The sequence below is a fragment of the Triticum urartu genome, chromosome 4A, assembly GCF_056163025.1.
Source record: "Triticum urartu cultivar PI428250 chromosome 4A, HENAU_Tu73, whole genome shotgun sequence".
Classification (NCBI taxonomy): Eukaryota; Viridiplantae; Streptophyta; class Magnoliopsida; order Poales; family Poaceae; genus Triticum; species Triticum urartu.
The window spans coordinates 102,957,639-103,029,727 of NC_141876.1; the positions used below are offsets into that span (position 1 = coordinate 102,957,639).

The 72,089-nt window shown below is 44.9% G+C and overlaps 2 protein-coding genes and 1 pseudogene across 2 annotated transcripts; 1 reads left to right on the top strand and 2 right to left on the bottom strand.

Annotated features, from left to right (window-relative positions):
* Positions 1 to 5,286: 5,286 nt before the first annotated feature.
* On the bottom strand, positions 5,287 to 10,273 carry LOC147974985 (uncharacterized; annotated as a pseudogene).
* A 14,546-nt stretch (positions 10,274 to 24,819) lies between these two features.
* LOC125550875 (putative pentatricopeptide repeat-containing protein At3g11460, mitochondrial) lies at positions 24,820 to 27,351 on the top strand. The gene is made up of 2 exons (XM_048713983.2): positions 24,820 to 26,891; positions 26,991 to 27,351. The coding sequence occupies exon 1, from the start codon at positions 24,916 to 24,918 to the stop codon at positions 26,371 to 26,373; it is 1,458 nt and encodes a 485-aa protein (XP_048569940.1). The 5' UTR covers positions 24,820 to 24,915; the 3' UTR covers positions 26,374 to 26,891; positions 26,991 to 27,351.
* An 887-nt stretch (positions 27,352 to 28,238) lies between these two features.
* Positions 28,239 to 31,860, bottom strand: LOC125550876 (serine carboxypeptidase-like 42). Its single transcript, XM_048713986.2, has 10 exons — positions 31,536 to 31,860; positions 30,455 to 30,562; positions 30,259 to 30,351; positions 30,081 to 30,173; positions 29,905 to 29,990; positions 29,534 to 29,812; positions 29,315 to 29,448; positions 29,075 to 29,167; positions 28,848 to 28,965; positions 28,239 to 28,751 (listed from the first exon to the last, which is right to left on the bottom strand). Exons 1-10 carry the CDS (start codon positions 31,780 to 31,782, stop codon positions 28,584 to 28,586), a joined length of 1,419 nt encoding a protein of 472 aa, XP_048569943.1. The 5' UTR covers positions 31,783 to 31,860; the 3' UTR covers positions 28,239 to 28,583.
* Between the last annotated feature and the right edge of the window lie 40,229 nt (positions 31,861 to 72,089).

The window sequence follows — 72,089 nt, forward strand, 5'->3', positions numbered from 1 at the left end:
TCGGCCTCGTTCTGCTCAGCAGCCACGTCAAGGAGTCGCTGGACGCGCTATGTCATCAAGCGACATTCTTCGCGCTCGAACTTGTCCAGCTCGTCCGCCGCCGCCTGGGCGGCTCGAATGTTCTCCGCAGGCGTGGCGTAAACGGGGCGATTCGCCCCGAACAGATCGGCGATAGCCGCGCCGCGCTGCTGGACCGTGCCAAGGCGGCTAGGCCCTGCCGCAGCCAGCGTGCCACCCACAGCGCGGTCCATCTCGTGCTGGTAGGCTTCTGACAGGCGTCTCATGCTGGCCAGCTTTTTGGCGCCTTCGACTAGCTGAAGGCGGCGTGCCTCCAGCGTCTCGGCATCGGCGTCTTCGGGAATGGGCGCCGCCAGGTCTTGTAGCGCCGCACTGAGCGGGTCGTAATCACCCCGGCCAGAGTGCTCGTCATGATCACTGACAAGCACTTCCGTGATGGTACTTCCGCCACTCTCCGCGCGAGGAAGCGGTTCGTCGTAGACCACCACGTTGGAGGGGAACGTGTCAAGTGACGCGGTGTCGGAGTCGACCAGCATCGGATCGGTGGAGCCTACGGACTCCAAGTCCCCAGCTAGCTCACTGGCGACGTGGAGTTGATCGAGGAGGCCCGCGAGGAGGCTCTTGGGGCCGCCTATGCCCGCGTCGGATGCAGGCTCGTCGGAGAGGCGGACCTCGCCTACAAGATCGGCGAGGCAACTGGCCGCGCAGGCGATTTCAGCGCCATGCAGTGCGTCGGTGCAGACTCCGTCTGGCGTGCCAGGCTGGCTGCGCTCGCCAGGGAGAAAAAGGGTTCCCGTCCAGAACAGGTCTCCGGACGATGGTGCACAAAGCCCCACGGTGGGCGCCAAATGTCGGGAGTTGGGTGCGACATATGCCAATGGATGTCTTATCATGGTGGGGGCGAGTAGAACGTCGCCGGTGCCTGGAAACGGGATGAGGCGTAGACACGAACGCCGGCGTACTTTACCCAGGTTCGGGGCTCTCCTAGGAGATAACAACCCTAATCCTGCTCTGCGGGGTCTCCGCATGATCACTAAGGCAAAGTGAGTACAAAGGTGCTCCTCGAGATGTATCTGTGGACATGAGAAGGCTAGGCTAGCTCTCTCCCTTCTCTAAGGTCTGGTCTAGTTCTCCTGAATCGGGACCCTCTGCATGGGTGCCCTGGGGGGTTTATATAAGCCTACCCCCCAAGGGTACAATGGTAAACTGCAGGGACGCAGGGCCCAACTGTCAGTCTATTCGCCTGCGGGCCCTCCTGCCGACTGCTGGGGCCCGCCGACTGGTCGGGTACGGAGCCGACAGGCCGCACCCGCCGCTGGCGGGTCCTGCCGGCCGCTGATTACTGTAGCCATGCCTCTAATGACGCAGGCTTGGTCATGGGGTCGTGGCTACAGTCCTGTTGCCTGGCAGACGATTACTGTAGCCACTCCCCGTCTCGTCTGGTTAATGGTGCGTGGGACCCATGGGAGGGGCAGGCCGACTTCCGCGGGCCAGCTCCCTACGGGTCCGACTGGTGGCGCCCTTGCCGTCTCCTGGACTCTCACTGACTGGTAGGGCCCGTCCTCCGTGGATCGTACCATCAGCCCGTCGTGGGTACAGGACTCCGCCCACTGTTGCTGGCGTCAGGGATGGCATGGCAACAGTGCTGTGCCAGACGGGGATCTCCGCTGGTACAGCACACTGTGCCCTGGCCATCCCCCGGAAAAGGGGAGAGAGTGGGCTTCACTATCGCCACTCCCTGTCCCATCCCCCTGATGAGGGCATGGGCTTTGCTGGTATCGGGGGCCGACTTCCCGTGGTCGGCAACTCCGGAAGCCGCCAGTCGGAGTCGGCCGGTCTCGATCTCGTCTGTAGGACTCGGACGCTTATGGGCAGCCGGCTGTTCCTTCAACCGGCCTCCTGAAGTCGGCTCTTCGTCCGTGTCTTGAGGGGCGCAGTCAGCCCCGATGTCTTGAAAGGTTATGGGCCTCGGGTTAGCCTACCCGTGGCCCATTACTCCGAGAACCGGGATGATGAAGATGGCCACCAAGAGGGATTGCCCCTCCGGCAGGGTGCCGGAACGGGTCTAGATTGGCTTTCGGTGGCTACGGAGGCTTCTGGCGGCAGAACTCCCGATCTATTATGCTCCTCGATGTTTTTAGGGTATATGGAGATATATAGGCGGAAGAAGTACATCAGGGGGGCCACGAGGGGCCCACGAGGGTGGAGGGCACGCCCAGGGGGTGGGCGCACCCCTCTGCCTCGTGGCTTCCTCGTAGATCCCCTGACGTGCACTCCAAGTCTTCTGGGCTTCTTCCGATCCAAAAATAAGTTCCGTGAAGTTTCAGGTCAATTGGACTCCGTTTGGTTTTCCTTTTCTGCGATATTCTAAAACAAGGTAAAAACAGAAACTCGCACTGGGCTCTGGGTTAATAGCTTAGTCCCAAAAATGATATAAAAGTGTATAATAAAGCCCATAAACATCCAAAACAGTAGATAATATAGCATGGAGCAATCAAAAATTATAGATACGTTGGAGATGTATCACAGTGGCAACGGAGAAGTAACTAAGCAAAGATCAATATGTGAAAGCTCGTAGGCAATGGATCAGTGATGGATAATTATGTCGGATGTGATTCCTCATGCAACAGTTATAACATAGGGTGACATAGAACTAGCTCTAGCTCATCAATGTAATGTAGGCATGTATTCCGAATATAGTCATACGTGCTTATGGAAAAGAACTTGCATGACATCTTTTTTCCTACCCTCCCGTGGCAGCGGGGCCCTATTGGAAACTAAGGGACATTAAGGCCTCCTTTTAATATAGTACCGGAACAAAACATTAGCACTTAGTGAATACATGAACTCCTCAAACTATAGTCATCACCGGTAATTGTCCTGATTATTGTCACTTCGAGGTTAACGGATCATAACACATAGTAGGTGACTATTTGCAAAATAGGATCAAGAACTCACATATATTCATGGAAACATAATAGGTTCAGATCTGAAATCATGGCACTCGAGCCCTAGTGACAAGCATTAAGCATAGCAAAGTCATAGCAACATCAATCTCAGAACATAATGGATACTAGGGATCAAACCCTAACAAAACTAACTCGATTACATGATAAATCTCATCCAACCCATCACCGTCCAACAAGCCTATGATGGAATTACTTATGCACAGCGGTGAGCATCATGAAATTGGTGATGGAGGAAGGTTGATGATGACGATGGCGACGGATTCCCCTCTCCGAAGCCCCGAACAGACTCCAGATCAATACTCCCGAGAGAGATTAGGGCTTGGCGACGGCTCCGTATCATAAAACACAATGAATCCTTCTCTCTGATTTTTTTCTCCCTGAACGTGAATATATAGAGTTGGAGTTGAGGTCGGTGGAGCCTCAGGGGGCCCACGAGACAGGGGGCGCGCCCTAGGGGGTGGGTGCGCCCCCCACCCTTGTGGACAGGGTGTGGGCCCCCTAACGTTGATTCTTTCACCAGTATTTTTATATATTCCAAAAATACTCTCCGTGAAGTTTCAGGTCATTCCAAGAACTTTTATTTCTGCACAAAAATAACATCATGGCAATTCTGTTGAAAACAACGTCAGTCCGGGTTAGTTCCATTCAAATCATGCAAGTTAGAGTCCAAAACAAGGTCAAAAGTGTTTGGAAAAGTAGATACGATGGAGACATATCAACTCCCCCAAGCTCAAACCTTTGCTTGTCCTCAAGCAATTCAGTTGACAAACTAAAAGTGATAACGAAAAACTTTTACAAACTCTGTATAATATTGTTGTTGTAAATATGTAAAGCCAGCATTCAAGTTTTCAGCAAAGATTATGAACTAACCATATTCACAATAACATTTCAATCTCATGTTTACTCATGTCAATGGCATAATCAACTAGCGAGCAATAATAGTAAATCTCAGATGACAACACTTTCTCAAAACAATCATAATATGATATAACAAGATGGTATCTCGCTAGCCCTTTCTGAGACCGCAAAACATAAATGCAAAGCACCTTTGAAGTTCAAGGACTGACTAAACATTGTAATTCATGGTAAAAGAGATCCAGTCACAGTCATACTCAATGTAAACTAATAGTAATGCATGCAAATGATAGCGGTGCTCTCCAACAGGTGCTTTTCAATAGAAGGATGGTGACTCAACATAAAGGTAAATAGATAGGCCCTTCTCAGAGGGAAGCAAGGATTTGTAGAGGTGCTAGAGCTCGATTTTCAAATAGAGATGAGTAATATTTTGAGTGGTATACTTTCATTGTCAACATAACAACCAAGAGATCTCGATATCTTCCATGCTACACACATTATAGGCGGTTCCCAAATAGAATGGTAAAGTTTATACTCCCCCACCACCAACAAACATCAATCCATGGCTTGTCCAAAACAACGGGTGCCTCCAACTAACAACAATCCTGGGGGAGTTTTGTTTGCAATTATTTTAATTTAAGCATGGGACTGGGCATCCCGGTTACCAGCCATTTTCTCGTGAATGAGGAGCGGAGTCCACTCCTCTTGAGAATAACCCACCTAGCATGGAATATATAGACAACCCTAGTTGATACATGAGCTATTCGAGCATACAGAGTAGAATTTCATTTGAAGGTTTAGAGTTTGGCACATACAAATTTACTTGGAACGGCAGGTAGATACCGCATATAGGAAGGTATGGTGGACTCATATGGAATAACTTTGGGGTTTATGGAAGTGGATGCACAAGCAGTATTCCCACTTAGTACAAGTGAAGGCTAGAAAGAGACTGGGAAGCGACCAGCTAGAGAGCGACAACGGTCATGAACATGCCTTCAAATTAATCAATGTTGAATGCAAGCATGAGTAGGATATAATTCACCATGAACATAAATATCGTGGAGGCTATGTTGATTTTGTTTCAACTACATGCGTGAACATGTGCCAAGTCAAGCCACTCGAATCGTTCAAAGGAGGATACCACCCTATCATACCACATCACAACCATTTTAATAGCATGTTGGCACGCAAGGTAAACCATTATAAACTCCTAGCAAATTAAGCATGGCATGAGCAACTATAATCTCTAATTGTCATTGCAAACATGTTTCATTCATAATAGGTTGAACCAGGAACAACGAACTAATCATATTTACAAAAACAAGATAGGTCAAGTTCATACCAGCTTTTCTCATCTCAATTAGTTCATCATATATCGTCATTATTGCCTTTCACTTGCATGACCGAACAGTGTGGATAATAATAATAGTGTGCGTGCATTGGACTAAGCTAGAATCTGCAGGAATTTAATACACAGGAGAAGACAAGGTAATATGGGATCTTGGTTAGATCAAAAATAATGCATATGAGAGCCACTCAACATTTTCATCATGCTCTTCTCCTCTCGACCCCCAAAGAAAAGAAAAGAAACAAAACTATTTACACGGGAAAGCTCCCAACAAGCAAAAGAAGAACAAGAAATCTTTTTGGGTTTTCTTTTTAATTACTATTACTGCAAGCATGGAAAATAAACTAGCTAAAAGCTACAACTAATTTTTTTGGTTTTTCTTAAGGTTTTTCAAACACACAAAAAGAATGCTGGAAAAGAAAATACACTAGCATGGATATTACAATGAAAAAGTATGAGCACCGACAACTGGCATGAGTGTGTGAACATGAATGTAATGTCGGTGAGAAATACGTACTCCCCAAAGCTTAGGCTTTTGGCCTAAGTTGGTCTATGCCCATGGCTGGCCTGGTGGATATCTGAAGTTGTAGCTGGGGTCGTACTGGGATGCAGCAGCTAATGCCTGACAAGCTGCAGCTTGGAGGCGAGCTGCCTCCGTCCTCCTCTCGTACTCGTTCGCCTCCTCCCTGGTTATAACATATCTCCTTTTTGCCTGAAAGTCAAAGAAAGTAGGAGCAGTGAGAGCAACATGGACGGTACATCGTCTGTCAAAGATTAGTCGGTACTGGAGGAAGTGATCATTCCTCTCAAAAAACTGATGGCGAACCATGGCATTATAATCTAGGTAAGCAGGAGGCAACTCAATATCATTTCCACATATGGGTATATCAAGATAATTAGCTACACGAGTTGCATAAATTCCACCAAACAAATCTCCACTTATACTGTTGTGATGCAACCTACGTGCAACAATAACCCCCAAGTTATATTATTTATCACCTAATACCGCACTCTTGAGGACACTAAGATCTGGAACACACATGTGACAAGCCTCATCTTTACTGTTAATGCATCTACCAATGAAGAGAGCAAAATAATGTATGGAAGGGAAATGAATGCTCCCTATGGTAGCTTGTGTGATTTCCCTAGATTCCCCCATAGTAATACTAGCAAGAAAGTCTTTATATTCAGATTTACGAGGTTCACTAACATTGCCCCAGTGCGGGAGTTTACAAGCAGTATTAAAATCTTCCAGGTCCATGGTATATGATTTATCATAAAGATCAAATAAAACAGTGTGAGAATTGCGCGAGGATGTATATTTAAACCTTCTCACAAATGAATCAGTTAGATAGAGGTATTGCCGGCACTTATCTGACATGAAGCTCTCAAGATCAGTGTTACGTACATATGCGCCAAATTCATCCTTGATGCCTGCCTGGACCATGAACTCCTCTGACGACCATTCACAAGGCCACACTTGAGCTTCCCTTGGTAGTTCATTGTCCGGCTCACGTATCGCGAGCCTTGGGCCTTGCTTCCTTGAGGAACCACCTTGGTACATTTTCCTAATCATTTTTCTTCCTCTGAAAAATTTCTGAAATTTTTAGTGACTCAAAATAGAAGTGAATCAAACTCAACGAGATTGATAGCAACTACTCCTACAAATGCCTAGAGGCCATATCATGCATTAAAACTACTTTTCACCACATAAATTTGACATGCAAGCTCAAGAACAGGGTCACCTAAGCAGCAAAAATTTGCAATAAATAAAGCACTAGAACAAAAACTAATTGGACCATTGGAGGAGTCACATACTGAAGAACAATCCCCCAAAGCAGTTTTGTGAATGGAGCTTTGAGCTAGGAGATCGAAAATGGCAGCAAGATGAGCTAGAACTCGGGTTTGAGTTGGTGGAGGATTTTTTTCTGGAGGAAGACGAAGTGTGTGGGTGCAAGAATAAGTGGAAGGGGGGCACGTGGGGTCCACGAGGCAGGGGGCGCGCCCTGGACCCTCGTGGCCAGGTGGTGGGTCCCCCTGGTGTGTTCTCAGTGCCAATAATTCTTAAATATTCGACAAAAAATCATCTAAAATTTTCAGGAGATTTGGATAACTTTTATTTTGGGGGTATTTTTATTGCAAGGATAATTCAGAAAATAGAAATAAAATACTATTTTTGCTTTATTTAATCTAAATAACAGAAAGTAAAAATAGGGTACAGAGAGTTGTGCTTTGTAACTTCATCCATCTCATGCTCATCAAAAGGAATCCACTAACAAGGTTGATCAAGTCTTGTAAACAAACTCTTTTCGAATAACATGAAACCGGAGAATTTTTGAATAATACTAGGTTACCTAAACGGGGATATGCACGTCCCCAACAATAAGAATATCATATTTCTTCTTGACAGTAGGAAGAGGAAATTCAAAACCTCCAATAGTAATTATTGAAGTTTTTCCAATAAAATTAATACTGTGGACTTGAGGTTGTTTCCCCGGAAAGTGTATCGTATGCTCATTACCATTAACATGAAAAGTGATATTGTGTTTGTTGCAATCAATAACAGCCCCTGTAGTATTCAAAAAGGGTCTACCAAGAATAATAGACATACTATCGTCCTCGGGAATATCAAGAATAACAAAGTTCGTTAAAATAGTAACGTTTAAAACCACAACAGGCACATCCTCACAAATACCGACAGGTATAGCAGTTGATTTATCAGCCATTTGCAAAGATATTTCAGTAGGTGTCAACTTATTCAAATCTAGTCTACGATATAAAGAGAGAGGCATAACACTAACACCGGCTCCAAGATCACATAAAGCAGTTTTAACATAGTTTCTTTTAATGGAGCATGGTATAGTTGGTACTCCTGGATCTCCTAGTTTCTTAGGTATTCCACCTTTAAAAGTATAAGTAAAAAGCATGGTGGAAATTTTAGCTTTCTGTATCTTTCTTTTATTTGTAACAATATCTTTCATATACTTAGCATAAGGATTCATTTTAAGCATATCAGTCAAACGCATACGCAAAAAGATAGGTCTAATCATTTCATCAAAGCGCTCAAAATCCTCATCATACTTTTTCTTGGATGGTTTAGGAGGAAAAGGCATGGGTTTCTGAACCCATGGTTCTCTTTCTTTACCGTGCTTCCTAGCAATGAAGTCTCTCTTATCATAACGTTGATTCTTTGATTGTGGGTTATCAAGATCAACAGCAGGTTCAATCTCTACATCATTGTTATTGCTAGGTTGAGCATCGACATGAACATCATCATTAACATTATCACTAGGTTCATGTTCATTACCAGATTGTGTTTCAGCATCGAAAATAGAAATATCATTGGGATTCTCAGGTGTGTCAACAACAGATTCACTAGAAGCATGCAAAGTCCTATCATTTTTCTTTTTCTTCTTCTTAGAAGAACTAGGTGCATCAACATTAGTTCTCTGAGAATCTTGCTCAATTCTCTTAGGGTTGCCCTCAGGATACAAAGGTTCCTGAGTTATTTTTACCCCCTCTAGTCACAACTCTAACAGCATTATCATTTTTCTTATTATTTAATTCATTGAGCAAATCATTCTGAGATTTAAGCACTTGTTCTACTTGAGTGGTAACCATAGAAGCATGTTTACTAATAAGTTTAAGTTCACCTTTAACTCTAGACATATAATCACTCAAGTGTTCAATCATATAAGCATTATGTTTCAATTGTCTACCAACATAAGCATTGAAGTCTTCTTGTTTAACAATAAAATTATCAAACTCATACAAACATTGCCTAGCAAACTTAGTACATGGGATTTCACCCTTATCAAATCTATAGAGAGAATTTACCTTTACTACATGTGTCGGGTTATCAAGACCATGTATTTCTTCAATAGGTGGTAAATTCTTAACATCTTCAACTTTAATACCCTTTTCTTTCATAGATTTCTTTGCCTCTTGCATATCTTCAGGACTGAGAAATAGAATACCCCTTTTCTTCGGAGTTGGATTAGGAGTTGGTTCATGAAGTGTCCAATCATTTTCATTACTCAACATATTATTCAATAGCGATTCAGCTTGATCAACAGTTTTTTCCCTGAAAACACAACCAGCACAACTATCCAGGTGGTCTCTGGAAGCATCACTTAGTCCATTATAAAAGATATCAAGTATTTCATTTTTCTTGAGAGGATGATCAGGCAAAACATTAAGTAATCGGAGAAGCCTCCCCCAAGCTTGTGGGAGACTCTCTTCTTCAATTTGCACAAAATTATATATTTCCCTTAAGGCAGCTTGTTTCTTATGAGCGGGGAAATATTTAGCAGAGAAGTAATAAATCATATCCTGGGGACTACGCACACAACCAGGATCAAGAGAATTAAATCATGTTTTAGCATCACCCTTTAATGAGAACGGAAATAACTTAAGGATATAGTAGTAACGAATTTTCTCCTCATTAGTGAATAGGGTGGCTATATCAGTCAATTTAGTAAGATGTGCCACAACAGTTTCAGATTCATAGCCATAAAAAGGATCAGATTCAACCAAAGTAATTAACTCAGGGTCGACAGAGAAATCATAATCCTTATCGGAAATACAGATGGGTGAAGTAGCAAAAGCAGGGTCATATTTCATTCTAGCATTCAAAGATTTTTCTTTCAGCTTAGCTAACAGTTTCTTAAGATCATATCTATCATTGCAAGCTAAAAAGTCTCTAGCAGTTTCTTCATCCATAACATAACCCTTAGGCACAACATGCAATTCATATCTAGGGGGAGAATCTTCATCATCACTTTCATCAATATTATCAGTTTCAATAATTTCATTCTCTCTAACCCTAGCAAGTTGTTCATCAAGAAATTCACCTAATGGCACAGTATTATCAAGCATAGAAGTAGTTTCATCATAAGCATCATGCAACGGAGAAGTGGCATCATCAATAACATGCGACATATCAGAATCAATAGCAGGAGTAGGTGTCGCAAATTTACTCATAACAGAAGGTGAATCAAGTGCAGAGCTAGATGGCAGTTCCTTACCTCCCCTTGTAGTTGAGGGAAAAAATCTTGGTTCTTTCATCTTTCAAGTTCCGCATAGTGATCAACAGATATAAATCCCAAGTGACTCAAAGAATAGAGCTATGCTCCCCGGCAACGGCACCAAAAAATAGTCTTGATAACCCACAAGTATAGGGGATCGCGACAGTTTTCGAGGGTAGAGTATTCAACCCAAATTTATTGGTTTGACACAAGGGGAGCCAAGGAATATTCTCAAGTATTAACAGTTGAGTTGTCAATTCAACCGCACCTGAAAGACTTAATATCTGCACCAAAGTATTTAGTAGCAAAGTAATATGGAAGTAACAGTAACGGTGGTAAAATTAACAATAGTAGTTTTTGTAGTGATTCTAACAGTGGCAACGGAAAAGTAACTAAGCAAAGATCAATATTTGAAAAGCTCGTAGGCAATGGATCAGTGATGGATAATTATGTCGGATGCGATTCCTCATGCAATAGTTATAACATAGGGTGACACAGAGCTTGCTCCAGTTCATCAACGTAATGTAGGCATGTATTCCGAATACAGTCATACGTGCTTATGGAAAAGAACTTGCATGCCATATTTTGTCGTACCCTCCCGTGGCAGCGGAGTCCTATTGGAAACTAAGGGATATTAAGGCCTCCTTTTAATAGAGTACCGGAACAAAGAATTAGCACTTAGTGAATACATGAACTCCTCAAACTATAGTCATCACCGGTAATTGTCCCGATTATTGCCACTTCGGGGTTAACGGATCATAACACATAGTAGGTGACTATTGACCTGCAAAATATGATCAAGAACTCACATATATTCAGGGAAACATAATAGGTTCAGATCTAAAATCATGGCACTCGGGCCCTAGTGACAAGCATTAAGCATAGCAAAGTCATAGCAACATCAATCTTAGAACATAATGGATACTAGGGATCACACCCTAACAAAACTAACTCAATTACATGATAAATCTCATCCAACCCATCACCGTCCAGCAAGCCTATGATGGAATTACTCACGCACGGCGGTGAGCATCATGAAATTGGTGATGGAGGAAGGTTGATGATGACGATGGCGACGGATTCCCCTCTCCGGAGCCCCGAACGGACTCCAGATCAGCCCTCCTAAGAGAGATTAGGGCTGGGCGGCATCTTCGTATCGTAAAACGTGATGAATCCTTCTCTCTGATTTTTTTTCTCCCCGAACGTGAATATATAGAGTTGGAATTGAGGTCGGTGGAGCCTTAGGGGGCCCATGAGACAGGGGGGCGCCCCCCACCCTCGTCGACAGGGTGTGGGCCCCCTGACATTGATTATTTCGCCAATATTTTTTATATATTCCAAAAATATTCTCCGTGAAGTTTCAGGTCATTCCGAGAACTTTTATTTCTGCACAAAAATAACACCATGGCAATTCTGCTGAAAACAGCGTCAGTCCGGGTTAGTTCCGTTCAAATCATGCAAGTTAGAGTCAAAAACAAGGTCAAAAGTGTTTGGAGAAGTAGATATGATGGAGACGTATCAACTTGTTGGATGATATTCATCATGAGACAGTTATAACCTAGGGCGATACGACACTAGCTCCACTTCATCGATATAATGTAGGCATGTATTCCGTAAATAGTCATACGTGCTTACGGAAAGAACTTGCATGACATCTTTTGTCCTACCCTCCCATGGCAGTGGGGTCCTATTGGAAACTAAGGGATATTAAGGCCTCCTTTTAATAGAGAACCGGGACAAAGCATTAGCACACGGTGAATACATGAACTCCTTAAACTATGGTCATCACCGGGAGCGAGCCCGGCAATTATCACTTTGGGGTTGTTGGATCATAACACGTAGTTGGTGACTATAACTTGGAAGATCGGATCTAGAATGTGGATATAATTGTGATAACATAAACGGTTCAGGTCTGAAATCATGGCACCCGGGCCCAAAGTGACAAGCATTAAGCATGGCAAAGTCATAGCAACATCAATCTAAGAACATAGTGGATACTGGAGATCAAGCCCTAACAAAACTCACTCCTGGTGGGGAGCATCATGGAATTGGCGATGGAGAAGGATTGGTTATGACAAAGAACGAAGATACCCCTCTCCGGAGCCCCAAACGGACTCCAGATCTGGACTCTCGACAAAGAACAGGAGGTGACGGCGACTTCATCTCGTGGATCGCGATAATTCTTTCCCCCTGATTTTTTTCTCGAAAAATAGGATTTTATAGCGTCGGTTTCAGGTTCTGGGGGGCAACTAGGTGGGGACAACCCACCTGGGCGCGCCTGGTGAGCGGGGTGCACCCTGGTGGGTTGTGCCCACCCAGTTGCCCCCCTTTGGTAGGTCTTGGCTCCAGAAATTCTTATATATTATAGAAAAATTCCTCGCAGAGTTTAATTCCATTCTGAGAACTTTTATTTCTGCACAAAAACAACACCATGGTAGTACTGCTGAAAACAGCGTCAGTCCGAGGTTAGTTTCATTCAAATCATGAAAATTAGAGTCCAAAACAAGAGGAAAAGCGTTAGGAAAAGTAGATACGTTGGAGACGTATCAACTCCCCCAAGCTTAAACCTTTGCTTGTCCTCAAGCAATTCAATTAATAAGCTGAAAGTGAAAAAGGAAAACTTTTATGAACTCTTTTGCTCTTGTCTGCATAAATAAACTTAAACAGCACCCAGGTTTTCAGACAACATTATAACTAACCATGCCGACAGTAACTCTTAAAGATTATATTAACTCATATCAATGACATAATCAGCTAGCGAGCAATAACAGGAATGTAGAGCACGTATGACAATAGTGGTATCTCGCTAGCCCTTTCTGAGACCACAAAACATAAATGTAGAGCACCTCCAAAGTCCAAGCAGCGACTAAACATTGTAATTCATGGTAGAAAAGATCCAGTAATGATGCACCCAACATTAGCTACACACAATGCATAAGTCATGACAGTTGTGCTCTCAGGTTCTAGCGCTTGTTTTAGAAGGTGATGACACAACGTATGATATTTTTAGATATGCACCCTTCTCATTTACTTCACGACCATTAGTTATCAATATCTCCCATGCTAAACAAGCTAGTGGCGGTTCCCAAGCGATAAAAATAAAGGTTTTGACTCCATTGGGAGTTTTTGTTTGATTATTCGAGTGATTAACTCTTTTTGTATTTTGCAGTTTGGGACTGGGCATCCCTATTACCGCCATTTTCTCGTGCGATGGCGGGTGAATAAACACTCGACCTGAAAATAACCCTCTTAGCATGGAAGATACCGACCACCTCCTGTTGTTCCATGAACGATCTAGGCACACAAAAAGGATATTTTTTAGAAGTTTTTAGAGGTGGCACATGCAAATTTACTTAGCATGACAGGGTAATACCGCATATAGGTAGATATGGTGGACTCATCTGGAATAACTTTGGGTTCAGGGTTTTTGATGTACAAGCAGAATCCCCACTTAGTACAGGCGAAGGCTAGCAATTAGATTGAGAAGCGGCTAGCTAGAGAGCAACAACGATCATGATCATGCATTATGCATAAGTAACATTGGACACTAGCATGAGTAGGATATGATCACCATGAACATAAATATCAGAGAGGCTATGTTGGTTTTGATTCAACTACATGCATGAACATGTGCCAAGTCAAGCCACTCGAACATTCAGAGGAGGATACCATATCATCATACTACATCACAATCATTTTAACGCAATGTTGATATCCAAGATAAATCATTATCCACTCCCAGCTACTTATGCATGGCATGAGAAACTATAATCTCTAATTGCCATTGCAAACATGTTTAATCATAATGGGCTGAATCATGGATACTAGGTTAAACATATTTACACAAACAAAATAAGTCGAGTTCATAACAGTTTCTCTCTGCCACGGCCAGTTCATTGAATATCGTCATTATTGCCTTTCACTTGCACGACCGAATGCTGTGAAAATAATAATAGTGCAAGAGTGCCATGGACTAAGCTGGAATCTGCAAACATTTTATTCAACAGGAGAAGACAAGGAAAAATGGGCTCTTTATTAGTTTAACAATTATTCATATGAGAGGCACTCAACATTTTCATCGTGGTCTTCTCCTTGGTACAACTCGAATAAAAAGGAAAGAAATTCAGAGAAACACACTAAAATATTTTTGGAGTTTTTGGTTTTCCTGAACAAGTAAATAAAAGGGAAAAGCAAAAACGAGAAAACTATTTACATGGGAAAACTCCCAACAAGAAAAAGAAGAACAAGGAAATGTTTTTGGGTTTTCTTTTTAATATTACAGCTAAGCATGCATAGAAAGTAAACTAACTACAACTAATTTTTTTTGTTTTTCTAAAGTTTTTCAAACACACAAGAAGAAAGCAAGAAAAAAAATTAAAGCATGGATGATACAATGAAAAAGTGTGAACACCGACAAGATGAATAAGTGGACATGAATGTAATGTTGGTGAGAAACACGTACTCCCCCAAGCTTAGGCTTTTGGCCTAACTTGGTGGTCAATCAGTAATCTAGATGGTAGTAGGGGTACTGAGGAGCAGGCATCCACTGATCCCACTGTGGAGGCTCCTCCTGTGTTGCCTCCGCAACAGCCTGAGCGTTCCGGTAGGCGATGATGTCTGCAGGCATGATCTTATATCCACCCCTGGCAACAGAATCAAACAAAGCAGGGGCAGGCAACGGAATAATATCACGAGTTTCAACGCTAAAGACCAAGTTATAAGGAATAGGAATGTCAGGATAATCTCGTGCAAGAAAATGATGATGCTCCATGGCTTCACCGTCTAGGTAAACCTTGGTTAAAGGGTAATCATGAGGGCGTATCCCAACATTAAAGTGGGCCGCCAAGCGAGTAGCATAAATCCCACCATGGATTTTACCCTGAGATTTATTAAGATGGAGGCAACGAGCCACAATAGCTCCCAAGCTATAAGTGTTGTCGCCCTCTAGTGCACGACGCAAAACAGCAAGGTCTGGTGAGCTGAGCGCTCCCATCTTCTCCCTAGCGAGCAAGCATTTTGCAATGAAAAGTGCAAAGTAATGAACAACAGGAAAATGCAAACCAACGGCAGTGGTAGCTGACACCCCGCTCTCATCTCCCACTTTCAAAGTGAGATAAAATGCCTCAAACCCAGCCGGCCTAGGCTCGGCCAAGCTCCCATCAGAGGGGATCATGCATATGTTACAAAATTCAGTAAGTGGTATCTGATGGTTTTCAGCATATAAATCAAAGCTAACTTCGGGAGGATTATTCCTAGGTAGGAAAGTAAAGCTCTGAACAAAAATGTTTGTGAGGATTTGGTGCTGTTCACACTCATCTGCGATGAAGTTGGTGAGGCCGTCATTCGCAGCATATTGCATGAACTCCTGAAGGATTCCATACTCTTCCAGGAACGGGGTGTGTGGCCATTCACACGGTCGTACCTCCGCCAACCTCTGAGGATGGAGATCACTATCAGATGACTCCCCAATAACACCCTTGGAGTTCTTCTTGGAGCCAAACTTCCTAAAGATATTCATGATTTTCCTATGAACAAAATTCTGAAATTTATTAGCCCACAAAATTTTCTCAACAAACTTCACAAAAATGATACCAACTACTCATAGGGATACATAGAGGCCATAGCAAGCATTCAAACTACTTAGAACACTAAGAATTCAACATGCAAGCACATCTACAGCAGCACCAAGAGTAGCTAATTATTCAAAATATAAACCACTAAAACAAAAACTAATTGGATAAACGGAGGAGTCACATACCAAGCAACAATCCCCCGAAACAGTTTTGGAAACGGAGCTTCGAGCAAAGAGATCGAAATCCGTGGGTTTGAGAGCAAGAATACGGGGGAGAGAGAGCAATGGAGATTTTTTCTGGAGGTAGGTGATGATGTGGTATGAAGAGATAAGTGATGGGGCCCACATGGGGACCACAACCCACCAAGGCACGCCTGGGGGTCCTGGCGCGCCCAGGTGGGTTGTGCCACCTGGTGCACCTCCCTCTGATGTTATTTGCACCAAAAATTATTAAATATTCAGAAAAAATCGTATTAAATTTTCAGGGCATTCTGAGAACTTTTATTTTTTGGGTCATTTTTTATTGCATGGAAAATTCAGAAAACGGACAAAACATGGCATTTTATTTTACTTAACTAATAAAAACAGAGAATAAAAAGTAGGGACAGAAAGTAGTGCTTACTAAATTTATCAACTTCATACCGTTCAAAAATGATCCATTAATAAGGTTGATCAAGTCTTATTAACAATCATTTGATTAGCATGAAACCGAAGAACTTTCGTAAATCACTAGGTTAGCTCAATGGGGATATGAATGTCCCCAACAATAAGCATTTCATACTTCTTTTTGACAGTAGGTAGAGGTATTTGAAAACTTCCAATAGTGACTCTCGGAGATTTTTCAATAACATTAATACTATTCACTTGGAATTGTTTCTTCGGAAAGTGCATTGTATGCTGATTACCATTGATATGAAAAGTGACCTTGCTTTTATTGCAATCAATAACAGCCCATGCAGTATTCAAGAAGGGTCTACCAAGGATAATCGGCATGTTGTCGTCCTCGGGTATCTCAAGTATAATAAAGTCAGTCAAAATAGTAACATAAGTAACAACAACGGGCACATCCTCACAGACACCGATAGGTATGGCAGTTGATTTATCATCCATTTGCAAAGATATTTCAGTAGGTGTGAGTTTATTCAAATCAAGCCTTTTATATAAAGAGAAAGGCATAACACTAACACCAACTCCTAAATCACACAAAGCAGTTTTCACATAATTCTTTTTGATAGAGCAAGGTATAGTTGGTATTCCCAGATCTCCAAGTTTTTTAGGTACTCCATCTTTAAAAGTATAATTAGCAAGCATAGTGGAGATTTCAGCTTTCGGTATTTTTCTCTTATTTGTGATGATGTCTTTCACATACTTTGCATAAGGACGCATTTTCAAGATATCAGTCAAGCAAGTACGCAAAAGACTAGCCTTAGCATTTCAGCAAAGCGTTCAAATTCTTCATCACCATTCTTTTTAGTTGACTTAGGTGGAAAAGTCATAGGTTTTTTAACCCACGGTTCTCTTTCTTTACCATGTTTTCTAGCAACAAAGTCTCTTTTGTCATACCTTTTATTCTTAGGTTGTGGGTTATCAAGATCAAAATGTGGTTCTATCTCAACATCATTGCCTGGTTCTTTATTATTTGGTTGAGAGTCTTCATGAACATTAGCATTATCTTTTTCATTATCACTAGGTGAGTGTTCATTACTAGACTGAGTTTCAGCATCAGAGATAGAAACTTTATTATCATTGTCAGGAGGTTTTTCTATTTCAGGTTCACTAGGAGCATGCAAAGTCCTATCATTTTTCTTTTCCTTTTCCTTTCTAGAAGGACTAGGTGCACTAGTCTTAGCTCTTTGTGAATCTTGTTCAATTCTTTTTGGGTGCCCCTCAGGATAAAGTGGTTCCTGAGTCATTTTACCTCCTCTAGTTGCAACTCTAACAGCAAAGTCATGCATATTATTATTCATTTCATCAAGCAATTCTCTTTGAGATTTAGCAACTTGTTCCAACTGAGTTTGAACCATAGAAGCATGATTTCCAACACCTCTAACATCATTTGATATTCTAAATAACAAGTCACTCAAGCGAGCAATCATATCAGAATTGTATTTCAATTGTTTCATTACATTTGCATTGAAGTGATCTTGTTTTCTAATGTAGTTTTCAAACTCATAAAGGCATTTACTAGGATGCATATTGTGAGGATTGTCGTTATCGCTGAACTTCATAAGAGAATTTACCTCTACCACCTTAGGCAGTGGTGGTGTATTAAGTCCATGTATTTCTTCAATAGGAGGTAAATTTTTAACATCCTCAGCTTTAATACCTTTTTCCTTCATAGATTTCTTTGCCTCTTGCATATCTTCAGGACTGAGATATAATATACCCCTCTTCTTCGGAGTGGGTTTAGGCGGTGGTTCAAGAAGAGTCCAATCATCATAATTTTTCAATATGTTATTCAATAATTATTCAGCATCATCGGAGAGGCACCAATGGAGGTGGTGAATCCCATCCGTGATGGTGTCTAGATTGGATCTGGTGGTTCTAGACTCTGCGGCTGCTGTAATTGATTTTCGTCGACTCCCCTAGGGTTTCTGGAATATTGAGGTAGTTATAGAGCAAAGAGGCAGTCGGGGGGCACCCGAGGTGGGCACAACCCACCAGGGCGCGCCTGGGCCTCCTGGCGCGCCCTGGTGGATTGTGCTCTCCTTGGAGCACCCCCAGGCACAGCCTTGGCCCATTAGGTGTCTTCTGGTCCATAAAAAATCTCTATAAAGTCTCGTGGCATTTGGACTCCGTTTGGTATTGATTTTCTGCGATGTAAAAAACATGCAAAAAACGGCAACTCGCACTTGGCACTATGTCAATAGGTTAGTACCAAAAAATAATATAAAATGACTATAAATGATTATAAAACATCCAAGATTGATAATATAATAGCATGGAACAATAAAAAATTATAGATACGTTGGAGACGTACCAATCTCTTAAGTGCTACTTTGAAACAAAAATCATCATATACTTGGCAAGGCATCATGGCTGGTGTGGACACTTTGAGATGTGGGTACATATGGAGAATTGGATATGGAGAAAAGGTGAATATATGGGAGGACTCGTGGATCCCTCGATCACCAACAAAAAAAGTCTTGACCATCCAAGGTAATAATTTAATATCCCAAGTCTATGATCTCACTGATCCGGTGACACGTGATTGGGACGCACAATTGGTGAACCAAAGGTTCTAGAATGTGAATGCTTAGAGGATACTTGCTATATCGCTACCTTTACATGAAATGTCAGATTTCATTGCTTGGGATCCCACCAAGAACGGGATTTAGCTTACCAAGTTGAATGGAATTTTTAGTTTGGTCATATGATTCATACCAATGCAGGATCTTCAGTACGGGATGAGAAGTGGAACTTGATTTGGAATCTAGAATGGCCAACCAAGGTTATAATTTTTATGGGAAAACTTTGTTTTTGCCACTCTAGTTTTTGCCAACTTTGCTTATGCCACTCTAGAATTTGACATTTCACCTTTTCCACTCTTAGCTTTTGACAATATATCACTTTTGCCATTCCGTGGCAAAAGCAAAATTTTCAGAGTGGCAATTGTGATACATATCAAAAAGCTAAGAGTGGCAAAAGTGAAATGAAAAATTATCGTTTTTGCCACGTAATGGCATTTGTGATGTATTGTCAAAAGCTAAGAGTGGCAAAAGTGAGATGTCAAATTCTAGAGTGGCATAAGCAAAGTGGGCAAAAACTAGAGTGGCAAAAACAAAGTTTTCCCAATTTTTATATGGCGGGTCCTCCATAGCGCTATCCCGTGCCGGGCGATCCTAACTTCAAAGCATATGAGGGTGAAGGTCCATTGTCCAGAATGTAAGGAAGGTCTGGATTGTATTTGACATTTCCTCTTTGAGTGTCGGAGATCAATAGAAGTCTGGAGACAATTGGGGATGTATGATATGGTAAAGAAGAGATGTACAACGTATAAAACTGGCGAGGAAGTAGTGCGGGGTCTGTTAAACTTGGAAGAAACATAAGTCCATATGTTGGGGTTTCCAAAATTGAGAGAAGTAGTAGCCACCACAGCGTGGATCTTTGGTTTGAACACCGAAAAATCTATCATGAAGAGGATATTCAGAACCCTATGCAAATTGCTCTAGCTATACGTGGACTTTCTACAAATTTTAGTATTGCCTGCTCATGAAAGGCTAAAGTTCCTATAGAAGCTTGGCAGAAGCCGCCGCCGGGATACATGAAATTAAACATAGACACTGGATTTGACCAAGATTTACTTGAAGGATTTGTGGGGGCAGTTATTCATGGTCACAACGAGAAATTGATAGTGGCAGCTAATGAAAGAATATACATATGCTATGATTCTTTCATAGCAGAAGCTTTGGCAGTTAGGTTTGGGCTAAATCTTGGCAGAACTGTGGGTTGTAGCAAGGTCATGATCAACTCGGACAGTCTGGAGATAATAGAAGCTCTGAGAGATGGCAATTCTTCTTCAGTGACAAGCGCAATTATTGATGATTGCTATTTCATGTCCTTGTATTTTAATCATGCATCTTATGATCATTGTAATAGAGAGTGTAATAAAGTAGCACATGAACTTTCTAGGCTGGTTAATTTTTCTCCTCCTTCTGTATGGATGGATTTTGCACCTGCGGAGGTGCTTCCATTACTTGTAAACGATGTCATGTTTTTGCTAGAGGAATAAAGGAGGAGAAGTTTGTAAAAAAACAGAAACATCTTAACCCGCTGGCGTGTTCGGGCTCCTTCCTACACCTCTGAATCACTTGACATCCACAACGTGGGTTAGTAGACCCAATCTATCATCTTCATGTTGATTCACATTTCTATCGAAATAACAAATTATGTACATTGTTTTATTTTTAGGGGAAAATTATGTACATTGTGAAAGTAGTTAAGACAAATGCATAGAACCACCGTAAATAGAGGTGTCATTAGCGAAAGCCATCGCTTTACAAACCATGGAAAAATCATCGTGGCCAAAAGTTGATAATGGAACAATGCTAAGTGATTTGATGACTTCATTAACTGATCCAACCCATCCATTGAGCTAAGTTGGCAAAAAAGTGCCACATGGGCATGTTGACTTCGTCCTCTTCCTCCTACTACTCCCCTCTCCCTCACTGCCTCACTCCCTCTCCCTCTCCCCCTCTCTCTCCCTGTCTCTCTCTTCGGAGCACATCGATGGAGACCGTATACTCTCGTAGGTGACAGGGAGCTCGATCATGCGAGTGGCGGAGCCCGCAAAGGAGGCAGGCAACACTCATTCGGGCGGCGGTGTCGGTTGGAGGGTCGCTGGAGGGCTGACCGAAGTGGCGGCTATTGTTGGGGAACGTAGTAATTTCAAAAAAATTCATACGCACACGCAAGATCATGGTGATGCATAGCAACGAGAGGGGAGAGTGTTGTCGACGTACCCTCGTAGACCGATAGCGGAAGCGTTATGACAACGCGGTTGGTGTAGTCGTATGTCTTCACGACCCGACTGATCAAGCACCGAAACTACGGCACCTCCGAGTTCTAGCACATGTTTAGCTCGATGACGATCCCCGGACTCCGATCCAGCAAAGTATCAGGGAAGAGTTCCGTCAGCACGATGGCATGGTGACGATCTTAATGTTCTACTATCGCAGGGCTTCGCCTAAGCACCGCTACAATATTATCGAGGATTATGGTTGAGGAGGGCAACACACACGGCTAAGAGAACGATCATGAAGATCAACTTGTGTGTCCATGGGGTGCCCCCCTGCCCCTGTATATAAAGGAGCAAGGGGGGAGGAGGCCGACCCTAGGACGGGCGCGCCAGTGGAGTAGGATTCCTACTCCTAGTTGGAGTAGGTTTCCTCCTTTCCTAGTCCAACTAGGAGAAGGGGGAAAGGGGGGAAGAGGGGAAGGAAGGGAGGGAGGGGCCGCACCCCAAACCCCTTGTCCAATTCAGACTGGGCTTGGGAGGGGCGCGCGCCACCTCCTGGTCCTTCCCACTAAGGCCCATTGCTTCTTCCTCGTATTCCCGTAACTCCCTGGTACCTCCGAAAATACCCGAATCACTCGGAACCTTTCCGATGTCCGAGTATAGTCGTCCAATATATCGATCTTTACGTCTCGACCATTTCGAGACTCCTCGTCATGTCCCAGATCTCATCCGGGACTTCGAACTCCTTCGGTACATCAAAACTTATAAACTCATAATATAACTATCATCGAAACCTTAAGCGTGCGGACCCTACGGGTTCGAGAACAATGTAGACATGACCGAGACATGTCTCCGGTCAATAACCAATAGCGGAACCTGGATGCTCATATTGGCTCCCACATATTCTACGAAGATCTTTATCGGTCAGACCGCATAACAACATACGGTGTTCCCTTTGTCATCGGTATGTTACTTGCCCGAGATTCGATCGTCGGTATCTTAATACCTAGTTCAATCTCGTTACCGGCAAGTCTCTTTACTCATTCCGTAATACATCATCTCACAACTAACCCATTAGTTGCAATGCTTGCAAGGCTTATGTGATGTGCATTACCGAGAGGGCCCAGAGATACCTCTCCGACAATCGGAGTGACAAATCCTAATCTCGAAATACGCCAACCCAACATGTACCTTTGGAGACACCTGTAGAGCTCCTTTATAATCGCCTAGTTACGTTGTGACGTTTGGTAGCACACAAGGTGTTCCTCTGGTAAACGGGAGTTGCATAATCTCATAGTCATAGGAACATGTATAAGTCATGAAGAAAGCAATAGCAACATACTAAACGATCAGGTGCTAAGCTAATGGAATGGGTCATGTCAATCACATCATTCTTCTAATGATGTGATCCCGTTAATCAAATAATAACTCTTTTGTTCATGGTTAGGAAACATAACCATCTTCGATTAACGAGCTAGTCAAGTAGAGGCATACTAGTGACACTCTGTTTGTCTATGTATTCACACATGTATTATGTTTCCGGATAATACAATTCTAGCATGAATAATAAACATTTATCATGATATAAGGAAATAAATAATAACTTTATTATTGCCTCTAGGGCATATTTCCTTCAGCTATGAACCCTAGCTCAAGCGGACGCATGAGCGCCGATAAGTAAGTGGAGGCGGACGCGATCGACGAATGACACCAGCGCCCCCATGGTTGGGCCCATCAGCACTGCCCCGCCCAGCACCTAGCATCCCTCATGTCACCCTGGCCCGGCACCCAGCAGTCGCGCCTCCAGCTCTAATAGTGAGTGCCCAATTTGGAAGATGAGGATCGATGATTTTCCTCCCCGACAAAACATCTCTCCAATGAAGTTCCTCGCAATGATTGTGGCCAAATCGCATGTCCCTCTCTTTTATCCTCACCTTTCTCCTCGTCCATGTTCCCGCATCCCGCTATCATGGTGGCGGCGAGCCGTTACTAGAGAGGTGATTTTTGTGGCGAACTTGGGGCTGTCGAATGTTGATGTCGATGGTGGACATCTCCATGGAGATGGACAACCTCATCTGAGCACTCTTAAGCCCTCTTCTCGCCAGCGTCCATGGCCAAATAGGAGTCGAAGGCCTCAACTTTGGACAGTGACGACTAGTTGGCCCAGACATCATGTCGGTATTGCGCGGCGATGTGACGCTGGCGCTGCCATTTGCAACCTGCAAGGCTGACATGGTGATCGCAACGGTGCTAGGCTTCGCCACAAGGGGCCCGCTGCCTTTTCATCTAGTGCCTTTTTGACTTGGCATGGAGCATTCATTTGTGCAACTATCAAAAAATGCATCGCGAGATGGTGATTGGAGCATCACTTCATGCTCGAGGTAAAAACTCTAGTCCCCACCTTTACTGGTCGGGTTTGGAAGTGACGAACTTGGGTTGTTATCTCGTTGAATACATTTTTCTCCTTGCTATTGTGTTGGACTCCATTGTTTGGTCTCGATAATCAAGATGAAAATCCTTATTCATGACATTCCGGTTGGACGTGGCAATCAACAAAACACCTAGTGATATACTCTTGCCATCCAAAGTCGCACACTGGAAACTTCTTGTCTTTGAATCCACAACTTTAGCTGACAAAAATCATCGAAGCCAACTCTTTTTTACCCTTAGGTGCACTAGATATATATATATATGAAGGAACCAAAGCCGAATCCACCCCTTCTCTCCTTCCACCTCCACAAGGACGGAAAGAGAAGGCCTCTATATCAAACCGTTCTAGCCCACCGTCGAGTTTATTGAAGGACCTCTTGCCAAATCACCTCCAGTAGTTGGCTTCCACCGATGAATACGACCGATAGAAGAGATGGAAGACTATTGGACGCAACCTGCATGCGCCCATGAGAAACTCCACAATGGCACTAAGGAAAACACTCATAAGGTAACTACTAGCATGAAGCTACTATGTATAGGGACGACTCAAGCTCCCCTCCCATTTTCATCCTGACCGACGGTGTTGTCTGAGGAGAAAAGGAGAGGAGCTGGGGAAAGAAATGAGAACCATGTCTGCTATTAGCTATTTGGTTATTTCAAGGCTTGTCTTTTTCTATATATTTTTAAACACTCGTATAAGTAAAAAAATTGCTTTCCTATAACTTTTTTTGTGAGAAAACTTCTGGTCTATTCATTAACTGTCAAGGTAGTATAAAAAAACACTAGAAGTAAAATTTACATCTAGGTCCGTAAATCACCTAACGACGACTACAAGCACTGAAGCGATTCGAAGGCGCGCCGCTGTCATCGGCCCTTCATCGTCGGAGCCGGACAAATATTGTTGTAATAGACAGTCGGGAAGTCGTCGTCCCATAACCAGCGCATCAGAACAGCAACCGCCGCCGATGAAAAGAAGTATCGAAAGGATGGGTGTACCCTGGAGGCATTATGTGTTGACGCAATCGGTAATGGCCAATTATGATAATATTTATTGGACTTTAGTTAGTAAAAACGCCTGAAAATTGCACATAAATCGGTGAAAACCGAAAAAAAAAAACGGAGCCGGACGCATAGAAGCCTTGCCCGACCACCTGCTCGTGAGTGAGGCGCTGGAGTTGCCCCACTCCCCCAAAAAAACCGAAGCAGCACTGTACACCTCAAAGCGGGCGGCCTTCAAGATGCCGCCGCCTAACGCCGGCCGTCTCTCCGACCTCGTTCGGCGCTGCGCCGCCGCTAAGGCTCTAACCGCCGGCGCGAAGCTCCACGCACAGGCTCTCGTTGGTGGCCACCTACCCCAGGCCACCCTCGAGACGGACCTGGTCCTGCTCTATTGTCGCTGCGCTGCGCTCCCTAGCGCCCGCAAGGTGTTCGACGCGATGCCTTCTCCGTCCATGCACGCGTACAACATCCTCCTTGCCGCCTCCCCACCCCTCTTAGCTCTCCAACTACTCTCTGGCCTCCTCGACGCCGGTTTCCGCCCTGACTGCTATGCTGTCCCAGCAGCGCTCCGGGCGTGCGCTGAGCTCCGGGAGCCGCTTCTTGGCGCTGCACTCCATGGATTTACCGTCCAATTAGGATTTCTCTCCAATCTTGTTGTTTCCAGCGCACTTCTTGACATGTACGCCAAGGCTGGTCTCCTGGTCAATGCAGTGAGGGTGTTCGACGAGATGCCAGAAAGAGACTCTGTTGTGTGGAATTGCATGGTAACTGCTTATGCAAGGGCCGGGATGACAGCTGAAACCCTTGAGCTCTTCAGAAGGGCTCAGGTGGAGGCGGTGAACATGGCGAGGGATCTGCGGGCTGTGCCGAGCGTGCTAAATGTCTGTGGAAAGGAAGGGGAGATGATGAAGGGGAGAGAAATACATGGTAGGATGGTGCGAAGCCTTGCATTTGATTTGGATGTCCCAATTGGGAACGCGTTGATCGACATGTATGCAAAGTGCGGGCACGTGGACGCGTCACAAGCAGTGTTTGCAGGCATGCAGGAGAGGAATGTGGTGAGCTGGTCGACACTGATATCTTGCTATGGTGTCCATGGAAAGGGAAAAGAGGCATTGCATGTGTACGAGGAGATGTTATCTCAGAGAGTGAAGCCGAACTGTATCACCTTCACATCTGTCCTTTCAAGTTGCAGCCACTCAGGGCTCGTGACTGACGGCCGGATGATCTTCGAGTCAATGAGGAAGGTTCATGGTGTAGAGCCCACTTCTGAGCACTATGCATGTATGGTGGACCTCTTGGGGCGTGCTGGAGCCATTGAAGAAGCTATCGGGCTTATAAAGAAGATGCCTATGGAACCTTGCGCTACTGCATGGGGAGCTCTACTCTCTGCTTGCGCCATGCATAATAATGTCGATGTTGGAGAGATTGCAGCATATAGGCTGTTTGAGTTAGAAAAAAGCAATGTCAGTAACTATATCACTCTCTGTGGAATTTATGGTGCAGTTGGTCAGTCTGATGGTGTTGCAGGATTAAGATTAAGGATGAGGGAACTTGGCATGGTGAAGACGCCTGGTTGCAGCTGGGTTGATGTGAAGGGAAGAGCTCATGCCTTTTACCAAGGGAGTATCCCGAGTTATTTGAGGAGAAAAATGTTTTGGATTTTAGATCGGTTACGTAAGGATATGGGCAATTGAGAATCTGAATATGAGCATGCTGACCAGTAGTACAAGCCGACTTAGCACTGAAGTTGGTATGGTTAAGTCATGTACTACGGCAGTCAGATATTGGTTTGAGGATAAAGCAGTAACCAGCCTTAATTGCTGTCATGAGTTCACATGAGCAATTCTTTTAATCAATGAAGGAGTTCTGGTAAATGTGGACGCTCGTGGCCTTGAATATTTTTGTGGCCAATATCTGAACCAAGATGCTGTGAGGATGAAGCGGTGATTGGGTGAGAATGATGCTGGTTCTTCAGTTTGAGGCTACGGCTGTCTGCTCTGAAGTGACTTCCACAGTTGTACTAGTGTACCACATATCTGATCTGATTGTATAACACATGAATCACATGTTCTGAAGTGCGGCAAAAGCAGTTGCATGCAAAATTTGTTAATGGCGGCAAGCTGGGATACAAGAAAAATTGCAACTGGAAAGAGTGAGCATTATGTTCTTCAGTCATCTGCTTTGAAGCTGACAAAGCACATCTAAACTGAAGGTAAAATTATGTTATATTTTTATTAAGTTTCAATTCTTGTTGGAATTCTATAGTCTGCACTGAATCTACTGCCACCAGTGATACAAAATTTCATGGCAGAATATGTGGACATCACAAAGAGAATCATTAGGCCCATAGACAGTAGCAAGAAAGAATTTGCTTGGGGGCAAAGCGATGAAGGCAGTGACCAACTGGCCATTTTAATCAAGCTGTAACATCCAGAAAGAGATTGGTACAGTCACCATGAGTTTTTGTGCCTGGGTGCATGATTATAATCAGATTTTGTAAACTAATCAGTGGTTCTTTTGCTTAGACCCTTTATCTGTAATTAAGTTCAGTCTTCTGGACAATTTCTTTTCCCTCTGATGATGGGCAAATAAATGAACTATCCACTTATTGCTTTGACCATGGTTGTAGTCACTATGTTGGCTGGCCAGATTTCAGTCAGTATGAGTATTGAGGTACTGCTGTATACTTTGTAAAGTTGTGTACCCTTTGGGGTGGCTTTCTTCTTAGTGTATTAACATAGGAATATATAGTATAACACTGGAATCTTATTGCTGGCAGGGTAGGGATTCATGGTTAATATTTTCAGTCAAGATCAGAGCATTAATAAAGACAAGAAAAATCCAGTTTGGCTACACACGGCTATGTATATTATAAATATTACTATATCTATGTTTATACTCTGTACAGCTTTCCAAAGGAAGATACAACTCTTATTGTTTCCATTCAAGTTAAACATTGTTCTTTAATGGTCATACTTTGTTACCCTACTATAGAGTTGTTAATGTAAATGGTGCCAAGATGATCACCTGTCACCTCGTTGATACCGTCCAGATTCACTTCATGACAGCAATTTGGGACTGCCCAAGAACAACAAACATAGTTTTTTTAATGTATAAGAAAAATATTGTTACTGTCGGCTTTTGGCCTTTGGGGAGCAAAGAGACACCCAGTCTCCAACTGGGGCAGCTTCTATGTGTTGTTTTCCAGGTCTTAAACTACCATTGCAATGTATTCTTTGTGTCCTTCGATGCAGATTAGCTTGAATATTTTACTCTTGATGCAGTTCTACTTTCTGGACCTTGTGTCCTTGCTCACTGGTCAAGCAGAATTTGTTCAAAAATAACCCTGATTAAGGCAAGGAACTGCCCTGCCGACTGGCACAGTCGGTAGGTGAGCCCACCACAGCATGGTAGCAGGTAACTTCAGTAGAAGTTTGTTACATTGTCTTGAGTAAAAAAAATAATCATGGATAAGGTGTTGAATAAGTTTGGGCTTTTTCAATAAGATCAGCAAACCATACCAGCATTCCGTTAGCAACAAGAAAGTAAATCATGTCACTTCACTGCCAACATTATCCTCTTAACGAACCTTTTTAACATTCATTTGGTGTGGACCGATGAGATGATTTAGGCAGAGTTACATTTGCAAGTGCGCACCAAATTAACTACATCGACATAATTGCTTGTACAAATTACTCTGGAATCTGCGTTCCAGGTTTTGAGGGATGCAATCTAATAATCCTGATAAAGATCATACTTGCCAGCATGCATTACTTTTCCATTCTTTCTAAAGAATCAAGAACTTATTGATCAACTTATACATCCTTGAGAACTGAACTCTTGTAGCAAGACTGAAAAATCCTAAGCTATTTTTTTCTATATCCAGCTGCTTTTATAGGTACACTTAGTCGCCAATGGGTGGATAGGTTGTGTTTGGGAGCCTCTGTCCAAGCACAAATGAGCGAAATAGGCCGAGAGCTCGGTCTGGCTGTGCAAATGGCACCATGTGAGATGCGCCCCGCACTGTTGCAAAGGTCAGAAGATTACCGTACTCTGTTGTCCAGCCTCCAACCTTGAAAACCAAAGAGCAACAGATGTTACATTCATGTTTTATATCATCAAATTTGGCATCTGTAATTCAACTTGTATTCATGGCATAGAAGTATACCTGGCCTTTGCGGAACCAAGTACTGTACGGAACTGTGACAGGCAACCCCATGTCATGAGCTAGCTCTCGCACAAGGGTTCGGGAGCCCAAGAGGGGCACCACAGAGTCTTGATCGCCGCTGTAATGTAATTCACAATGTCATAACAAATTCCACACGGAACGAAACAAATTATCTGAAAAAAAAACTCAGACTGGTATATGGGAGTATGAAAAGGTAAGTTATTTACCTGAATATCCAAACTGGTATGTTATGTTCCACTATTCTCTGAAGTAAAGGCAAGATGTTGATGTTACCATCCTTATCGGTGTAATTCAGCACACTGGGACATGATTTTAGATGATCCATGTGAGTTTGAGTTGCAAAGATGAGCAGTTCATTTACTCTGACACTCTCTTCTCTCTTTACATATTTATTACTGAAAGGACCAACATATGTATTTGGCAGAAGTAGCAATAGAAGCACTTACTCACTGCACATGCCCCAGCCATAAGGTAGATGTGTTCTATTAGCATGAAGAGCATGCTGCACTTCTGGAAGATTGAAGTAGAAGTACCTTTCATATGACATGCAAACATCCACTCCTAAACTGATCTTGGTCACCTAGGTTGCACAAAGAACTAGTCACAACAGCAATCAAAGGTTTTGATGTAAATATCATGTACCATCCATGAGGAAACAAGCATACATATTTGCGCAGTCGTAGCTCCTGCATCACAATCGATGGGTAACAGACGTCGAGAATGACATCATAGTTGTTGACATATTGTCCAACTACAGCATTTGCCTCCGCAATGGCATCATTGCATGACTTGCTCTCATTGTGGGGGCTACCGAATGTGTAATCCTCAAAATCACAACCCTTGTTTATGGCCAGAAATATCTCATCGGATATCATACCATGGGACCAGAAGTACTCATATGTCGCGGGGACATCCCTGTCAAGCTTGAGTAACGGATTCCCGATCTACTCAAGGTAATCTCAGAGTCAGCAAAACAGTAGTAGTAAGTAGAACATAGTTGATTCAAGACATGACCAGGCTATGCTTGACTACTTACAGCTACCCCCTTGATATTGAACTTAAAACCCTTAGATTTCTCATTGTGTGTGAGAAGGACGTCGGTGAGTTGCGGTATATAATGCCCTGCATTATCATTAGCGCAGAATCAGTCGCCATAGAAGGGAGGCAATCGAAACGCATATTCCTGAAGTAGAACTTGAAATGCTTTCTAACCTGCATAGCTCTCTCCCGAAAGAAGTAAGCTGCTTGATCTGTACTCCGGGAACTTCTTATACCATCCCAACAGAAATTTGTACATATCATTAGCTGCATAATTAAAGAAACATACGGTTAGATTGATGTGTTCAGGCTAACCGGTATCCTGCGATGTCACAAGATCGCATCGGTTTACCGGTCCGTGCATCTCCTGTATTGTAGTCTGACGAAGTGTTGGAGTAGGACCATCCAACTCCAGCGGGTGATTCAACAAATAGAAGATTGGACACTGCAAAATTAACAACAAAGGTAAAACAACTGAAGAGTTAGTAAGATGTACACTTTCTTTCACTGAAACATGTGATCAGAGAGATGGTTGCCAAAAGCTCAACCTTTATTCCACGACTTCTTGTTTAACCGAAGGCCTCTGCCATCTCCTCTGGGATAAAACGGGCCGAGCTCCGTAAACGCGCCGCCTCCAACCGAAGAACAGCCAGGACCTGAACGCCAGTGAAATTTTGCAGCAACATACAGTTAGCAATCACATTTCCATATGTGTAGTACATCGTAGTGTAGCAAGGTACTGTTACATCAAAGAAAGAAGCATCTTTTTTTTTCTTTTTTTTACCAAATGATGCCTCACTGCTTTTAAAAATCCTCAAGGACCACAACACACAAAGCCCAATGAGGCAAGGGTCCAAGGGAACATGGTGACCTCAAAGATACTCACAAAACTGATTAATTTTTTCCTTGGCAGGTGTGGAGCAGATGACGATTAGCGAATGGGAGCAAGTTGTTTGTGTTTCCAGTTGAGGAAACACTGCCTGTCATCATATGACCCCTGATGGGTGAACCAGCACTCAACGTGCAAGAAAGGTACAGTAGAGGAGGAAAAGGTACCAAGGTATTGACTAGTTTAGTATGCTCTACTCATCAGGCCACTAATGCAACAGTGCTATTATTAGCCATGAAAATTCCAACACCATAGTATTTTTTTTGAAAAAAACCCAACTAAATAGTTTATTTAAAACAGTTTTGGGAAACCAAAATGATTTCCAGAAACTCTCGAGATCCAGGCAGAAAAAACAAAGTCGCTGTGAAGGCTGAGTGTGTAAGATGAAATGCAGATCAGGTGGAAATTCCTGCGTCGTCCTAACTCCCAACCGCTAAAGCCGCGAGCTAATCAACCGTGCACATAGAAGTGTACTACTTTAAACACATTTTCTACCAAACTAAGGCAGTGCATGCCACTGTTGCCTCTCGAATCGAGCGAGAAAATTTAGATGCGAACATAATTCTGAAGCAAAACAAAACAAGGACCACGGCACAAAGGCCGACGCTGCTGGGCAAACTGGCCGAAGAAACTCCTACAGAACGCTCTGGAGATCAGAGAGTGACAGCCCAAGAGCAGAGCGGGCCGCGGAGAAGAGAAGGCATGGGAAGACGAGGAAGCAGTAGCGAGTAGGTACTGACCTCCGTTGAGCCAGAGCGTGAGCGGCCTGCCGGCGGCGTTGTCCTGCGCCTCCGCGAAGTAGTAGAAGAGGCTCCTCCCGGCCTTGACGTCGACGTCCACGTACCCGGCGAACTGCCTGAACCCCACGGCGGGCTGCCCGGGCAGCCGCCCCACCAAATCCTCCTCCGGGAACCCGAGCACGCAGCTGCTGGCGACGAAACAAACCATCGCCACCGCCAGCGCCGCGGCTCGCCAGGAGCCCGCCATTGCTGCGATGACCTCGAGAGTAACGGGAATTGGGAGGACGAGTGAGGTAGGAGGGGGAGGTGGGCTGGGTTCTTGGGTCGAGAGTTCTGGGGATATATACCGGGGGCACGCAGCTTTTCCGCCCCTGACGTGGAAACAGCGCGGATTTTTAGTTCGTAGGTTGTTGCGGGTTTAGGTCTGGATTCCATTGTTTCCTTTTGTTTAAGATTCTGAGTTAAGAGAAGATGATAAATTGGGCGGTGCTGGAAAAATGCTGTACTAATATTGTCTCTTGAATTGAACCCTTATTTGTGATTTTGGAGGATGTATGTATATGATACATGTTGTCACAAGGTGATGAATCTAGACTATCTTTTGAGTCGAAAAGTCCCATCGTAAACGTAGGGATGTGTCCAGTTTTTTACCGTCTGCGATGCCAATGCATAGGCGATTTCGTTATGGCATGGAGTGATGTTTTTGTCCATGCTACAATAATTTCGATTTTATGATAGTACGTCAACACTTCCCCGTTTTTCCCAAGGCCATCGAGATGATACTATTACAGCTTGCGGTCAAACATCCAGGGGGATATTCTTCTGGCACGTGAAAACAATAGTATCCTTGCAGCCAAGAATAGGAAGTAGGTGACTTGTTTTTTCCGCATGTCTGGCTACTGTTTTCCTAACCGGGTCGCCGGCCGCTATCTCTTTCGCCGTCGACGGAAATATAGAGGGACCGACGGGGGTCTTGTGGCCGACAACACCCAGCAATCCAGCATGAGAAACCACTTCCGGCCATGGGACCAGAAGCAGGCGAGGTTACTTAGAAGTTGATCTAGGCCTCGTCCTAGCTTAGTACTAGTAGTAGTATTACGGATGGCAAACACACGCGTCCTAGACGATCTTGTTCCTTTTCCTATGTCGACATGGAAGAGGGTCACCAGCGCAAGAAGAGCAGCATAGCGAATCACCTGGAATGAACAGTACAGTACTAGGTAGCCGTTGGGGGTGATAAGGAGCCATTTACTCCCATGCAGTTGGGTCGCTCGCCATTCAATCCCCCTGCGTCGGCAGGCTCCGCCCATGGCATTGGCATGGCACGGCGCCGCAGCCACGGCCGTACCCACAGCTCTGCTCATTCATGACGACGACAGATCGTCCTGGATCCAGTGAAACACATTCAGAAGATCCAGGAACGCATGGGTGCATACTTTGGCTCCGTTTGGTTTAGCTTTTATCGACGGATTCCGTTGTCGCGCGGCAGAATCTGAACCAAAGGGCAAACCTAGCAGAATCCGATTCCAAAAATCCGCTGCCAAAATTTGAACCAAAAGCGGAAGCAGCCCAGGACGTGCTTTCCAAAATCTGATTCCGTTGCGGGTCAAACTCTAAAAAAGCTGTATCAGCTGGTTTGCCAAATGACCTACATCTTTTTCACATCAGATTTTTCACAGCTGCTTTTTCACAACAGATTTTTCACAGCTACTTTTAGAAATCCACGGCCGAACCAAACAGGGCCTTTATTTGTGTTCGACGTAGTATTATGCACCTACGCTAGGCCAACTCCAACGCGGATCACCAGATTGCTCCATGGACTGAACGGTCCGAACACTTTTGACCATCCAACAACGGGTGCCGCTCTCGGAGGAGGGAGTGCAAATGTTTGAGGAGGAGCGTGCAAAGGAGGAGGACACCCTCATTGCCGAGGAGGATATGTGTGGGACATCCAGCACGCCTACGTGCAGAGCCCGTATGGGAACGAGGAGAGGCATCACGAACGTAGGTCATATTAGCGACCACGTGCTCTAGATCGGACGATGATGGCTCGAACGGCGACACGAGCAGCGTTGGAGGTGCCAGTGGCCTTGAGGCTACCCCTACAAGGTCAATGTATGTACCTTGCCTATTTTTAGTTACGATTAGTTTAAATTCAGGTTGAACTTGTTTAAATTTCATCGGTTTGATTTTAATATATCAAATTTTTGTTCAAATTTTATCGGTTTCACTTCAATTTTGTTTGTGTTTGTGCATAGTCCGTTTGGGCCATACATTTGGCGACTATGGTTGGATGACCGCTTGCTGTCGGCGGACAACCAAACATGTTTGTAAACTTTTGGTGTTGTTCATTTCAGCGTTGGAGTTGCCCTTAGCATTCAATGTGAAGGAACTGTAATGTGTTCGATCATCCACACGCACCTTTGTTCGCGTGCAAGACCAAATAAGGGCATCTTCAAGGCAAATATCAAATGAAGACCCCTAAACATGTTCACAAATAGTCACGCGGGTGCCGGCCCTCCGACGTTATGCCTCAAATATCTCCTACTATCTGTGTCTTTTTCTATCTATTTCATTTTTCTTTGAATATTGAAAATAATCATTGATAAGCATCATAATGCATCAATAATTTAAAGACAAATATTTCAGTGTAACAATAATTCAAATATAAATATTACAATTAAACAGTAAAAAATAAGTAAGGGGAACCAGTAGACCCAGCAATATGTCTGCTTGAACAACAATAATTCACCATGTGTATATCCAGCGATGGAGTGGATACGGGTCATTAGTGGCCACGCACTGCTGGCTACCACAAGGGCTGCTCACTGGTAGATCTGGCTATGGGAGTCACTGAATGAGGGGAACGTGTGGCTCGATGCAGTACTACTATCGATCAGGGAGGCTCATTCATTAATGGACATCATGCAGACCGACCAAGGATCCTGTGCGGCAACAGGCATTGCCCAGTTCCCCCCGTTGGTCAATGACATGTTTGTGGTCAACTTACCCGTCTGCATACTCCTGCGTCAAGTCATGGGCCAACGAACTTCTACGGCTCGTGCATGCTGTGCTAAACGGAGTATAAGCTTTTTTAGAGATTTCAATGTAAACTACTCCTTCCGTTCCGAATTACTTGTCTTAGATTTGTTTAGATACGGAGGTATCTAACACTAAAATGAGTCTAGATACATCCGTATCTAGACAAATCCAAGACAGGTAATTCGGAACGGAGGGAGTAGTACATATGGATGTATATAGACGCATTTTAAAGTGTAGATTCACTCTTTTTCTTCGTATATAGTTCATATTAAAATTTCTAAATGGTCTTATATTTAGAAATGAAGGGAGTATATCATAATGATCATAGTATAAGTTATATACTTATCACCTAGCAAAACTAGAATGAAAGTAAAAAAGTTAGCCTTTGCATAAAGAAACATTAGCCAAGAAGTAAAATTATAAACAAGACTGAAGAATCCTTTGAGTTTGACACTCACGTCCAGCACCTGCCTTTAGCACCACCACAACAACCATCAAAGGAAAAAAATGGATCACCTCCACACCCGAGCTCGACGCGGCTCCAACGCTGATATGCATCTTTGCGGACCTCCAAGGTGCCTCGCCAAAGACAAAAGCATTACCGTTGAACGAATCAGACTGGGGCAACACCCGACCACATATGCAAGTAGGCCAAAATTAATGCAGGTAACCAATCACACCTGTAATCACTATTATTCCCAGTTCTTTTCTGAGCCACCATGACGAAGGAGGGAGAGAAAGGGGAGGAAATGAATTAGGTCGCGGACAAACTTCTCCATTTCGTCCTTTGGGCTCACTCCCATCAGCTCTTTGTGATGGGCCCATGGTCGTATTGAAGGAAATATGCCCTAGAGGCAATAATAAAGTTGCTATTTATATTTCCTTATATCATGATAAATGTTTATTATTCATGTTAGAATTGTATTAACCGGAAACTTAGTACATGTGTGAATACATAGACAAAATGAGTGTTACTAGTATGCCTCTACTTGACTAGCTCGTTAATCAAAGATGGTTAAGTTTCCTAGCCATGGACAAGAGTTGTCATTTGATGAACGGGATCACATCATTAGAGAATGATGTGATTGACTTGATCCATCCGTTAGCTTAGCACTTTGATCGTTTAGTTTACTGCTATTGCTTTCTCCATAACTTATACATGTTCCTGCGACTATGAGATTATGCAACTCCCGAATACCGGAGGAACACTTAGTGTGCTATCAAACGTCACAACGTAACTGGGTGACTATAAAGATGCTCTATAGGTGTCTCCGATGGTGCTTGTTGAGTTGGCATAGATCGAGATTAGAATTTGTCACTCTTTGTACCGGAGAGGTATCTCTGGGCCCTCTTGGCAATGCACATCACTATAAGCCTTGCAAGCAATGTGACTAATGAGTTAGTTACGGGATGTTGCATTACGGAACGAGTAAAGTGACTTGCCGGTAACGAGATTGAACTAGGTATTGAGATACCGACGATCGAATCTCGGGCAAGTAACAAACCGATGACAAAGGGAACAACGTATGTTGTTATGCGGTTTGACTGATAAGATCTTCGTAGAATATGTAGGAACCAATATGAGCATCCATGTTCCGCTATTGGTTATTGACCGGAGATAAGTCTCGGTCATGTCTACATAGTTTTCGAACCCATAGGGTCCGCACGCTTAACGTTCGGTGACGATCGGTATTATGAGTTGATGTCTACTACACAACCTTCTTCTTGTAGACATTGTTGGGCCTCCAAGTGCAGAGGTTTGTAGGACAGTAGCAAATTTCCCTCAAGTGGATGACCTAAGGTTTATCAATCCGTAGGAGGCGTATGATGAAGATGGTCTCTCTCAAGCAACCCTGCAACCAAATAACAAAAAGTCTCTTGTGTCCCCAACACACCCAATACAATGGTAAATTGTATAGGTGCACTAGTTCGACGAAGAGATGGTGATACAAGTGGTATATGGATGGTAGATAAAGGTTTTTGTAATCTGAAAATATAAAAATAGCAAGGTGACTAATGATAAAAGTGAGCACAAACGGTATTGCAATGCTAGGAAACAAGGCCTAGGGTTCATACTTTCACTAGTGCAAGTCCTCTCAACAATAATAACATAATTGAATCACATAACTATCCCTCAACATGCAACAAAGAGTCACTTCAAAGTCACTAATAGCGGAGAACAAATGAAGAGATTATGGTAGGGTACCAAACCACCTCAAAGTTATTCTTTCCAATCAATCCGTTGGGCTATTCCTATAAGTGTCAACAGCCCTAGAGTTCGTACTAGAATAACACCTTAAGACACAAATCAACCAAAACCCTAATGCCACCTAGATACTCCAATGTCACCTCAAGTATCCGTGGGTATGATTATACGATATGCATCACACAATCTCAGATTCATCTATTCAACCAACACATAGAATCTCAAAGAGTGTCCCAAAGTTTCTACCGGAGAATCACGACGAAAACATGTGCCAACCCCTATGCATAGGTTCATGGGCGGAACCCGCAAGTTGGTCACCAAAACATACATTAAGTGAATCACGTGATATCCCATTGTCACCACAGATACGCACGGCAAGACATATATCAAGTGTTCTTAAATCTTTAAAGACTCAATCCAATAAGATAACTTCAAAGGGAAACTCAATCCATTACAAGAGAGTGGAGGGGGAAGAAAATATCATAAGATCCAACTATAATAGCAAAGCTCGCGATACATCAAGATCGTATCACCTCAAGAACACGAGAGAGAGAGAGATCAAACACATAGCTACTGGTACATACCCTCAGCCCTGAGGGAGAACTACTGTGACGCCCGGATAATCAAGCTACAGTAAACCTCTGTTAATGATGCCATGTCACCATGGTTACTGTTCCTAATCTCGCATTAGTTCAAAACCAATTCAAATTCAAATTCAAAATAAAAAAATATATAAAAGTTTTCAAATATTAAACCTAAAATGTTCAATAAATAGTACATAAATCAGAGGCTATGATAAAATTGTAAAAGACATTATTGAAATTTGATAAGTGACTTAAACAACCTCAAACAGTGGCTGAAAACGTTATTTAATAACCTTTTTTTAATACAAAATAAATATGAAATGATATTTACCCCAAACTAGTTTTTTGTGGTAGGATATATTGTTCTGTGATTTGTGGGCCATCTCTCATATTTTACAAAACTCATTTGATGCCCAAACAGTTAGCCAAAACAGAAAAGGAAAAACAAATGAAAAAGGTCTAAAGAACAACTGTGCACTTAAGCCTACTGCTACAGTCTCCGGCCCAGCCCACCACCACAATCTCTCCTTCAACCTTCTATAGCAGGAGGCAGGGGAGTGCGTGGAGGGCATCCATGGCGCCTTGGCACGTGCTGGCCATCCCACGGCTCCCCCGATGGTAAAACGGCATTGACCCCCTCCCAGAAATCCTAGCGCCATTCCCTCCTTCCCCACGCCGTCGCTTGCCTCCCCGCGCATGCCCGACCAACACCGCGCCGCGTCGGCGTCGGACGCGTGCTCCGGTACCTCCCCGTGCCACGGAAGGGAATCCAGTAATTCCGCAGCGCCTCTTCGTCGTCGTCCACACCTCCGGAGTGAGTCGCGGAGCCGTCCTCCGCCGGATCGCCTCGTCCCACATTGCCGGAATCCTCCATGGCCGCCGCCTCGTCTTGCTGCTCCGGCGCCTCCCTGACACCTCCCCGAGCTCGCCTTTGCACAACTACAGGGCCCGGTGAGGACCCCTCGTCAGATTCCCCTTCCCCCCTCTTTGCATCACTTCTTACCGCCCCGCGCTTCGTCGCTCGTCCCGCCCCTGCTTCCATGGTTGCGCACCGCCTGCGCCCTGCCTCGCCGTGGCTGCACCCCACGCTCACCGCCTGGTCGTCCCTCCCGCTGCTGCAGCCGCCTGTCGCGCCCCTGTTTTCCCCGCGCACCCGCGTCCGCAAGTCACCAATGTCGCCTGTGAACTGCTGCTGCTGCTCTAGCAACGCCGTCCCCGTGTTCGCTCCTCCCTCCGCGCTAGCTGCCGTCCGCGCCCGCGCTCCCACGCGCGTCCGGGGATGTGCCCCATTGCTGTTGCCGCCCCCCTGCGCCGGAGCCCCGCCTCTACCCTGGCCGCGCCCATCCCCGCGTGCCCCCATGCACTCTGCCCGCTCATCGTCCCAACCCCGCCCTTGGCCGCTGCCTGTGCCGCTCGCCGCCTGTGCCGCACGCCGCCCCCTGCACCTGCCTCTGCGCTCGCCCGCCTGCAGGCCAGGGCCTCACCCTCGCCGCCCCCGGCTGGCGCTGCTGCTTCGCTGCAGCGGCTGCCGGCGCCCCGCCGTGCTCGGCGGCCTCGCCCCGCGCCTGCACGGGCTTCGGCCCCGACGAGCGGCCGCCCGTTAACCGCCCCGCACCGCTGGCTTTGTGCCACTGCCAGCGGGGCCCCATGCCCCCCTTTTTTCTACAAAAAAGAAATTAAATAAAATAATAATAAAATAAAATAATAAATGTAAAAACAATTAATTAAATAGTTAATTAACTAAATTAACCTTGCTTAATTAACCTAACCACATAATTAGTCTTAACTAAACTGTTAGGTTAGCTGTGGTGTCAATGACAGATGGGCCCCACAGCCCTCTTGACCAGTCAATCCAGTCAAAGTTGACTGTTGACCCTGCTGACATCAACATGACGTCCTGCTGGCGCAATAAGTCCATTTTCGAATTAATATAATTTCAGAATATTATTAAAGCTTTAGAAAATCATAGAAAATTATCCGTAACACGGATGAAAAAGTTTTCTATATGAAAGTTGCTCAGAATTTCGAGACGAATCCGAATACGCAGTCCGTTCGTCCATCACACAAACCTAGCATAGCGAACACGCAACTTTACCCCTCCAATTCATCTGCCCGAAAACACGAAACACCGGGAATACTTTCCCGGATGTTTTCCCCCCTTCGCCGGTATCGCCTATCCCTACTTTAGGGCACCCCTAGCACCGCTACTTGTCATGTCATGCATCGCTATGCATATGTTTGTTTAATATTTATTGTTTCTCCCCCCTCTTCTCTCACTAGACACCGAGATCGACGCCGCCGCTACCCAGTACGACTACGGTGTTGATGACCCCTCTCTCTTGCCAGAGCAACCAGGCAAGCCCCCCCCCTTGATTACCAGATATCGCCTACTCTTCTCTATACTGCTTGCATTAGAGTAGTGTAGCATGTTACTGCTTTCCGTTAATCCTATTCTGATGCATAGCCTGCCCTTGCCACTACTGTTGTTACCTTTACCTGCAATCCTAATGCTTAGTATAGGATGCTAGTGTTCCATCAGTGGCCCTACACTCTTGTCCGTCTGCCATGCTATACTACTGGGCCGTGATCACTTCGGGAGGTTTTAACGGGCATATACTATATACTTTACGCTGTTACATTACCTGTGGTACTGTTCGGAGTTGGGGGCTGAAGGGGCAGGTGGCTCCATCCTGGTAGAGGTGGGCCTGGGTTCCCGATGGCCCCCGACTGTTACTTTGTGGCGGAGTGATAGGGCAGGTTGAGACCACATAGGAGAGAGGTGGGCCTGGCCCCGGTCGGCGTTCGCGGATACTTAACACGTTTAACGAGATCTTGGTATTTGATCCGAGTCTGGCCACTAGCCTATACGCACTAACCATCTACACGGGGACAGTTATGGGCACTCGACGTCATGGTATCAGTCGAAGCCTACGTGATGTCAGCGACTGAGCGGCGCGCGCCGGATTGGACTAGAACGCCTGCTAGGCTAGGTCTGCTTCCGGTCGCGTTCGCAACGTGCAGGTGTGCAAAGGGCGATGGGCCCAGACCCCTGCGCCATAGGATTTATACCGGCGTGCTAACCTCTCTGTTGTGCCTAGGTAGGGCTGCGACGTGTTGATCTTCCGAGGCCGGGCATGACCCAGAAAAGTGTGTCCGGCCAAATGGGATCGAGCGTGTTGGGTTATGTGGTGCACCCCTGCAGGGAAGTTAATCTATTCGAATAGCCGTGATCTTCGGTAACATGACGACTTGGAGTTGTACCTTGATGTAGGATCGAAAGTATGTCTAGAGGGGGGGGGGGTGATTAGACTACTTGACCAAATAAAAGCTTAACCTTTTCCCAATTTTAGTTCTTGGCAGATTTTAGCTATTTTAGGACAAGTCAAGCAATCATCACATAATTCAAGCAAGCATGCAAAGAGTATATTGGCAGCGAAAAGTAAAGCATACAACTTGCAAGAATGTAAAGGGAAGGGTTTGGAGAATTCAAACGCAATTGGAGACACGGATGTTTTTTTTCCCGTGGTTTCGATAGGTGGTGCTATCCTACATCCACGTTGATGGAGACTTCAACCCACAAAGGGTAATAGTTGCGAGAGTCCACACAGGGCTCCACCCACGAAGGGTAACGGTTGCGCGAGTCCACACAGGGCTCCACCCACGAAGGGTCCACGAAGAAGCAACCACCCACAAAGGGTCCACGAAGAAGCAACCTTGTCTATCCCACCATGGCCATCGCCCACATAGGACTTGCCTCACTAGCGGTAGATCTTCACGAAGTAGGCGATCTCCTTGCCCTTACAAACTCCTTGGTTCAACTCCACAATCTTGTCGGAGGCTCCCAAGTGACACCTAGCCAATCTAGGAGACACCACTCTCCAAGAAGTAACAAATGGTGTGTAGGTAATGAACTCCTTGCTCTTGTGCTTCAAATGATAGTATCCCCAACACTCAACTCTCTCTCATAGGATTTGGATTTGGTGGAAAGAAGATTTGAGTGGAAAGCAACTCGGGGAAGCTAGAGATCAAGATTCATATGGTAGGAATGGAATATCTTGGTCTCAACACATGAGTAGGTGGTTCTCTCTCAGAACATATGAGTTGGAATGGTGTGTGTGTTATGATTGCTCTCTCTTCGAATGAAGAGGAGGTGGAGGGGTATATATAGCCTCCACACAAAATCCAACCGTTACACACAGTTTTCCAATCTCGGTGGGACCGAATCAACAAACTCGGTCGGACCGAAAATGTAAACCTAGTGACCGTTAGAGATTTCGGTGGGACTGACATGCAACTCGGCAGGACCGATATGGTTAGGGTTTGGGCATAACGTAATCTCGGTGAGACCGATTACATAAACTCGGTGGGACCGAATTTGGTAATTAGCTAACCAGAGAGTTGGTCAGGCAAACTCGGTGGGACCGATTTGCTCTTTCGGTGAGACCGAGTGGAACTCGGTGAGACCGAAAAGTTACAAAGGGGAAACACTGAGTTTACATTGCAATCTCGGTGGGACCGATTCGCTCTTTCGGTGAGACCGAAAAGTTACGAAAGGGAAACAGAGAGTTTGCAACCCCATCTCGGTGAGACCGAGATCCCTATCGGTAGAACCGAATTGCTAGGGTTTGCCAGTGGCTAATGACAAGTGAAACTCGGTGGCGCCGGATAGGAAGATCGGTAGAACCGAGTTTGGCTTAGGGTTTAGGTCATATGTGGATATGGGAAAGTAGTTGAGGGTTTTTGGAGCATATCACTAAGCACATGAAGCAAGAGGCTCATTAAGCAACACCTCATCCCTCCTTGATAGTATTGGCTTTTCCTAAAGACTCAATGTGATCTTGGATCACTAAAATATAAAATGAAGAGTCTTGAGCTTTTGAGCTTGAGCCAATCCTTTGTCCTTAGCATTTTGAGGGTTCCACTTTCACATCCATGCCATGCCAATCATTGAGCTTTCCTGAAATAATCATCTTGGAATAGCATTAGCTCAATGAGCTATATGTTGTTATGAATTACCAAAACCACCTAGGGATAGTTGCACTTTCAATCTCCCCCTTTTTGGTAATTGATGACAACATATAGATCAAAGCTTCGACAAATGATAATAAGCATGAAATATATCGTCGCTTTGAGAAGTATGTGATAAGTAAGAGCTCCCCCTAAATTTGTGCATATTAAAAAATTTGCTTTGGACTGCAAATGCACAAGGAGTTAGAGTCATGGGTTACTCTTCCATGTCACATACATCTTGGTGGAGCGCTTAAAATGATAAGAATGAAATACATGCACTCATCACCAAGAATAGTGAAAGATCACATAAGATAGATAAGATAATAGCATTAAGCAAGCATTAAGTGTAGCTTATGATCAAACACATGATCATCAATGTCTCACAAATAATGACGTAGTATCTCAAGCACTCAAAAGCAAACAAGTTCGAAAAACCACCAAATAAAGCAAGAGAGAAAAGCAACACTCTCTCTCGAAGCCTATGATCTATACATCTTCTCCCCCTTTGGCAACAAGTTACCAAAAAGTTCCTAGAAAATGCATAGTACTAGATCGACGCTCAGGCTTGATCTTCTGGTGGTGGTGGAGTCCGGATCACTCCAAGGACGAAGGCTTCGGTAGATGCTGAAGTAGACGCTGGAGTTGGAGCTGAAGTAGATGCTGGAGCTGGTGGAACTGAGGCTGTGGCTGGTGCTGAGGTGGTGGCTCTTGTGTCAGCAACTGGCACGGCAGACGACCTCGGACCTCGTGGCACTCTGGCAAAGGCATGAGTGGTAGTCCTGCCTCTCCTCTCCTGCATATCATCTTGGAGCTGCTCCACTGCAGTCTGAATCTCCGTTACCTTGACATCCAAGTCATAGAATTTTTGTTCCATGATTCTCTCTAGGCTCGCCTGGTTTTGAGTTAGGGTGGCTAGTCCTTGCTCAATCCACAGGGTGGATGCAATGAGGTAACCAAGCTGCTCCTGTTTTGTCTTCAAGAAATACTCAGATGCCTCCTCTTGAGTTGGCATCTTGGCAGCTTTCTCCTTCCTTGCCTTCTCCTTCTTTGCGAATGCTTGGGCAGATGACGGTTCATTCTCAGTCATAACAACTTCATTGTCCTCAAAATCTGGACGGATGGGCAGGTGTTCCTTGTCCAATAAATATATGCCTGTGCCCATCTTGGAGTTAATGAGCTCCTGGATCTGAGGGGCATATCCGCAACTCCTCTTCTGATCTGTTGCAGTCCTTTTGATAGTTTCCACTATGAGGCTCATCACCTTGAACTTCTGAGGCACATCAAACACATGTAGCAAGTTGATAGCATGGCCTCTGATCATCTTGTGATCTCCTGACTTGGACAATAAGGTGTGCCTCAAGATCCAATTGATAGTTGGCAGTCCTGACAGAAGGTAATGTACTGAGCCAAACTTGAAAGTATCAAGTGCTTCATTTGGGATCTCCTTGTACATATTGGACATTGAGTTATGGTCCATCTTCTTCTTGGCATAGATATCCAAGTCATCATCTTGCTCCTCTGGGGCATTGATCAACTTTGCCCATTCCTCAACAGTGGATTGGTACCTCGTACCCTCAGACATCCATGTGATCCTCCCATCTGAATAAAAATGTGCTGTGCAGTAGAATTGCATAATGAGCTCCTCGTTCCACTTTGTGAGCTTCTGCCCAACAAAGTCAGCTACTCCACAAGCTATGAAGCTGTCTTGCACTCTAGGATAGTGCTCCTCATTGTCCTTGATGTACTGCCAGTCAACCCATCTCATATCACAGACTATTGGCTTCTTATCAAGCAGCACTATCTCATATAAATCTTGCTGCTCCTTGGTGTGAAATCTGTAGTCTACGGCAGTCCTTCTCCTTGAAGCATATGGGTCTGCTTCTCTCCACTTCCTCAGCCCTGAATCTCTCCTGAGCTTCATGTCCTCAGCCACAGGATGAGCATCGTTGTGGTCTGGGATCTTGGGCTTGAGCTTCCTCAGAACTTGCTCTTCATCCTCTTCTTCAGCAACAGTCTCAGGCACTGGGGCCTTGTTCTTCTCAGCTGCAGGAATGCTCCTTGTATTCCTCTTTGGTTTTGGCTTGGAGGCAGCTTTGGGCTTAGATGCTGTAGCCCCTGATTTGATAGCATCACCCATCAGCTTGGGTGCCTTGGGTGCTGGTGCAGCTACCTCTTCTTCCTCTTCCTCTTCCATGATGGAAGCCTTTTCCTAGCACTCTGGCCACGGTCTTCTTGACCCTTTCCTTTCTTTTCTTTCCCTCAGCAGCAACAGGCTCTTTGGGTGCAGGCTTTTCAGTTGAGGCTCTTGCCTTTGACATGGGCTGCCTGTCTGCTGGCCTTTTGATTTTCAGGCCTGGCTTAGTGTCTTGAGCTGGCTCGACTCTCTTTGAAGTGGCCTCTTCCTCTGCCACATAATCTTCATCTTCAGAGTCTGAAGTTCTCTTCTTCCTCTGTCTCGTGCCAGCTTTTGGCAAGTTGCTAGGGGTGCTCCTGCTGCCCTCATCTGAAGAGCTGGAGGGACTAGTGTCCTCACTCATGTGCACCTGCTGCTCTGACATGTTTTGGCTATCACTTTGATCAGACATGCTGCAAGCTTTGACTGCTGACCCTGTGAACAGATTATAGATGAGGTAGAAAAGATGAGCATCACAAAATGCAGAGATTTTTGCAAAAAGAATGATCCAAAAACTTAGTTTTAGTTTCCCACTGAAATCATCTCGGATCTACCGATTTTCAAACTCGGTGATACCGAAGCAGTTTTGGAACCTAAACTAGTGAACTCGGTAGGACCGAGTCATAGTTCGGTGGCACCGAGACTGCTAGGGTTTCACAGAGTTCCAAAATCGGTCACACCGATAAGTAATTCTCGGTCAGACCGAGTCTCACTTGAGCAATGGCATAAGCCAAATCGGTGGGACCGCGTTTTTCAACTCGGTGGGTCCGAGATGGTTTCGGCGGAAACCTAACCCTAAAATTTTCGAATCAAAGCTAATCTACAGGCGCATTGACTGGATAGGAGTGTTTCAATCGTGGCAAGAATCATGAAGAACACAATGTGCTAGGAATCAGACGGGGAATAGCACTATGATTGAGTCCATACCCTAGTTCGGCGGAGACTCGCTACGGCGGCAACGGCGGGGCAGACTTCCCGTTGACGGCGACGGAGACCAGCGACTGGAGGCGGCTGGCGGCGAGAAGACGATCCGGAGACCATGTTGGCAGAGCAGGCTATCGCGCGGGCGAAGGGGTTCGGAGAAATTTCCAAATTTTGCCCGTGACTATATATAGCCTGACCCTGTCGGTGTGACCGAGTGGAACAACTCGGTGGCACCGAGATTCATAACTGCAGGCAGTTACTGAAACTCGGTGTGACCGAAATGTTTAAATCGGTTGCACCGAGATCGAAAACCTAGATCAACTTAATGATCTCGGTAGGATCGAAAGTGGGGTATCGGTCAGACCGAGAATCATAAAGAGGTTTTGAAAGTTTAAGTCTATGACGAATCGGGGACTCCGAGCGCTCCTAACACAGAGTGGTTCGAATCTGACTTGATCAAATTTTGTGATGCAGCATGAATAGAGTTTGAGACGAGAAAAGCATAGATAGCTAGAGGAGGTACTTAGGCATTCTTGTCCATCCACTTGGCAAGAGGAAATAAAGCCAAACAATCAAAACAACAAGTGGATGTCCTCGAATGAGTAAAATATGCAACCAGCATGCTCACACAATAAGATGGCAAATGAAATATGTGGCAAGGCATGCACAACCAATTCTAGCATCTATCAAGCAATTTGCGATGACTAGGTCATCTATATATGAGTATATTGACTTAGGAGTCAAGTGAGAACACTTGATCATAGGTCATACTCATCGTTTAAGCTCAAGTGGGGTTACCGCTTTTACATAAAGCATTGTTGTGTTCACATCTTTAGAGTTGCTTTAGCTCAAGTCTTAGAGTAAAGCTCCCCCTAGATGTGATATCCCCCCTAAGAGGGATGAACTAACCTTGGGTTTTGTCGATGATGACTTCATGTAGATGTTGAAGATGTGGATGCTCAATGTTGATGTAGATCACTTGGAGCTATCCATTTGAGTGAATTGCACTTTCAATACCTACATGGGTTAGTCCCACAAGGAACAAACAAGGATATCCATAGACATAGAGTGATGCACACAAAAGATGATGTCCATGAAAACTTTTAGGTTACCTTGTCCCTTGTCTTACCAACAAGAGGGTTTGTGACTCCTTGAACTAGTGCAAGATGTGGAAGTTGATTGCACTTGTTCTTGCCAAAATAATAAGAGTGAAGTATGTTGGCGGAGTCACCCTCAAGAACTCTCTAGTTCTTCTTCTTTTGGATCCACATCATCTTGATGGGAATCCTTGGAGTTGTAGTCATACTTGATGAAGTGGAACTTGAAGTAGTCTTGGGAATCCACTTGACTAAGGTCTTAGGGGCTTCTTCAAATGCGTCAATTTCCTCTTGAAGCTTGTCCTTGCCTTTTTGCTTGTAGTCTTGTGGTGGAAGATCATCTTGAGCTTGTGTCCCCTTGAAAGAAGTATCATACTTCTCTTGTTGAGGAACAAACTTTGTCTTGGGGTATTGATCTTCTTCCCACTCAACTCCATTGGCATTGAACTTTCGTTCAAAACCAACACCTTGATTCTTCCGGTGCATTCCTTGCTTGCGCACAATTTCCTCGAATTGCTTACTCCCGGCAAGGCTTTTGTACACTCCTTTCTCTATAATTCCCTTCAATAAATTATTTTCTTGCTCAAGTGTAACTTGGCTAAGAGAATCATTAGTGGAATCAAGAGAACTACTAGAAGCAGCAATATTGGATTTAGCATGATCATTGTTACTGCTAGAGGAAGAATCTTTCTTGTTCTTGTTACTAGACTTGAATTGAGGCATGTAAGTGGATAAGAGTAAACGCTTGGCAATGTGAGAAGAACTTTTCTTGCGGAGATCATCATTGATTGCTTTTAAGAACTCATGCTCTTGCTCAAGATTGAGCTTTTCAAAGCGTAATTTCTCATGAGCTCTTAAAAGTTCTCGATGATCTTCGAAGATAGTTTCATGAGCTAACTTAAGAGTGTTTAGTTCTTTAGTTAGAGCCTCAATCTTCTCCTTATCATTGTCATTCGTTTTATCTTGATTAGCATGTTTAATTGACGTTTCATCATAGTATTCAGCACTAGAGTTGTCAACAAGCAAATCATCACCTAACAAGTCATCTTCATCACTATTGAAATCAACATACTCGGGGTGTGTTACCTTAGGACCTTTGGCCATGAAGCATCTTCCAATTCCTTCATTTGGTGAGTCAAATATGTCGTAGGAGTTGGTTGACACAAGTGCTAGACCGGCAACACCTTCATCTTGAGTATCTTCGGAGTCGGAGTGATAACTTCTCTCGGAGTGGCTGTCGGAGTCGGAGCCGGATACCCATTCACCAACATGAGCTTGATGTCTTCGTCTTGTGTAGCTCCTTGATGATTTTTCCTTCCTTTCCGAATCCTTGCTTCTCCGTGAGTATCTTCGTTCATAACGATCATCTCTACTCCTCCTCTCTCATGGTGGTGATTCTTTGCTTCTTCTTTTTGGAGAATCTTCTCTTCTCTTGTAGGGAGCCGTACACTCATTGGAATAGTGTCTGGGTCTTCCACAATTTTAGCAGTTTCGCTCTCGACTAGAAGATCTTTTGTCATTGTAGGACCTTGACTTGAAGCTTCTATCTTTGCTTCTACTCTTGTAGAACTTGTTGAAGTTCTTCACCATTAAGCTTAACTCTTCATTGAAGTCTTGTTTCTCACTTGATGATGTAGGGGCTTCACATGAGGCTTTATAGGCACCACTTGATTTGTTGTGAAGTTCCTCTTTATCCTTAAGTGACATCTCATGAGCAACAATTCTTCCAATCACCTCCGTTGGCTTGAGATCTTTGTAATTGGGCATCATTTGGATCAATGTGCACACGGTATCATATTTTCCATCCAAGGCTCTTAGAATCTTCTTGATGATGAATCTATCGGTCATCTATTCACTTCCTAAGCCGGCAATCTCATTTGTGATGAGAGCAAGCCTAGAGTACATTTCAGCGACACCTTCACCATCCTTCATCTTGAACTTGTCAAGTTGGCTTTGAAGCACATCCAACTTGGATTCCTTGACGGAGTCGGTACCTTCGTGCATATCAATCAAAGTGTCCCAAATTTCCTTCGCATTCTCAAGACGGCTGATTTTGTTGAATTCTTCGGGGCACAATCCGTTGAAGAGAATATCACAAGCTTGAGCATTGTATTGCAACATCTTCAACTCATCCACGGTAGCTTCACAGTTTGGTTCTCTCCCATCAAAGAAGTCACCTTGCAAACCAACACACACAATAGCCCAAACGGCGGGGTTATGTCCAAGAATATGCATTTTCATTTTATGCTTCCAACTAGCAAAATTAGTACCATCAAAGTAAGGACCTCTACGGTGATAATTTCCCTCGCTAGACGCCATACTCTCCTAGGTTGTGAAAGCAAGGCTATGACCACCAAAAGCTATGGAGATCAAAGCAAATGGAGACCAAAGCTCTGATACCACTTTTAGGATCGAAAGTATGTCTAGAGGGGGGGGGGGTGATTAGACTACTTGACCAAATAAAAGCTTAACCTTTTCCCAATTTTAGTTCTTGGCAGATTTTAGCTATTTTAGGACAAGTCAAGCAATCATCACATAATTCAAGCAAGCATCCAAAGAGTATATTGGCAGCGGAAAGTAAAGCATACAACTTGCAAGAATGTAAAGGGAAGGGTTTGGAGAATTCAAACGCAATTGGAGACACGGATGTTTTTCCCGTGGTTCGGATAGGTGGTGCTATCCTACATCCACGTTGATGGAGACTTCAACCCACAAAGGGTAACGGTTGCGAGAGTCCACAAAGGGCTCCACCCACGAAGGGTAATGGTTGCGCGAGTCCACACAGGGCTCCGCCCACGAAGGGTCCATGAAGAAGCAACCACCCACAAAGGGTCCACGAAGAAGCAACCTTGTCTATCCCACCATGGCCATCGCCCACATAGGACTTGCCTCACTAGCGGTAGATCTTCACGAAGTAGGCGATCTCCTTGCCCTTACAAACTCCTTGGTTCAACTCCACAATCTTGTCGGAGGCTCCCAAGTGACACCTAGCCAATCTAGGAGACACCACTCTCCAAGAAGTAACAAATGGTGTGTAGGTAATGAACTCCTTGCTCTTGTGCTTCAAATGATAGTCTCCCCAACACTCAACTCTCTCTCATAGGATTTGGATTTGGTGGAAAGAAGATTTGAGTGGAAAGCAACTCGGGGAAGCTAGAGATCAAGATTCATATGGTAGGAATGGAATATCTTGGTCTCAACACATGAGTAGGTGGTTCTCTCTCAGAACATATGAGTTGGAATGGTGTGTGTGTTCTGATTGCTCTCTCTTCGAATGAAGAGGAGGTGGAGGGGTATATATAGCCTCCACACAAAATCCAACCGTTACACACAGTTTTCCAATCTCGGTGGGACCGAATCAACAAACTCGGTCGGACCGAAAATGTAAACCTAGTGACCGTTAGAGATTTCGGTGGGACTGACATGCAACTCGGTAGGACCGATATGGTTAGGGTTTGGGCATAACGTAATCTCGATGAGACCGATTACACAAACTCGGTGGGACCGAATTTGGTAATTAGCTAACCAGAGAGTTGGTCAGGCAAACTCGGTGGGACCGATTTGCTCTTTCGGTGAGACCAAGTGGAACTCGGTGAGACCGAAAAGTTACAAAGGGGAAACATTGAGTTTACATTGCAATCTCGGTGGGACCGATTCGCTCTTTCGGTGAGACCGAAAAGTTATGAAAGGGAAACAGAGAGTTTGCAACCCCATCTCGGTGAGACCGAGATCCCTATCGGTAGAACCGAATTGCTAGGGTTTGGCAGTGGCTAATGACAAGTGAAACTCGGTGGCGCCGGATAGGAAGAATCGGTAGAACCGAGTTTGGCTTAGGGTTTAGGTCATATGTGGATATGGGAAAGTAGTTGAGGGTTTTTGGATCATATCACTAAGCACATGAAGCAAGAGGCTCATTAAGCAACACCTCATCCCTCCTTGATAGTATTGGCTTTTCCTAAATACTCAATGTGATCTTGGATCACTAAAATATAAAATGAAGAGTCTTGAGCTTTTGAGCTTGAGCCAATCCTTTGTCCTTAGCATTTTGAGGGTTCCACTTTCACATCCATGCCATGCCAATCATTGAGCTTTCCTGAAATAATCATCTTGGAATAGCATTAGCTCAATGAGCTATATGTTGTTATGAATTACCAAAACCACCTAGGGATAGTTGCACTTTCACTTGACCTTATGACAACTAGAACCGGATACTTAATAAAATACACCATTCCAAGTTCCAGATACAACCGGTGATCGCTCTCTCACAGGGCGACGAAGGGAGGATCATCGGTTAGGATTATGCTATGCGATGCTACTTGGTGAACTTACCATCTACTCTCTTCTCCTGCTGCAAGATGGAGGTTACTAGAGGCGTAGTCTTCGATAGGACTAGCTATCCCCCTCTTATTCCGGCATTTTGCAGTTCAGTCCACATATGATACCCTTATTCCATTTGATACAAATGCATACATATGTAGTGTAGCTCCTTGCTTGCGAGTACTTTGGATGAGTACTCACGGTTGCATTTCTCCCCCTTTCCCCCCTTCCTATACTCGATTTATGCGACCAGACGTTGGAGCCCAGGAGCCAGACGCCACCGTCGACGACAGCTACTACTACTACTTGGGAGGTGCCTACTACTATGTGCAGCACGCTGACGACGACCAGGAGTAGTTTAGGAGGATCCCAGGCAGGAGGCCTGTGCCTCTTTCGATCTGTATCCTAATTTGTGCTAGCCTTCTTAAGGCAAAATTGTTTAACTTATGCCTGTACTCAGATATTGTTGTTTCCGCTGACTCGTCTATGATCGAGCTCTTGTATTCGAGCCCTCGAGGCCCTGGCTTGTAATATGATGCTTGTATGACTTATTTTGTTTATAGAGTTGTGTTGTGATATCTTCCCGTGAGTCCCTGATCTTGATCGTACACGTTTGCGTGTATGATTAGTGTACGGTCAAATCGGGGGCGTCACAAGTTGGTATCAGAGCCGACTGCCTGTAGGAATCCCCCTTCCACACTCCTTGGCCGAAGTTCAGTCTAGACATTACAAAACTTTTTACTAACATGGCTGTGTGCCTTACGGGCTCACGTCGCCATCTGGGTGGTATTAGGATCTTTTACTCCTCGATCTTTACTCTTGGACTCTGTTCTCTCTTCTTTTCGGGTTAGATGAATTTTGCTACAACTAACATTAGGATCTCGTGATCACCTTCACCCGGAGAGCACCTTATTACCGATGATCGTCTGCTGCACCTGAAAATTTTGAAGATACTCTCCAATGTTTCTTCGAGACCCTTGTGCCCTTCGCCGTTGCAATTCCATACCACCGATAAATCCCTAGGGGAAGCTACATACACTTGCCGTCCATAACTTCATTTCCAACTTGGTCTTGTTATTACAAGATACCCTGAAATAGTTCGGATATTCCGAGAATCCTTTGTGTCTACTGCCTTGCAGTTCTTTGCCACCTGAATGCCCCTATGGATAGTTCCTCGCACTCACCGAGTATCCGCTCATCCCCAGTTGATTCATGTACTTCACAAAAGTCTTCGAAATACCATTCGATCTTCCGAAAATCCTTAGCTGCTTATTGCTCTTGAAATTCTTGCTTGCTTGCATTATGGTTAATCCCATAAGTACATTAATCTTATTGGCAGCCTTTGTCATTATCATTTTGAGTCTGTTGATTCAATATGTTGTGAATGCTCGCAATCCTCAATCATATCCTAGAAGTCATCCTTCTGGCTCAGACGTCGTTTTAAACATGAGCTGGATCTCGACCAATCAAGTTGCCATCGATTGTAACACTAAGGCTATTCCATTTATCCATCCCTAATCAGAGCATTGCTCCTGATCCCTTGTCTTGGAATTCATAACTCCTTTGCATTTGAGCTTTGAGTTACTCAGTTGTTTCTATAGTCTGATCTCCTTGCCTTCTTTCTTCCTCTGGTTGAGTATCGAGACTCACATTGGATCCCTTGTGGGCCACCCGATCCTTTGTTGGATTTTATCCGACAGCATCCTTCATATTCTATAAGCTTATGAGCCTTTCCTTGGATACATAATGCCTTTGGTAAATTGTATCCTCTGCTTTCTCCAGCATGCTCTACTATCGAGCTTGTGTTATTTATTCCTGAAATTGTGGTATATGCTCCTAAGATGCCTTGATGGGTTGAACCTATGCCTTCCATATTATGTGCGAACTCGAAAGTTTTCACGAGTCATACTCGTGTGGTATTTTGCCAGATAATTCAACACTACAACTTCTTCGAAAAAGAGAAGTGAATGAAAGGTTATACATTGGAAAAGTGGGAGTCGACCTTGAACCCTGTGTTCATGCCGATGGACACGATGTATACCTTATCATGGAAGCTTCTTTTAAAATAATTATTCCCTTGTTATAAGTTCATCTTGTATCTGTGGACGTGGTTCCGACCATGTTCTCCCTTAAATACCATTACTCGTGCAAGTTTAAGCATTTGTCTTCTGCAGAGCAATACCCCAGTCCAACCTCCACTTCGGTCTGTCGTCGAGTATTACCCCATGGTATGTCGAGATATCATGGGACATCATAACTTCTTATGGGTTCTTCATCAACTATTATTACTCACCGGATCCAATTGTTCCTAGGTTCTGGGTTGTTGTCAACTGAGAGCACCGAATAGTGAATCGAGTCCGCACTCCGATTCAATAACCCTAAATAATTTCTGTTGCTTACGAGTTTAAATAATCCTTCAAGACATTCCTAGCTTGATCGGCTATACCCTTATCGTGCTGCTCTTAATTGTGCTACCTGGTCCTTCTTCCCGGAGCACAATTTTCGATGATGAGCTAAGCTTACGTCGATTTTCCTCATCATATCATTTCTCCTTAAACCACAAGCTTGATTTCGAGTTTGTGCCATACCCATGGTTCAAATAACCTTTCGCTTCATCAATCTTTTGACTTGATGTCATCGCCGATGGATTACATCTTCTCGAAACCTCTCGACAAATGTGTCGTGATCATCATAAACATTCTGAGGTCTTCCAAGATATCTATCAAATTCTTGGTGAGAAATAGCATCCTTTGCCCTCAGTGATTTGGGTTATCATCGACAACATTATTGCATTCCCTCCAACACAAAACTTGTTCCTGTTTTGTGTTGTACCTTGAGTCCCTTGCTATCCAACTTATGTTATGTTCTACCGCGGAGTATTACCATCTTTGATGTCAAGAATGTTGTGAGGATTGCTCCACCTCTTAAGAACTCTTGCTATAATGATACTTCTCACCATCACCATTCCTTCTTGGTCCTCGTGTTGTTCCTAACCGGAATACTGACAAATGAACTATGATGTGTGAATTCAAAACTTCTCGCGACCCTATTGCTTTGAACCAATGTTTGCTCGTGGATGTTCTCCTCGAGCGTACAACATTATATCATTTGATTTGACAAATGTTATCTCCTTGTTCACATAAGTGTGGAAATCCAGCTTTTGGAAATCTTGAAGAATTGTCGCTGAGTTCATCGGCCACCCCCCTCATCATTCCCTTGGGTTAATGATGAACTCTTGTTTCGGAACTCACTCCAATAGTTCATTTCCTAAGAATTTTACAAGGTCATCTCGACAATTGTGTTGCACCTTTTCTTCTCAGCCATCCTGAGCCAGAGGTATCCTGACACCAATCAGATCTGAATCTCGGTCAGATATGATGGTTGGGACATATTTCCAAGAGTTATAACACTGGTCCTTATATATCGGTAAGGTGGTGTCATGCCCATCACACCTAGCCGGAGGACTTGTGGTTATAGTTTCCTGTTTAACAAGGTTAATCATTCTTCCATGAGGAAATTGTAACACTTATTCTATGGGTTGTTCCTGATGGATCCTTTGCGTATCCAAAGTCTGACCTTTGCTTAAAGACCATGTCAACGCTATCTCGAAGCATGTATGTGGTACTCCGATTTTCAGTACGAACATTTGAAGCACAATGCTAAAATTTCTTTATAAATTACCCCAAGCACCGTTGTATGAGTAATGCCATGAAATTTCTCTCCCCTTACCTAAAGGGTTTTCTAAATTATATCCTGTCATGGATATCATGCTCTGCTTGACCTTGGGTAGGTTATACCCATGAATTATGTGGTTAACCACATTTTTCCTTTCCATTGTTCTGTTTAATCTGATAATCACATTTTCCTTTCCATTGTTTGGTTTAACCTTTCTTGTGATCTATATGATCCAAGAAGAAATATTCTCCTGCTTATGTAAACACCTCAGTGTACAATTCTGTCAGCAAGACCCTGTTACTATTGTTGATGACATTTTGGTAGCCACCGATGGACGAGAACTTTGCCTATTGGTCCGCCTCGTTCAACGAGCAGGAAAATGGTTCTCTTCGTCCCTCGCCCTTGGTACCGACGTTGTTGCCGACATAATCGATAGGCTACCGTCTGACCTGCCTTGCTGTCATGACCATGCAAGATGTCACCACTCCTCCTACTTTTAAAACCACATGGTGGGCCCATAACCCACAGTTCCCAGGATCGAAACCTGACTCTCCTGTACACCCCCTATTTTCAAAGTTATTCCCCATGCTTGGCTTCATATGTAATTCACGAGCCACCATCCAAAGATCATCACTTCTGGTATGAAATACAATACTTATTCCCGTTGCTCTGAACCCCTTCCACACTCTGTTTCAGGCATCGAACGATTGCCTGCCCGCTTGAAACTTCTCATGACACCTCTTTATTTTGCCCTCGATATTTTCTTCAGTTTCAATTCGAGAGTTACTTTCTGCCACCTTCCCCGATGTCATCTACCACATAGTCAACCTTGCAGAGGTCCATTCTCCCAGAATACCCCCTTATTCTTTCGTAAGTACGATGGAGTTCCCGAACAAAGGATGCTGACTTCATCATGATGACTTGAAGCAGAGAAATGAAGACAACAAGGTAATGGATCGACCTCTTCGAGAAGAGCAACCAAGACCGAGAAGATTCGTTAGAATTCCGTAACCAGACATTTCCCCCTTACTCCCCTCTTAAATCTCAGGACGAGATTTCTTGTAGTGGAGGAGAATTGTGACGCCTGGATAATCAAGCTACAGTAAACCTCTGTTAATGATGCCACGTCACCATGGTTACTGTTCCTAATCTCGCATTAGTTCAAAACCAATTCAAATTCAAATTCAAAATAAAAAAATATAAAAGTTTTCAAATATTAAAACTAAAATGTTCAATAAATAGTACATAAATCAGAGGCTATGATAAAATTGTAAAAGACATTATTGAAATTTGATAAGTGACTTAAACAACCTCAAACAGTGGCTGAAAACGTTATTTAATAACCTTTTTTTAATACAAAATAAATATGAAATGATATTTACCCCAAACTAGTTTTTTGTGGTAGGATATATTGTTCTGTGATTTGTGGGCCATCTCTCATATTTTACAAAACTCATTTGATGCCCAAACAGTTAGCCAAAACAGAAAAGGAAAAACAAATGAAAAAGGCCTAAAGAACAACTGTGCACTTAAGCCTACTGCTACAGTCTCCGGCCCAGCCCACCACCGCAATCTCTCCTTCAACCTTCTGTAGCAGGAGGCAGGGGAGTGCGTGGAGGGCATCCATGGCGCCTTGGCACGTGCTGGCCATCCCACGGCTCCCCCGATGGTTAAAACGGCATTGACCCCCCTCCCAGAAACCCTAGCGCCATTCCCTCCTTCCCCGCGCCGTCGCTTGCCTCCCCACGCACGCCCGACCAACACCGCGCCGCGTCGGCGTCGGACGCGTGCTCCGGTACCTCCCCGTGCCACGGAAGGGAATCCAGTAATTCCGCAGCGCCTCTTCGTCGTCGTCCACACCTCCGGAGTGAGTCGTGGAGCCGTCCTCCGCCGGATCGCCTCGTCCCACATCACTGGAATCCTCCATGGCCGCCGCCTCGTCTTGATGCTTCGGCGCCTCCCTGACACCTCCCCGAGCTCGCCTTTGCACAACTACAGGGCCCGGTGAGGACCCCTCGTCCGATTCCCCTTCCCCCCTCTTTGCATCACTTCTGACCGCCCCGCGCTTCGTCGGTCGTCCCGCCCCTGCTCCCATGGCTGCGCGCTGCCTGCGCCCTGCCTCGCCGTGGCTGCACCCCGCGCTCATCGCTTGGTCGTCCCTCCCGCTGCTGCAGCCGCCTGTCGTGCCCCTATTTTCCCCACGCACCCGCGTCCGTAAGTCGCCACTGTCGCCTGTGAACTGCTGCTGCTGCTCTAGCAATGCTGTCCCCGCATTCACTCCTCCCTCCGCGCTAGCTGCCGTCCGCGCCCGCGCTCCCACGCGCGTCCAGGGATGTGCCCCGCTACTATTGCCGCCCCCTGCGCCGGAGCCCCGCCTCTGCCCTGGCCGCGCCCATCCCCGCGCGCGCCCACGCACTCTGCCCGCTCACCGTCCCAACCCCACCCTTGGCCGCTGCCTGCGCCGCTCGCCGCTTGTGCCGTGCGCCGCCCCCTGCACCTGCCTCTGCGCCCGCCCGCCTGCAGGCCAGGGCCTCGCCCTCGCCGCCCCCGGCTGGCGCTGCTGCTTCGCTGCAGCAGCTGCCGGCGCCCCGCCGCGCTCGGCGGCCTCGCCCCGCGCCTGACCGGGCTTCGGCCTCGACGGGTGGCCGCCCGTTAACCGCCCCGCACTGCTGGCTTTGTGCCACTGCCAGCGGGGCCCCATGCCCCCCTTTTTTTCTACAAAAAAGAAATTAAATAAAAAAATAAAATAAAATAATAAATGTAAAAACAATTAATTAAATAGTTAATTAACTAAATTAACCTTGCTTAATTAACCTAACCACATAATTAGTCTTAACTAAACTGTTAGGTTAGCTATGGTGTCAATGACAGATGGGCCCCACAACCCTCTTGACCAGTCAATCCAGTCAAAGTTGACTGTTGACCCTGCTGACATCAGCATGACGTCCTGCTGGCGCAATAAGTCCATTTTCGAATTAATATAATTTCAGAATATTATTAAAACTTTAGAAAATCATAGAAAATTATCCGTAACTCGGATGAAAAAGTTTTCTATATGAAAGTTGCTCAGAATTTCGAGACGAATCCGAATACGCAGTCCGTTCGTCTGTCACACAACCCTAGCATAGCGAACACGCAACTTTCCCCCTCCGATTCATCTGCCCAAAAACACGAAACACCGGTAATACTTTCCTGGATGTTTCCCCCCTTCGCCGGCATTGCCTATCCCTACTTTAGGGCACCCCTAGCACCGCTACTTGTCATGTCATGCATCGCTATGCATATGTTTGTTTAATATTTATTGTTTCTCCCCCCTCTTCTCTCACTAGACACCAAGATCGATGCCGCTGCTACCCAGTACGACTACGGTGTTGATGACCCCTCTCTCTTGCCAGAGCAACCAGGAAAGCCCCCCCTTGATCACCAAATATTGCCTACTCTTCTCTATACTGCTTGCATTAGAGTAGTGTAGCATGTTACTGCTTTCCGTTAATCCTATTCTGATGCATAGCCTGCCCTTGCCACTACTGTTGTTATCTTTACCTGCAATCCTAATGCTTAGTATAGGATGCTAGTGTTCCATCAGTGGCCCTACACTCTTGTCTGTCTGCCATGCTATACTACTGGGCCGTGATCACTTCGGGAGGTGATCACGGGCATATACTATATACTTTACACTATTACTTTACTTGTGGTACTGTTCGGAGTTGGGGGCTGAAGGGCCAGGTGGCTCCATCCCGGTAGAGGTGGGCCTAGGTTCCCGACGGCCCCCGACTGTTACTTTGTGGCGGAGCGACAGGGTAGGTTGAGACCACCTAGGAGAGAGGTGGGCCTGGCCCCGGTCGGCGTTCGCGGATACTTAACACGTTTAACGAGATCTTGGTATTTGATCTGAGTCTGGCCACTGGCCTATATGCACTAACCATCTACGTGGGGCAGTTATGGGCACTCGACGTCGTGGTATCAGCCGAAGCCTTCGTGACGTGAGCGACTGAGCGGCGCACGCCGGATTGGACTGGAACGCCTGCTAGGCTAGGTCTGCTTCCGGCCGCGTTCGCAACGTGCAGGTGTGCAAAGGGCGATGGTCCCAGACCCCTGTGCTATAGGATTTAGACCGGCGTGCTGACCTCTCTGTTGTGCCTAGGTAGGGCTACGACGTGTTGATCTTCCGAGGCCGGGCATGACCCAGAAAAGTGTGTCCGACCAAATGGGATCGAGCATGTTGGGTTATGTGGTGCACCCCTGCAGGGAAGTTAATCTATTCGAATAGCCGTGATCTTCAGTAACAGGACGACTTGGAGTTGTACCTTGACCTTATGACAACTAGAACCGGATACTTAATAAAACACACCCTTCCAAGTGCCAGATACAACCGGTGATCTCTCTCTCACAGGGCGACGAAGGGAGGATCATCAGTTAGGATTATGCTATGCAATGCTACTTGGTGAACTTACCATCTACTCTCTTCTCCTGCTACAAGGTGGAGGTTACCAGAAGCGTAGTCTTTGATAGGACTAGCTATCCCCCTCTTATTCCGGCATTCTGCAGTTCAGTCCACATATGATACCCTTATTCCATTTGATACCAATGCATACATATGTAGTGTAGCTCCTTGCTTGCGAGTACTTTGGATGAGTACTCACGGTTGCTTTTCTCCCCCTTTTCCCCCTTCCTATACTCGATTGCTACAACCAGACGTTGGAGCCCAGGAGCCAGACGCCACCGTCGACGACGACTACTACTACTCGGGAGGTGCCTACTACTACGTGCAGCCCGCTGACGACGACCTGGAGTAGTTTAGGAGGATCCCAGGCAGGAGGCCTGTGCCTCTTTCGATCTGTATCCCAGTTTGTTCTAGCCTTCTTAAGGCAAACTTGTTTAACTTATGTTTGTACTCAGATATTGTTGTTTCCGCTGACTCGTCTATGATCGAGCTCTTGTATTCGAGCCCTCGAGGCCCCTGGCTTGTAATATGATGCTTGTATGACTTATTTTGTTTGTAGAGTTGTGTTGTGATATCTTCCCGTGAGTCCCTGATCTTGATCGTACACGTTTGCATGTATGATTAGTGTACGGTCAAATCGGGGGCGTCACAACTACTCCCTCCTCGTCATGGAGAGCACCGGGATGATGAAGATGGCCACCAGAGAGGGATTGCCCCCTCCGGCAGGGTGCCGGAACAGGTCTAGATTGGTTTTCGGTGGCTACAGAGGCTTCTGGCGGCGGAGCTCCCTATCTATTGTGTTCCCCGAAGTTTTTAGGGTATATGGATATATATAGGAGGAAGAAGTACGTCGGGGGAGCCACGAGGGGACCACGAGGGTGGAGGGCGCGCCCCCTGCCTCGTGGCTTCCTCGTTGCTTCCCTTACGTGGACTCCAAGTCTCTCGGGTTGCTTTCCTTCCAAAAATAAGTTCCATGAAGTTTCAGGTCAATTGGACTCCGTTTGATTTTCCTTTTCTGCGATACTCTAAAACAAGGAAAAAACAGAAACTGGCACTGGGCTCTGGGTTAATAGGTTAGTCTCAAAAATAATATAAAAGTGGATAATAAAGCCCATAAACATCCAAAACAGAGGATAATATAGCATGGAGCAATCAAAAATTATAGATACGTTGGAGACATATCAGCATCCCCAAGCTTAATTCCTGCTCGTCCCCGAGTAGGTAAATGATAAAAACAGAATTTTTGATGCGGAGTGCTACCTAACATATTTATCTAAGTAATTCTTCTTTATTGTGGCAAGAATATTCAGATCCATAAGATTCAAGACAAAAGTTTAATATTGACATAGAAATAATAATACTTCAAGCATACTAACCAAGTAATCATGTCTTCTCAAAATAACATGGCCAAAGAAAGCTATCCCTACAAAATCATTTAGTCTGGCTATGCTCCATCTTTACCACACAACATATTTAAATCATGCACAACCCCGATGACAAGCCAAGCAATTGTTTCACACTTTTGATGTTCTCAAACTTTTTCAATCTTCACGCAATATATGAGCGTGAGCCATGGATATAGCACTATAGGTGGAATAGGATGGTGGTTGTGGAGAAGACAAAAAAAGGGAGAAGATAGTCTCACATCAACTAGGCTTATCAACGGGCTATGGAGATGCCCATCAATAGATATCAATGTGAGTGAGTAGGGATTACCATGCAACGGATGCACTAGAGCTATAAGTATATGAAAGCTCAACAAAAGAAACTAAGTGGGTGTGCATCCAACTTGCTTACTCACGAAGACCTAGGGCATTTTGAGGAATCCCATCATTGGAATATAGAAGCCAAGTTCTATAATGAAAGATTCCCACTAGTATATGAAAGTGACAACATAGGAGACTCTCTATCATGAAGATCATGGTGCTACTTTGAAGCACATGTGTGGTAAAAGGATAGTAGCATTGCCCCTTCTCTCTTTTTCTCTAATTTTTTTTATTTTTTTATTTGGGCCTTCTCCTTTTTATGGACTTTTTTTATTTGGGCTTCTTTGGCCTATTTTTTCGTCCAGAGTCTCATCCCGACTTGTGGGGGAATCATAGTCGCCATCATCCTTTCCTCACTGGGACAATGCTCTAATAATGATCATCACAATTTTATTTACTCACAACTCATGAATTATAACTCGATACTTAGAACAAGATATGACTCTATATGAATGCCTCCGGCGGTGTACCGGGATGTGCAATGACTCAAGAGTGACATGTATGGAAGAATTATGAATGGTGGCTTTGCCACAAATACAATGTCAACTACATGATCATGCAAAGCAATATGACAATGATGAATCGTGTCATAATAAACGGAACGATGGAAAGTTGCATGGCAATATATCTCGGAATGGCTATGGAAATGCCATAATAGGTAGGTATGGTGGCTGTTTTGAGGAAGGTAAATGGTGGGTTTATGGTACCAGCGAAAGTTGCGCGGTACTAGAGAGGCTAGCAATGGTGGAAGGGTGAGAGTGCGTATAATCCATGGACTCAACATTAGTCATAAAGAAATCACATACTTATTGCAAAAATCTATTAGTTATCAAACAAAGTACTATGAGCATGCTCCTAGGGGGATAGATTGGTAGGAAAAGACCATCGTTCGTCCCCGACCGCCACTCATAAGGAAGACAATCAATAAATAAATCATGCTTCGACTTCATCACATAACGGTTCACCATACGTGCATGCTACGGGAATCACCAACTTCAACACAAGTATTTCTCAAATTCACAACTACTCACTAGCATGACTCTAATATTACCATCTCCATATCTCAAAACAATCATCAAGTATCAAACTTCTCATAGTATTCAATGTACTTTATATGAAAGTTTTTATTATATCCCTCTTGGATGCCCATCATATTAGGACTAAATTCATAACCAAAGAAAATTACCATGCTACTTAGGACTCTCAAAATAATATAAGTGACGCATGAGAGTTCACCTATTTCTATAAAATAAAACCACCACCGTGCTCTAAAAAGATATAAGTGAAGCACTAGAGCAACAACAAACTATTCCGAAAGATATAAGTGAAGATCAATGAGTAGTCGAATAATTATGAAACTATATGAGGAATCTCTAATATTTAAGAATTTCAGATCTTGATACTTTATTCAAACAGCAAGAAAAACAAAAGAAAATAAAATTATGCTCCAAGCAAAACACATATCATGTGGTGAATAAAAATATAGCTCCAAGTGAAATTACCGATGAACGAAGATGAAAGAGGGGATGCCTTCCGGGGCATCCCCAAGCTTAGGCTCTTTGTTGTCCTTGAATATTTCCTTGGGGTGCCTTGGGCATCCCCAAGCTTAGGCTCTTGCCACTCTTTATTCCATAGTCCATCGAATCTTTACCCAAAACTTGAAAACTTCACAACACAAAACTTAATAGAAAACTCGTAAGCTCCGTTAGCGAAAGAAAACAAAAAACCACTTAAAGGTACTGTAATGAACTCATTATATATTTATATTGGTGTTAAACCTACTGTATTCCAACTTCTCTATGGATTATAAACTCTTTTACTAGCCATAGATTCATTAAAATAAGCAAACAACACACGAAAAACAGAATCTGTCAAAAACAGAACAGTATGTAGTAATCTATAACTAACGCAAACTTATGGAACCCCAAAAATTCTAAAATAAATTTCTGGACGTGAGGAATTTATCTATTAATCATCTGCAAAAATAATTAACTAAATAGAACTCTCCAATAAAAAATGGCAGCAATTCTCGTGAGCGCTAAAGTTTTTGTTTTTTACAGCATGATCATAAAGACTTCACCCAAGTCTTCCCAAAGGTTCTACTTGGCACAAACACTAATTAAAACATAAAACCACATCTAAACAGAGGCTAGATGAATTATTTATTACTAAACAGGAACAAAAATCAAGGAACAAAAATAAATTTGTGTTGCCTCCCAACAAACATTGTCGTTTAACGCCCCTAGCTAGGCATGATGATTTCAACGATGCTCACATAAAAGATAAGAATTTTAACATAAAGAGAGCATCATGAAGAATATGAGTAGCACATTTAATTCTAACCCACTTCCTATGCATAGGGATTTTGTGAGCAAACAACTTATGAGAACAAGAATCAACTTGCATAGGAAGGTAAAACAAGCATAACTTCATAACTTTAAGCACATAGAGAGGAAACTTGATATTATTGCAATTCCTACAAGCATATATTCCTACCTCATAATAATTTTCAGTAGCATCATGAATGAATTCAACAATATAAGCAGCACATAAAGCATTCTTTTCATGATCTACAAGCATAGAAAATTTACTACTCTCCACATAAGCAAAATTCTTCTCATTCGGAATAGTGGGAGTATCATAAGAGACTTGAATACTATAAATTGTTTCCACATTAAAAGAGTAATGTTCAGAAAATGGGTAATCATAATCATGACAAGTTTTATAAATATAATAACTACTTTTTATAGCATAAGTATCATCACAATAATCATCATAAGTAGGAGGCTATCATCATTATAAATTTGCATATCAAAACTTGGGAGACTAAAAATATCATCTTCATTAAGCGTAGCATCCCCAAGCTTGGGCCTTTTCATATCATAAGCATAATCACTCTCATCATTAATAGTATGGATAACACAAATAGTATAGCAATTATCATATTCTTCCAAGAAAGTGCCAAAAAGATTTTCAAGATCATAAGAAGTATCATTATCTTCCACAATTATATTTTCATGAGGCACAATAGTAATAGGAGCAGCATTATTTGGGGGAGATATCTTTTTACCTCTCTTCCTTTTTCTTTTCTTCTTCTTCACCACATCATGTGTGGGTTCAATCCTCTTTTTGGAGCTCCTTATTAATGAGATTGGTTGAATAGGAGGCTCTTCCTCGTTACCTGATTCATCATAAGAAATAATAGGAGGGTATTGGGAAGTCTCTTCCCTTTCATTAGTATTCTCTTCATCTTCTATTTATTTTCTTTTCTTTATGTAGTTGGCAATATAAGGATTTTCAATACAATTCACCGCACAATACATATAAATTTCCTCTAGATCAAAATGAAGAACTCTATCAAGGGCAAATTTTGGAATATCCTTAGTTATACGTTTCATTTCTTCGTAACCCAAGAGCAAACTAAGTTCATTATGATGTGCAAGGGAAATCAAATCATTACAATTTTTGGACAAGATACGATCATGAAGCAATTTGCATTGGGTACTAAAATGATCACGTTCATTGCAAAGTTCACAAGTATGGCTAAGAAAGTTTAAATTTTTAGCACAAGCATCTAGCCTTTCTTGCAACAATTTAGTTTCTAAGTACTTATGCTTCATGCAATATCTATCTTCCCTATTTGGTGTGTACTTACAAACCCAATGCACACCACAAAATTGACATGTTTATAGGAGACATTTTCATCATAACTAGGGCAATCATCATTAGTACTATGGATATTCAAGGAGTTCATACTAACAACATTACAATCATGCTCATCATTCAAAGATTTAGTGCCAAACATTTTAATGCATTCTTCTTCTAACACTTTGGCACAATTTTCATTTCCATCATACTCATGAAAGATATTAAAAATATGAAGCGTATGAGGCAAACTTAATTCTAGTTTTTATAGTTTTCTTTTATAGACTAAACTAGTGATAAAACAAGAAACAAAAAGATTCGATTGCAATACAGGCTCTTGTGTCCCCAACACACCCAATACAATGGTAAATTTTATAGGTGCACTAGTTCGGCGAAGAGATGGTGATACAAGTGGTATATGGATGGTAGATAAAGGTTTTTGTAATCTGAAAATATAAAAACAGCAAGGTAACTAATGATAAAAGTGAGCACAAACCATATTGCAATGCTAGGAAACAAGGCCTAGGGTTCATACTTTCACTAGTGCAAGTCCTCTCAACAATAATAACATAATTGGATCACATAACTATCCCTCAACATGCAACAAAGAGTCACTCCAAAGTCACTAATAGCGGAGAACAAACAAAGAGATTATGGTAGGGTACGAAACCACCTCAAAGTTATTCTTTCCAATCAATCCGTTGGGCTATTCCTATAAGTGTCACAAACAACCCTAGAGTTCGTACTAGAATAACACCTTAAGACACAAATCAACTAAAACCCTAATGTCACCTAGATACTCCAATGCCACCTCAAGTATCCATGGGTATGATTATACGATATGCATCACACAATCTCAGATTCATCTAATCAACCAACACATAGAACCTCAAAGAGTGCCCCAAAGTTTCTACCAGAGAATCACGACAAAAACATGTGCCAAACCCTATGCATAGGTTCATGGGCGGAACCCGCAAGTTGGTCACCAAAAAATACATCAAGTGAATCACGTGATATCCCATTGTCACCACAGATACGCACGACAAGACATACATCAAGTGTTCTCAAATCTTTAAAGACTCAATCCAATAAGATAACTTCAAAGGGGAAACTCAATCCATTACAAGAGAGTGGAGGGGGAATAAAACATCATAATATCCAACTATAATAGCAAAGCTCGCGGTACATCAAGATCGTATCACCTCAAGAACACGAGAGAGAGAGAGAGATCAAACACATAGCTACTAGTACATACCCTCAGCCCCGAGGGAGAACTACTCCCTCCTCGTCACAGAGAGCACCGGGATGATGAATATGGCCACCCGAGAGGGATTTCCCCCTCCGGCAGGGTGCCGGAACGGGTCTAGATTGGTTTTCGGTGGCTACGGAGGCTTCTGGCAGCGGAACTCCCGATCTATTGTGTTCCCCGAAGTTTTTAGGGTATATGGATATATATAGGAGGAAGAAGTACGTCGGGGGAGCCACGAGGGGCCCACGAGGGTGGAGGGCGTGCCCAGGGGGTGGGCGCACCCCCTTGCCTCGTGGCTTCCTCGTTGCTTCCCTTACGTGGACTCCAAGCCTCCCGGGTTGCTTTCCTTCCAAAAATAAGTTCCATGAAGTTTCAAGTCAATTGGACTCCGTTTGATTTTCCTTTTCTGGGATACTCTAAAACAAGGAAAAAACAGAAACAGAAACTGGCACTGGGCTCTGGGTTAATAGGTTAGTCCCAAAAATAATATAAAAGTGGATAATAAAGCCCATAAACATCCAAAACAGAGGATAATATAGCATGGAGCAATCAAAAATTATAGATACGTTGGAGACATATCATGAGTTTATGTGTTTTGTTGTACCGAATGCAGTTCGGAGTCACAAATATGATCACGGACATGACGAGGAGTCTCGAAATGGTCGAGACATAAAGATCGATATATTGGAAGGCTATGTTTGGACATCGGAATGGTTCCTGGTGAGTTCGGGCATTTACCGGAGTGCCGGGGGGTTACCGGAACGCCCCGGGGAGTGTATGGGCCTTATTGGGCCTTAGTGGGAGAGAGGAGGAGGCGGCCAAGGTGGAGGGCGTGCCCCCCCCAAGCCCAATCCGAATTGGGTGGGGGGCCAGGCCCCCCTTCCTTCCCTCTCTCTCCCCCTTCCTTTCTCTCCTACTCCAACAAGGGAAGGGGGAATCCTACTCCCACCGGGAGTACGACTCCCCCCTTGGGCGCGCCATGAGAGGGCCGGCCCTCCCCCTCCTCCACTCCTTTATATATGGGGGAGGGGGCACCCCATAGACACACAAGTTGATTGTTTAGCCGTGTGCGATGCCCCCTCCATAGATTTCCACCTCGGTCATATCATTGTAGTGCTTAGACAAAGCCATGCGTTGGTAACTTCATCATCACCGTCATCACGTCGTCGTGCTGACGAAACTCTCCCTCGATCTTAGCTGGATCTAGAGTTCGTGGAACGTCACCAAGCTGAACGTGTGTAGATCACAGAGGTGGCGTACCTTCGGTGTTAGGATCCGTCGGATCGTGAAGACGTATGGCTACATAAATCGCGTTGTCATAATGCTTCCGCTTATGGTCTACGAGGGTACGTGGACAACACTCCCCCCTCTCATTGCTATGCATCACCTAGATGGATCTTGCGTGTGCGTAGGATTTTTCTGAAATTACTGCGTTCCCCAACAGTGGCATCAGAGCCAGGTCTATGCGTAAATGTTATATGCACGAGTAGAACTCAAAGGAGTTGTGGGCGTGGGTATATACCTATTGCTTGCCGTCACTAGTTGATTCTTGATTCAACGGTATTGTTGGATGAAGCGGCTCAGACCGACATTATGCGTACGATTATGCGAGACTGGTTCTACCGACGTGCTTCGCACACAGGTGGCCAGTGGGTGTCTGTTTCTCCAACTTTAGTTGAATCGGATTCAATAAACAGGGTTCTTTCTGAAGATCAAAAAGCAATCACTATACCGCGTTGTGGTTTTTGATGCGTAGGTAAGAACGGTTCTTGCTCAGCCCGTAGCAGCCACGTAAAACTTGCAACAACAAAGTAGAGGACGTCTAACTTGTTTTTGCAGGGCATGTTGTGATGTGATATGGTCAATACATGATGCTAAATTTTATTGTATGAGATGATCATTGTCGGTGTCAAAACCGGCGGATCTCGGGTAGGGGTTCCCGAACTGTGCATCTAGGCCGGATGGTAACAGGAGGCAAGGGACACGAAGTTTTACCCAGGTCCGGGCCCTCTTGATGGAGGTAAAACCCTACGTCCTGCTTGATTAATATTGATGATATGGGTAGTACAAGAGTAGATCTACCACGAGATCGGAGAGGCTAAACCCTAGAAGCTAGCCTATGGTATGATTGTTGTTCTATATGTTGTCCTACGGACTAAAACCCTTCGGTTTATATAGACACCAGAGAGGGTTAGGGTTACACAAAGTCGGTTACAATGGTAGGAGATCTACATATCTGTATCGCCAAGCTTGCCTTCCACGCCAAGGAAAGTCCCTTCCGGACACGGGACAAAGTCTTCAATCTTGTATCTTCATAGTCCAGGAGTCCGGCTGAAGGTATAGTCCGGCCATCCGGACACCCCCTAATCCAGGACTCCCTCAGTAGCCCCTGAACCAGGCTTCAATGACGACGAGTCCAGCGCGCAGATTGTCTTCGGCATTGCAAGGCGGGTTCCTCCTCCAAGTACTTCATAGAAGATTTTGAACACAAAGATAGTGTCCGGCTCTGCAAAATAAGTTTCCACATATTGCCATAGAGAGAATAATATTTACACAAATCTAATCTGCTGACGTATTCCGTAGCGTGACATCGCACCACGGCCAAGCCTTTATTCAAATCGTTTTATTGTCCCACCTCAGCGTGTCATGCGAGGCGGTTTCCTTGGCACGTCTCGTCGAAGCAGAGATCGTGTCCCCTTATTCCGGGATTCTCATCAATACGGGCGTGGGTAACCCAACCGCGCCATTGATTACGGCGCTTGGAGATAAGCGAGTTTTACCAGGCTGGTGGGGACACGTAGTTGCGTCCACCCATATAAGGGGATAAGGATCCACCTTTTCACCTACGCCTGCTTCCTCCTTTGCCTATCCATTTTCGCGCACTCGAGCTCCAGCGCCCAAGTCCGCACTCCCCACCTCAACCTTCTCCAGCCATGTCCGGAGCGGGAGGCAAGTGGATGGTCTCCTCCATCACGGAGGGACACATCAAAAAACTGAGGAAGGCCGGATACTTGTCTAACGACATCGCGTACCGGCTTCCCGAAGAGGGGCAGCTCCTCCCCACCCCAAGGCCCCATGAGAGGGTAGTGTTCCTTCCCCACTTCCTCCGCGGACTGGGCTTTCCTATCCACCCATTCGTCCAGGGACTCATGTTCTACTACGACCTGGATTTCCATGATCTGGCCCCGAACTTCATCCTCAACATCTCGGCGTTTATCGTCGTGTGCGAGGCTTTCCTCTGCATCCGACCCCATTTCAGCCTATGGCTCAAGACTTTCAATGTCAAGCCGAAGGTGGTGCATGGCAACCAGGCGGAGTGCAGAGGCTCCATGGTGGGCAAGATGCCCAACGTCTTATGGCTCGAGGGCTCCTTTGTGGAGACCCTGAAGGGGTGGCAATCGGGGTGGTTTTACATCACCGAGCTGCGTGACCCTGAGTGGGTCGCAGCCCCCGAGTTCCGGTCCAGACCCCCAACGCGGCTCACGTCCTGGAAAGAGACGGGCCTGTCGTGGGGAAGCAAAGGAGAGGTGACTGGACTGCAAACATGCATCCAAACCCTTGTGGACAAGCAGCTTAAGCCTGTCAACATAGTCCAGGTTATGCTCATCCGCCGAATCCTCCCGTGTCAACAACAGGCCTTCAATCTGTGGGAGTTCAACCCGGCGCAGCACCGAACTCTGAGCAGGCTCTTCGACACGACGTAGGAAGATGCCTGGAAGGTGCTTTTCAAGGGCGCCGAGGCTCCCGCATCCGCTACTGAGGATCGCGGATTCAGCACGCAGCGTCGCGCTAGTGCGGTAAGTTGTTTGTGCCTTTTACAGGGTATTAGTTTTTCATAGTTTAACTTTATGCGGGATCTAAGCTCCCTTACCTTTGACAGGATTGGCAGGAGAAGTCTGGACAGATCGACTGTCCGGCTCCTTTGCCCGAAGACCCAGCCGATGCCCGCTTGGCGAAGCTGCTGGTTCTGGCACCCTATGTGGTGCCGGAGAAGAAGGCCACGAAGAAGGCCACGGGGACTCGAAAAAGTGCGTGGCGTCAGGAGGTGTCGGGTTCATCATCCGATGGCTCCAAGGAGCATTCCTCTCGTGAAGTCGAAGAGGAGGAAGAAGAGACCTCTCCCCCTCCAGCGGGGGGAGAGAAGAAAAGGAAGGCCGCCCTCTCTAGGGAGGCCGAAGGGTCCAAGAAGGGAAAAACCCTTCCTCCGGACTGCTCCACCGACGCCGACGACAGCGGAGAGGAGTGTCCGCTCAGGGCCAAGCCCCTGGCAAAATCGTAAGTATCCGGATACCAGAGTAATTCATAGTATTCCTTTATTGCACATCTTTCACTTATGTCGAATATGATTATGCATCCCACCCAAAGACCGGCTCGACGCGTCGTCGAGTGGTTCACTGGACTCGTCGGATGTGAATTCGCTTCCGACGGCTACCTCCCCCCGCCCTACGGACGACGCCGAAGTGTTGTCCCAACAGGTTCCAAGCCAGGAGGAGGTGGTCCTGGAGGCGCCGCCAGGCGACCTCCCGGACTCCAGGAGTAAAGGGGATAAAACCCCCCAGGGCTCCAAGTCTGGCTCTAGGCCGGACACCGCTCCGGAACCTTCAAAGGTTCCAGAGTCCGGCGGGCGACCTCCTTCCAAGAGGAGAAAGCCCACCGTGCCGGTGACCCCCGTCCAACCGGAGGCGCCGGACAATCTGTTGGAGGTGCTCAAAGGCGCCTCCATCGACGAGGAGCACCGCACCATTATGAGTGCGGTGGTCCAGAAGGTTCAGTCTGCCAAGAGTGGACTGACTGAAGCTTGTGCTAGCCTTTTAACAGGCTTTGAGGTAAGTAAAGAATGTGTAAATAATATCACCACATAGACAGTAGCCCCTGATGCTCTGTTTGGCGTTCTGGAAGAAAAGCCGAATAGAGGATCAAATGAAATTCGCAGGAGTCTAACAAAAAGGAGGCAATATGCGTATGCAGGCTTCTCTGCTGGCGTCCGCCGCACTAACTGCGGAAGTGGACACGCTAAAGCAAAACCTCGAGCAGTCCGAGCAAGAGCTCGGGCGTGCCAAGAAGCAGCTTGAGGACAAGGAAGGTAAGAAATACCTTGTTTAAATATAGATAAAAAAAGTGCAATTGCAAAAAATGACAGGATTATTGTGGCTATTGTAGGGGCCACGTCTGAGGTGGCCACCCTTAAGCAAGCGCTGGTTGAGGCCGAGAAGAGGGCGGCCACGGAGCGCACCGAGCGGGAGAAGTATGAGGCCCAGGTTGGCAAGGTGCGGCAAGAGCTCCAGGCTCTCATGAATAAAACATGAGATTTTGGAGCTTGACTCAAAGACGCGAGCATCCGAGCTTGCGATGGCTATTGAAAATGCCAAGTCTGCTAAGGCCGAATCCCAGAAGACCCTCCAGGAGTTGGATGCGGTGAAAAAGATAGCGGCGGGTAAGGCATTCTTTATGCAAAGCAAACACATAAACGTGAGTTACTTGTTACTTACCCGAATCCGGAGCTCTCCAGGAGCATTCGCAGATCTTCCCCGTAGCGTGTCCGATGCCGCCGCATTCTATCGAGCCGAGGAGGGCAGCTCGACAGAGAAGGTGTTCTGGTCTCAGTATGCTGAGGCCGGACACCCCGTGCCCCTGAGCGACCAGCTGAAGCAACTGGTCGAGCTCCACAAGGCGGCCGAACAGGCCATGAAGGGCCTCATAGTTCGGCTGTGGCCTGGAGAGGCTCTGCCTGGGAGCTATTTCGGGCTGGTGCAGCGGCTGGTGGGGGCCTGTCCAAGGCTCGAAGTTATCAAGCGCTCCGTCTGCATTGAAGGTGCCCGTAGGGCCCTTGCCCGTGCTAAGGTGCACTGGGGCAAGCTGGATGCTGAGAAGCTTGTGAAGGACGGGCCACCGCCGGGGAAAGAGCATCGCAAGCCCGAGAATTATTATACGGATGTTCTGAAGGGTGCCCGCCTTGTGGCGGATGAATGTTCCAGGGATGTAATTTTTGAGTGAAACTCGCTCGTTTTGTCCTGTGCGCTGAAAACTTGTTCATATGCGCTAAGCAGTGCTGTTGGAATTTAAAATATTACCTTCTGTGCGGCTGTTTATCAATTCTGAGACATGGCGAGTCGTCGGCTTCTGCCCCCGTGCCGCTAGTGCTGGGGTGTTCGGGGATAAACCTAAGCGCTCTTTTTCCCATGTTTGGGTCCTTCGAGGGAGGCGCTCAGCACAACGAACAAGGCAATCAGACTATAATGCGTGAACACTCTCACTTAGCCATAGAATTCTATAATTTTAAATTTCGGCGAAGCCCCTGGTATTCGGAAGACCGAGTTCGGGGTGCTATCCACACCTTGGCCGGATAGAGCCGACTCCTTGCTCTAAGCGGCATAAGTCTTTAGGGACTCGAAAAACCTCTCGAACAGCGACCAGCTCTCGCT

What these genes read in the sequence shown, in the direction of transcription:
- LOC125550876 (XM_048713986.2), bottom strand. Translation starts at nt 31,782, where the DNA reads ATGGCGGGCTCCTGGCGAGCCGCGGCGCTGGCGGTGGCGATGGTTTGT. An exon ending in ATACCAGTTTGGATATTCAG is followed by an intron (nt 28,966 to 29,074) that starts GTAAATAACTTA and finishes ATTACATTACAG; the next exon opens with CGGCGATCAAGACTCTGTGG. An exon ending in CTTGGTTCCGCAAAGGCCAG is followed by an intron (nt 28,752 to 28,847) that starts GTATACTTCTAT and finishes TTGGTTTTCAAG; the next exon opens with GTTGGAGGCTGGACAACAGA.
- LOC125550875 (XM_048713983.2), top strand. Translation starts at nt 24,916, where the DNA reads ATGCCGCCGCCTAACGCCGGCCGTCTCTCCGACCTCGTTCGGCGCTGC.